Source organism: Vulpes lagopus, chromosome 6, assembly GCF_018345385.1.
Source record: "Vulpes lagopus strain Blue_001 chromosome 6, ASM1834538v1, whole genome shotgun sequence".
Classification (NCBI taxonomy): Eukaryota; Metazoa; Chordata; class Mammalia; order Carnivora; family Canidae; genus Vulpes; species Vulpes lagopus.
The window spans coordinates 72,931,981-73,004,069 of record NC_054829.1 but is presented as its reverse complement, the minus strand read 5'-3'; the positions used below and the strand labels follow the sequence as shown (position 1 = coordinate 73,004,069).

Below are 72,089 nucleotides of genomic sequence, written 5' to 3'. Positions count from 1 at the left end.
CTGTTCCATTGATCTATGTGTCTGTTTCTGTGCCAGTACCACACTGTCTTGATGACCCCGGCTTTGTAGTACAACCTGAAATCTGGCATTGTGATGCCCCCAGCTATGGTTTTCTTTTTTAAAATTCCCCTGGGTATTCGGGGGTCTTTTCTGATTCCACACAAATCTTACAATAAAATGTTATAACTCTCTAAATAAAGTCCATGGCATTTTGATAGGGATTGCATCAAATGTGTAAATTGCCCTGGGTAACATTGACATTTTCACAATATTAATTCTGCCAATCCATGATCATGGAGTATTTTACCATCTCTCTGTGTCTTCCTCAATTTCTTTCAGAAGTATTCTATAGTTTTTAGGGTATAGATCCTTTACCCTTTGGTTAGGTTTGGTTAGGTTTATTCCTAGGTATCTTATGCTTTTGGGAGCCATTGTAAATGGGATTGACTCCTTAATTTCTCATTCTTTAGTCTCATTGTTAGGGTATAGAAATGCCACTGACTTCTGAGCATTGATTTTGTATCCTACCACACTACCAAATTGCTGTATGAGTTCTAACATTCTTGGGGTGGAGTCTTTTGGTTTTTCTATGTAGAGTATCATGTCATTGGCAAAGAGGGAGAGTTTGACTTCTTTTTTGCCAATTTGAATGCCTTTAATGTCTTTTTGTTGTCTGATTGCTGAGGCTAGGGCTTCCAGTACTATGTTGAATAGCAGTGGTGAGAGTGGACATCCCTGTCTTGTTCCTGATCTTAGGGAAAAGGGTCCCAGTGCTTCCGCATAGAGAATGATATTTGCTGTGGGCTTCTCGTAGATGGCTTTAAAGATGTTGAGGAAAGTTCCCTCTATCCCTACACTCTAGTGTTTTGATCAGGAATGGATGCTGTATTTTGTGAAATGCTTTCTCTGCATCTAATGAGAGGATTCTATGGTTCTTGGTTTTTCTCTTGCTTTTATGATGAATCACACTGATTGTTTTTACGAGTGTTGAACCAGCATTGTGTCCTGGGAATAAATCCTACCTGGTCATGGTTAATAATTTTCTTAATGTATTGTTGTATCCTATTGGCTAGTATCCTGGTGAGAATCTTTGCATCCATGTTCATCAGGGATATTGGTTTATAATTCTCCTTTTTGGTGGGGTCATTGTCTGGTTTTGGAATTAAGGTGATGCTGGCCTCATAGAACGAGTTTGGAAGTACTCCATCTCTTTCTATCTTTCCAAACAGCTTTAGTAGAATAGGTATAGTTTCTTTTTATTTTATTTTATTTTATTTTATTTTATTTTATTTTATTTTATTTTATTTGGTATAGTTTCTTTAAATGTTTGATAGAATTCCCTGGGAAGCAGTCTGGCCCTGGACTTTTGTGTTTTGGGAGGTTTTTGATGACTGCTTCAATTTCCTCCCTGGTTATTGGCCTGTTCAGGTTTTCTATTTCTTCCTGCTCCAGTTTTGGTAGTTAGTGTCTTTCCAGAAATGTGTCCATTTCTTTTAGATTGCCTAATTAATTGACATAATATGCTTTTAAAATCGTTTTTATTTCCTTGGTGTTGGTAGTGATCCCTCCTTTCTCATTCATGATTTTATTAATTTGAGTCTTCTCTCTCTTCTTTTTCGTAAGTCTAGCTAATGGTTTATCTATCTTATTAATTCTTTCAAAGAACCAACTCCTGGTTTTGTTGATCTGTTCCACAGTTTTTCTGGTGTCTATATCACTGAGTTCTGCTCGAATCTTTATTAACTCTCTTCTTCTGCTGGGTGTAGGAACTATTTGCTATTTTTTCCTTAGCTCTTTTAGGTGTAAGGTTAGCTTTTGTATTTGAGTTCTTTCCAGTTTTTGAATGGATGCTTGTATTGCCATGTATTTCCCCCTCATGACTCCTTTTCCGTATCCCAAAGATTTTGAACGGTTGTATCTTCATTCTCATTAGTTTCCATGAATCTTTTTAATTCTTCCTTAATTTCCTGGTTGACCCTTTCATCTTTTAGCAAGATGGTCCTTAACCTCCACGTTTTTGAAGTCCTTCCAAATTTCTTGTTGTGATTTAGTTCTAATATCAGGCTTTATGGTCTGAGAATATACAGGGACGATTCAAATCTTTTGCTTTTGGTTCAGACCTTATTTGTGACCCAGTATGTGATCTATTCTGGAGAAAGTTCCATGTGCACTTGAGAAGAATGTGTATTCAGTTGAGTTTGGATGTAAATTTCTGTAGATACCTGTGAAATCCATCTGGTCCAGTGTATCATTTAAAACTCTTGTTTCTTTGGAGATGTTGTGCTTAGAAGACCTATCCAGGGTAGAAAGAGCTAGATTGAAGTCACCAAGTATAAGTGTATTATTATCTAAGTATGTCTTAATTTTTGTTATTAATTGATATATATGGCAGCTCCCACATTCGTGGCATATATATTGATGATTGTTAAGTCCTGTTGTTGGATAGATCCTTTAATTCTGATATAGTGTCCCTCTTCATCTCTCACTACAGTCTTCAGGGTAAATTTTAGTTTATCTGATATAAGGATGGCTAACCATGTTTTCTTTTGAGGACCATTTGAATGGTACATGGTTATCCAACCTTTTATTTTCAGGCTGTAGGTGTCCCTTTGTCTAAAATGAGTCTCTTGTAGACAGCTAATAGGTGGGTCCTGCTTTTTTATCCAGTCTGACACCCTGCGCCCCTTGGTGGGGTCATTAAGCCCATTCACGTTCAGAGTTACTATTGAAAGTTATGAGCTTAGTGTCACCATGGTATCTATTCAGTCCCTGTTTTTGTCGATTGTTTCATTGGGCTTCTTCTTAAAGGGGAATTTTAAGAGTCCTCCTTAAAATTTTTAGCAGAGCTGGTTTGGAGGTCACATATTCTTTCAGTTCCTGCCTGTCTTGGAAGCTCTTTATCTCTCCTTCCATTTTGAATGAGAGTCTTGCTGGATAAAGTATTCTTGGTTGCATGTTCTTCTCATTTAGGACCCTGAATATATCCTGCCAGCCTTTTCTGGCCTGCCAGGTCTCTGTGGAGAAGTCTGCTGTTACCCTAATACTCCTCCCCATAAAAGTCAGGGATTTCTTGTCTCTTGCTGCTTTAAGGATCTTCTCTTTATCTTTGGAATTTGCAAGCTTTACTATTAAATATTGAGGTGTTGAATGGTTTTATTGATTTTAGGGGGGGATCTCTCTTTTTCCTGGATCTGAATGCCTATTTCCCTTCCCAGATTAGGAAAGTATTAAGCTATGATTTGTTCAAATACATATTCTGGATCTCTGTCTCTCGGCACCTTCTGGAACCCCAATTAAACGTCGGTTTTTCCTCCTCAGGCTGTCATTTATTTCCCTTAATCTATCCTCATGGTCTTTTAATTGTTTGTCTCTTTTTTCCTCAGTTTCCCTCTTTGCTATCAACTTGTCTTCTATGTCACTCACTCGTTCTTCCACCTCGTTAACCCTCGTCATTAGGACTTCTAGTTTGGATTGCATCTCATTCAATTGATTTTAATTTCTGCCTGATTAGTTCTAAATTCTGCAGTCATGAAATCTCTTGAGTCGTTTATGCTTTTTTAGAGCCACCAGGAGCTTTATAATAGTTCTTCTGAATTAGCATTGTGACATTGAATTTTAATCCAAATTTTGTAACTCTGGGAGGGAGGAGTGTTTCTGATTCTTTCTTTTGAGGTGAGGTTTTCCCTGTAGTCATTGTGGCTCAGTGCAGAGTGGTCAAAATAAGTTGTATTGGGAAAGGGAGAAAAAGAGGGAAGAGAAAGAAGGAAAGAAAAGAAAAAAGAAAAAAGGAAGAAAAAGAGAAAAAAATAGAAGAAAAAGAGAAAAAAGAAAGAAAGAAAATAAAGGTTGGGGGAAGCAAACAGAAATCAAAAAAACAAAAAACAAGGGGGAGTATCCTCTGATTCTGTATACTGTAAATCCCTCGACTTCCCCTGGAACTTTCCAGTGCTGCTTGGTCAATAATTGTTTCCCCCTGTCCGTCTAGCTGGTCTTCTGGGGGAGAGGCCGGTTGTGCTGATTTTCAGGTGTAAGCACTTGGGGGAGCTGCTCTTCCCCCTGTGTGGTGCAGGGCTCAGTGAGTGATGTTTATCCTGTTTATCCTGTGAGGGCACTGTGAGGCTGATTGGGTGTTGTTTATCCAAATGAGGCCACAGGAAGAACAACAACAGTGGCTGTGGCCAGCTCTGGAGCCCTGGAGTCAGGTCCCGCAGTAACTACAGAGCTCTCAGTCTGCAGGGGCCTGGATGCTCCACAGGCGGGGCTGCTGATCTGCTCAGGTTGGGGCAGGAGCGTCATTGCTGTCCTGGGCCCTCCTGGCCTCTGCCTGTCCTGGGGGGAGGCCGGATCCTGGCCTGTGTCCCAGGCGCTCTGTGCTCCCGGGTCTGGGCTGTTGGATTCGTGCTCCCGGCTGGGCAGCCCCCTCTGTGCGGAGCCTCTGCCTGAGCCCCTCCGAGCTGCTCTTGGGTCCAGCCATGCACGCTGCAGCCCTTTAGGGAGCTCGGCGCACTCTCCCCAGGGTGCAGGTGTCTGTTAGTGTCCAGTGGATGGAACTAGAGGGTATTATGCTGAGTGAAGTAAGTTCATCGGAAAAGGACAAACATTATATAGTCTCATTCATTAGGGGAATGCAAAAAATAGTGAAAGGGAGTAAAAGGGAAATATAAAAAATGAGTGGGAAATATCAGAAAGGGAGTCAGAACATGAAAGTCTCCTAACTCTGGGAAACGAACTAGGGATGGTGGAAGGGAAAATGGGCGAGAGGTAATGGTGATTGGGTGACGGGCACTGAGTTGGGCACTTGACAGGATGAGCACTGGGTGTTATTCTATACGTTGGCAGCTTGCACACCAATAAAAAATAAATTTATATAAAAAAGCAATGGAATCTTACTCATCCATTATAAACAACAAATACCCACCATTTGCTTCGACGTGGATGGAACTGGAGGGTATCATGCTGAGTGAATAAGTCAATCATAGAAGGACAAACATTATATGTTCTCATTCATTTGGGGAATATATAAGATGGTGAAAGGGAATAGAAGGGAAGGGAGAAGAAATGGGTAGGAAATATCAGAAAGGGAGACAGTGCATAAAGACTCCTAACTCTGGGAAAGGCACTAGGGGTGGTGAATGGGGAGGTGGGCGGGGGGGTAGGGGTGAATGGGTGGTGGGCACTGAGGTGGGCATTTGACGGGATGAGCACTGGGTGTTATTCTGTATGTTGGCAAATTGAACACCAATAGAAAATAAAGCTATTATTAAAAAATATTATAGCATCCATTCTTGGTTTAAAATAAACCTCAGCACAGTAAGTGTAGACAGAACACAAACTCAACATCATAAAGATCATATATGAAAGATCCCCAATTAATACCATCCTCGATGGAGAAAAACTGAGAGCTATTCTCCTATTGTCAGGAACAAAACAGTAATGTCCACCTCACCCTTGTTGTTTAACATATTAATGTAAGTCCTCACCTCAGCAATCAAGCAACAAAATGCAATCAAAGGCATCAAAATCAGCAAGGAAAAACTCAAGATTTCACTGTTTAGAAAACACTTGATACTTTATGTAGAAAATCTGGGGGGCGAGGCAAAATGGCAGAAGAATAGGGTTCCCAAGTCACCTGTCCCCACCAACTTACCTAGATAACTTTCAAATTATCCTGAAAATCTATTAATTCAACCTGAGTTTTAAAGAGAGAAAAGCTGGAACCCTACAGAAAGAAAGGTTTTCGCTTCTTTTTTTAAAATAAATTTATTTTTTATAGCTGTTCAATTTGCCAACATACAGAATAACACCCAGTGCTCATCCTGTCAAGTGCCCAACTCAGTGCCCGTCACCCAGTCACCCCCACCCCCACCCACCTCCCCTTCCACCACCCCTAGGTCATTTCCCAGAGTTAGGAGTATTTCATATTCTGTCTCCCTTTCTGATATTTCCCACTCATTTTTCTACTTTCCCCTTTATTCCCTTTCACTATTTTTTATATTCCCCAAATGAATGAGACCGTAGCGTAGGTAGGAAGGTGGAAAAAGATTAAAAAAATCAAGTGGGGGACGTGCCATACGAGGAGCCGGGCTAAGTGGCGGCGGTGGTAAAAGCCTCCCAGGAGAGGAAAGCTCATCCCCGGAGAAGCAGGAACTTTAAAAATCTGCACTGGATTCTTCCCCAATGGAAAGGTGTTTAGCAGGGAATTCGAGCAGAAGTGCAGGAGGGGTAGTGGAGCCTCCAGTCTCCCAGCACCACTAGGAGAGGTAGTGCACCCTAGAGAGAGCAAGCCAGACTGTGGGCCGATCTCAGTAAAGGGCTGGAGCACACTACCAGTGGAGCTGTGAGGAGAAGTAGGTCAGTCAGGTGGGGGCTTGCAGAAGACGGGGATGCGCCCTACTGGCTTTGGGAGCCGAGGCCCTGGTAGCGGGATTCCAGCACCCAGGCACCGGATCCCAGTGTGCTGGGGAACAAAAGTGCACAATCCTGCACTCCACCCTGGGACAGGAAGAGGCAAGGAGGGCACAGGAGAGCTAGGACCTTCCTGCCAACTGGCACCCCCAAGCTGTGCAGATCAGCAACCTCCAGCCAAAAAGCATCTAGGCCAGTACACACTGGGAGACTGTGGCAGTTGACACCAAGGCTGGAGAGCTGGCCACTGCCAGTGTTGTTCCTACTTGTGTAATGTGCTTAGAATGCAGTGGGGCAGGCAGGGAACAGGGGCCTCACGGGATAAACAGCTTCCACTGAGATGGTCAGAGGGCAGGCAGCTACCACAAGTGCACACACCTCAGAATCAGCACAGCAGCCCCTCCCCCAGAACACCAGCTGGAAAGACAGGGAAAGAGCAAGCTCTTAGCTTAGCAGCGCTGGAAAGCTCCAGGGGAAGTCGAGGGGTTTACAGTATATAGAATGAAAGGATACCCATTCTTGTTTTTTTTTTCCTTCCTTTTTCCAGTACAACTCGTTTTAGCCACTATGCACTGAGCAAAATGACTAAAAAGTAGAATCAACACAAAAGAAGGAATCAGATAGAGTGCTCTGTACCAAAGAGTTATAGAATATGGATTACAATTCCATGTCAGAGAGCCAGTTCAAAGGCACAAGTGTAAAGCTAATGGTGGCTCTGGAAAAAAGCATAAAGGATTCAAGAGACTTCATGACTGCAGAATTTAGATCTAATTAGGCTTAAATTAAAACTCAATTAAATGAGATGCAATCCAAACTGGAGGTCCTAACGATGGGGTTAATGAGGTAGAAGAATGGGTGAGTAACATAGGGGACAGGTTGATGGCAAGGAAGGAAGCTGAGGAAAAAAGAGATGAACAAAAGACCATGAAGAAAAGTTAAGGGAAATAAATGGCAGCCTCAGAAGGAAAAATCTACGTGTAAAGGGGGTTCCAGAGGGTGCCGAAAGGAACAGAGGGATAGAAAGCATATCTGAACAAATCATAACTGCAAACTTCCCTAATTTGGGGAGGGAAACAGGCATTCAGATCCAGGAGATAGAGAGGTCCCCCAACTCAAAATGAATAAAAACAGTTCAACACCTTGACATTTAATAGTGAAACTTGCAAATTCCAAAGACACAGAGAAAATGCTTAAAGCAGCAAGAGACAAGAGATCCCTAAATTATATGGGGAGAAAGATTAAAAGCAGACATTTCCACAGAGACCTGGCAGGCCAGGAAGGGCTGGCAGGATATATTCAGGGTCCTAAAGAGAAGAACATGCAGCCAAGAATACTTTATCCAGCAAGGCTCTCATTCAGAATAGAAGGAGAGATAAAGAGCTTCCAAGACAGGCAGAAACTGAAAGAATATGTGACCACTAAACCAGCTCTGCAAGAAATATTAAGGGGGACTCTGTGAAAAAAAGGGAAAGCCCAAAGAAATAATCCACAAAAATCGGGACTGAATAGGTATTAGGATGACACAACATTCATATCTCTCAATAGTAACTGTGAACGTGAATGGGCTAAATGATCCCATCAAAAGATGAAGGGTTTTAGACTAGATAAAAAAAAAGCAAGACCCATCTATTTGCTATCTACAAGAGACTGATTTTAGACCTAAGGACACCTAGAGCCTGAAAATGAAAGGTTGCAGAACCATTTACCATTCAAATGGTCCTCAAAAGAAAGCAGGGTAGCAATCTTCTTATCAATTAAATTAAAGTTTATCCCAAAGACTGTAGTAAGAAATGAAGAGGGACACTATATATACTTAAAGGATCTATCCAACAAGAAGACCTAACAATCGTGAATATTTACATGCCTAATCTGGAATCTCCCAAGTATATCAATCAATTAATAACCAAAGTAAAGACATACATGATAATAATACACTAATACTGGGAGACTTCATCACAGCATTTTCAGCAAATGACAAATATTCTAAGCAAAAAGTCACCAAAGAAAAAAAAGGTTTAAATTATACACTGGACCAGATGGATTTCAACAGATATTTACAGAACTTTACATCCAAGTGCAGCTGAATACACTTTCTTCTCAAGTGCACAGGGAACGTTCTCCAGAATAGACCACATATTGGGTCGCAAAGCAGGCTTCAACTGATACCAAAACATTGGGGTTATCCATGCATATGTACAGATCATAATGCTTTGAAACTTGAACTCCATCACAAGGAGAAATTTGGAAGTAACACACACGTGTAGGTTAAAGAGCATCCTGATAAAAGATGAAAGACTCAACCAGGAAATTAGAGCAGAGTTAAAAGATTCAAGGAAACTAATGAGAATGAAGATACAACTGCTCAAAATATTTGGGGTATGGAAAAAGCAGTACTGAGAGGGAAATACATTGCAATACAAGCATCCCTCAAAAAACTGGAAAAAACCTCAAATACACAAGCTAACATTGCACCTAAAGGAACTGGAGAAAGACCAGCAAATATAACCTACACCCAGCAGAAGAAGAGAGTTAAGAAAGATTCGAGCAGAACTCCATGAAATAGAGACCAGAACTGTGGAAGAGGTCAACAAAACCAGGAGTTGGTTCTTTGTTTGTTTTTTTTTTAAATAATAAATTTATTTTTTATTGGTGTTCAATTTGCCAACACGCAGAATAACACCCAGCGCTCATCCTGTCAAGTGCCCCCCTCAGTGCCCATCACCCATTCACCCCCACCTCCCCGCTCTCCTCCCATTTCACCACCCCTAGTTCATTTCCCACAGTTAGGAATCTTTAAAAACTAGGAGTTGGTTCTTTAAAAGAATTCATAAGATAGGAAAACCATTAGCCCGCCTTATTAAAAAGAAGAGAGAAAAGACTCAAATTAATAAAATCAAGAATGAAAAAGGAAAGATCACCACCAATAACAAGGAAATACAAATGATTTTCAAAACATATTAAGTGCAGCTATACACCAATTAATTAGGAAATCTAGAAGAAATGGATGCATATTGGAAAACAACAAACTATCAAAACTGGAACAGGAAGAAATAGAAAATCTGAACAGGCCAATAACCAGGGAGGAAATGGAAGTAGTCATCAAAAACCTCCCAAGACACAAAAGTCCAGGGCCCGATGGCTTCCCCAAGGGAATTCTATGAAACATTTAGAGAAGACGTATTCTATAAAGGTTTTCAGAATGATAAAATGCGATGGAATACTTCCAACCTCATTCTATGAGGCCAGCATCACCTTAATTCCAAACCACAGAAAGACTACACCAAAAATGAGAATTATAGACCAATATCTCTGATGAACACAAATGTAGAAATTCTCAACAAGATACTAGCTAATAGGGAGGGGGCAAGATGGAGGAAGAGGAGGGTCCCCAAGTCACCTGTCCCCACCAAATTACCTAGATAAGCTTCAAATCATCCTGAAAATCTATGAATTTCGGGCTGAGATTTAAAGAGAGACCAGCTGGAACGCTACAGTGAGAAGAGTTCGCGCTTCTATCAAGGTAGGAAGACGGGGAAAAAGAAATAAAGACACAAAAGGCCTCCAAGGGGGAGGGGCCCGCGAGGAGCCGGGCTGAGGCCGGGGCGAGTGTCCCCAGGACAGGAGAGCCCCGTCCCGGAGGAGCAGGAGCTGCACCAACCTTCCCAGGGGGAAAGGGGCCCGCAGGGAGTTGGAGCAGGACCCAGGAGGGCGGGGATGCCCTCGGGCTCCCGGGGACACTAACAGGCACCTGCGCCCCGGGAGAGTGCGCCAAACCCGGTGGCCAAGCTCCCTAAAGGGCTGCAGCGCACACGGCTGGACCCAGGAGCAGCTCGGAGGCAGGCGGCTCTGGCAGAGGTTCCCCATGGAGGCGGCCGCACGGCCGGGAGCGCGATTCCAACAGCACACGCCCGGGAGCACAGGGTGCAAAGGACACAGCCCAAGATCCGGCGCTGCCCCCAGGGCAGGCAGAAGCCAAGAGGGCCCAGGACAGCGAGGACACTCCTGTCTCCCCGTTACCCGAGCTGAGCGGATCAGCAGCCCCGCCCCCTGAGCATCCCGGCCCCTGTAGACTGACAGCTCCATAGCTACTGCAGCTGCTGACTCAAGCTGCTCCTGCTGTTGTCCCTCCTGGGGCCTCACAGGATAAACAACCCCCACTGAGCCTCACAGTGGCCTCACCATATAAACAGGATAAACAACTTTCACTGAGCGAGCCCTGCACCAGGCAGGGGGCTGAGCAGATCCCCCAAGTGCTAACAACTGAAAATCAGCACAGCAGGCCCCTCCCCCAAAAGACCAGCTAGACCGACAGGGGAAAACAAATTATTGACCAAGCAGCACTAGAAAGTTCCAGGGGAAGTCGAGGGATTTACAGTATACAGAATCACAGGATACTCCCCCTTGTTTTTTGGTGTTTTAATTTTGGTTTGCTTCCTCCCCCCGCTTTTTTTCTTCTCTTTTTTTTCCTTCTTCTTTTTTCTTTTCTTCTTTCTCGTCTCTTTTTCTCCTTTTCCCAAAACAACTTGTTTTTGGCCACTCTGCACTGAGCAAGATTACTAAAAGGAAAAACTCACCTCAACAGAAAGAATGAGAAAGAGTCCCCTCTCACACAGAGTTACAAAATTTGGATTACAATTCAATGTCAAAAAGCCAATTCAGAAGCACAATTATAAAGCTACTGTTGGCTCTAGAAAAAAACAAAACGGACTCAAGAGACTTCATGACTGCAGAATTAATATCCAATCAGGCAGAAATTAAAAATCAATTAAAGGAGATGCCATCCAAACTAGAGGTCCTAACGATAAGGGTTAATGAGGTAGAACGAGAACGTGTGAGTGACATAAAAGACAAGTTGATGGCAAAGAGGGAAACTGAGGAAAAAAGAGACAAACAAAAGATCATGATGATAGATTAAGGGAAATAAGTGGCAGCCTGAGGGAAAAAAGTCTACGTTTATTTGGGGTTCCCGAGGGCGCCGAAAGGGACAGAGGTCCATAATATGTATTTGAACAAATCATAGCTGAAAACCTTCCTAATATGGGAAGGTAAATAGGCATTCAGCTCCAAGAAATAGAGAGACCTATCCCCTAATATCAATGAAAACCATTCAACACCTTGACATTTAATACTGAAGCTTGCAAATTCAACAGATAAAGAGAAGATCCTTAAAGCAGCAAGAGACAAGAAATCTCTAACTTTTATGGGGAGAAATATCATATTAATAGCAGACCTCTCCACAGAGTCCTGGCAGGACAGAAGGGGCTGTAGAGTATATTCAGGGTCCTAAACAGAAGAACATGCAGCCAAGAATAATTTATCCAGCAAGGCTCTCATTCAAAATGGAAGGAGAGATAAAGAGCTTCCCAAATAGGCAGAAAATGAATGAATATGTGACCACCAAACCAGCTCTGCAAGAAATTTAAAGGGGACTCTTAAAATACCTCTTTAAGACGAAGTCCATTAGAACAATCCACAAAAACAGGGACTGAAAAGGTATCATGATGACACTAAACTCATATCTTTCAATAGTAACTCTGAATGTGAATGGGCTTAATGACCCCATCAACAGGCGCAGGGTTTCAGACTGGATAAAAAAGCAGGACCCATCTATTTGCTGTCCACAAGAGACTCATTTTAGACAGAAGAACACCTACAGCCTGAAAATAAAAGGTTGGAGAACCATGTACCTTTCAAATGGTCCTCAGAAGAAAGCAGGGGTAGCCATCCTTATATCAGATAAACTAAAATTTATCCCAAAGACTGTAATGAGAGATGAAGAGGGACACGATATCATATTAAAAAGATATATCCAACAAGAGGACTTAACAATCCTCAATATATATGCCCCGAAAATGGGAGCTGCCAAATATATCAATCAATTAATAACCAAAGTTAAGACATACTTAGATAATAATACACTTATACTTGGTGACTTCAATCTAGCGCTTTCTACACTCGATAGGTCTTCTAAGCACAACATCGCCAAAGAAACAAGAGCTTTAAAGGATACACTAGACCAGATGGATATCACAGATATCTACAGAACTTTACATCCAAACACAATTTAATACGGAGTCGTCTAAAGTGCACATTGAACTTTCTCCAGAATAGACCACATACGGGGGTCACAAATGAGGTCTGAACTGATACCAAAAGATTGGGATTGTCCCCTGCGTATTCTCAGACCATAATGCCTTGAAATTAGAACTCAATCACAACAAGAAGTTTGGAAGGACTTCAAACACGTGGAGTTTAAGGACCATCCTGCTAAAAGATGAAAGGGTCAACCAGGAAATTAAGGAAGAATTAAAAAGATTCAAGGAAACTAATGAGAATGAAGATACAATCATTTAAAATCTTTGGGATATGGCAAAAGCAGTCATGATGAGGAAATACATCGCAATACAAGCAGCCATCCAAAAGCTGGAAAGAACTCAAGTACAAAAGTGAACCTTACACCTAAAGGAGCTAGTGAAAAAAACAGCAAGGGATCCTACACCCAGCAGAAGTAGAGAGTTAATAAAGTTTCGAGCAGAACTCAATGAAATCAAGACCAGAAGAACTGTGGAACAAATCAACAAAACCAGGAGTTGGTTCTTTGAAAGAATTAATGAGATAGATACACCATTAGGTAGCCTTATGAAAAAGAAGAGAAGACTCAAATTAATAAAATCATGAATGAGAAAGGAGAGATCACTACCAACACCAAGGAAAAGAAACGGTTTTAAAAACATATTATGAGCAGCCATACGCCAAAAAGTTAGGCAATCTAGAAGAAATAGACACATTTCAGGAAAGCCACAAACTACCAAAATTGGAACAGGAAGAAATAGAAAACTTTAACAGGCCAGTAACCAGGGAAAAATTGAAGTAGTCATCAAAAACCTCCCAAGACACAAAAGTCCAGGGCCAGATGGCTTCCCTGGGGAATTCTATCAAACGTTTAAGGAAGAAACCATACCTATTTTACTAAAGCTGTTTGGAAAGACAGACATCCTTTGGTGGAGAGAAAGACTCCACCAAAAAGGAGAATTATAGACCAATATCCCTGATGAACATGGATGCAAAAATTCTCTACAAGATACTAGCCAATAGGATACAGCAATATGTTAAGAAGATTACTCACCATGACCAAATGGGATTTATCCCCAAGATGCAAGGCTGGTTTAACACTCGTAAAACAATCAATGTGATTCATCATATCAGCAAGAGAAAAAACAAGAACCATATGACCCTCTCATTAGATGCAGAGAAAGCATTTGATAAAATACAGCATCCATTACTGATCAAAACTCTTCAGAGTGTAGGGATAGAGGGAACATTCCTCAACATTTTAAAAGCCATCTATGAAAAGCCCACAGCAAATACCATTCTCAGTGGGGAAGCACTGGGAGCCTTTCCGCTAAGATCAGGAACAAGACAGGGATGTCCACTCTCACCACTGCTATTCAACATAGTACTGGAAGTCCTCGCCTCAGCAATAAGTCAACAAAAAGACATTAAAGGCATTCAAATTACCAAAGAAGAAGTTAAACTCTCTCTCTTTGCTGATTACATGATACTCCACGTAGAAAACCCAAAAGCCTCCACCCCAAGATTGCTAGAACTCATATAGCAATTTGGCAGTGTGGCAGGATACAAAATCAATGCCCAGAAGTCAGTGTCATTTCTACTAACAGTGAGACTGAAGAAAGAGAAATTAAGGAGTCAATCCCATTCACAATTGTACCCAAAAGCATAAGATACCTAGGAATAAACCTAACCAAAGAGGTAAAGGATCTATACTCTAAAAACTATAGAACACTTCTGAAAGAAATTGAGGAAGCCACAAAGAGATGGAAAAATATTCCATGCTCATGGATTGGCAGAATTAATATTGTGAAAATGTCAATGTTACTCAGGACAATTGACACATTTAATGCAATCCCTATCAAAATACCATGGACTTTCTTCAGAGAGTTAGAACAAATTATTTTCAGATTTGTGTGGAATCAGAAAAGACCCAGAATAGCCAGGGGAATTTTAAAAAAGAAAACCATATCTGGGGGCATCACAATGCCAGATTTCAGGTTGTACTACAAAGCTGTGGTCATCAAGACAGTGTGGTCCTGGCCCAAAAACAGACGCATAGATCAATGGAACAGAATAGAGAACCCAGAAGTGGACCCTCAACTTTACGGTCAACTAATATTCGACTAAGGAGGAAAGAGTATCCACTCGAAGAAAGACAGTCTCTTCAATAAATGGTGCAGGGAAAATTGGACATCCACATGCAGAAGAATGAAACTAGACCACTCTCTTTCACCATACACAAAGATAAACTCCAATTGGATGAAAGATATAAATGTGAGACACGATTCCATGAAAATCCTCGAGGAGAACACAGGCAACACCCTTTTTGAATTTGGGCATAGTAACATCTTGCAAGATACATCCACGAAGGCAAGAGAAACAAAAGCAAAAATGAACCATTTGGACTTCATCAAGATTAGAAGTTTTGCACAGCAAAAGATACAGTCAAGGAAACTAAAAGAGAACCTACAGAATGGAAGAAGATATTTGAAGATGACCTATCAGATAATGGGCTAGTTTCCAAAATATATAAATAACGTAGTAAACTCAACAGAAAAGAAACAAACAATCCAATCATGAAATGGGCCAAAGACATGAACAGAAATCTCACAGAGGAAGACATAGACATGGCCAACACACACATGAGTAAATGCTCAGCACCACTTACCATCAGGGAAGTACAAATCCAAACCACAATGAGATACCACCTCACACCAGTGAGAATGGGGAAAATTAACAAGGCAGGAAACCACAAATGTTGGAGAGGATTGGAGAAAGGGGAACCCTCTTGCTCTGTTGGGGGAATGTGAACTGGTGCAGCCACTCTGGAAAACCGTGTGGAAGTTTATCAAAGAATTCAAAATAGATCTGCCCTACGTTCCAGCAATTGCACTGCTGGGGATTTACCCCATAGATACAGATGCAATGAAATGCCAGGACACCTGCATCCCGATATTTTTAGCAGCAATGTCCATAATAGCCAAACTGTGGAAGGAGCCTTGGTGTACATTGAAAGATGAATGGATAATGAAGATGTGGTTTATGTATACAATGGAATATTACTCAGCCATTAGAAACAACAAATCCCCACCATTGCTTCGACGTGGATGGAACTGGAGGGTATTATGCTGAGTGAAATGAGTCAATCAGAAAAGGACAAACATTATGTGGTCTCATTCGTTAGGGGAATGTAAAAAATAGTTAAAGGGAATAAAGGGGAAAGATAAAAAATGATTGGGAAATATCAGAACGGGAGTCAGAACATGAAAGACTCCTAACTCTGGGAAACAAACTAGGTGGTGGAAGGGGAAGTGGTTGAGGGGTAAGAGTGATTGGGTGACGGTCTGAGGTGGGCACTTGACAGGATGAGCACTGGGTGTTATTCTATATGTTGGCAGCTGGAAAACCAATAAAAAATAAATTTATATAAAAAACAATGGAGTATTACTCAGCCATTATAAACAACAAATACCCACCATTTGCTTCATTCTGGATGGAACTGGAGGGTATTATGCTGAGTGAATAAGTCAATCGTAGAAGGACAAACATTATACGGTCTCATTCATTTGGGGTATATCAAAAATAGTGAAAGGGAATACAGGGGAAAGGAGAAAAAATGATTGGGAAATATCAGGGAAGGAGACAGAATGTGAGAGACTCCTAATTCTGGGAAAGGAACTGGGGGTGGTGGAAAGGGAGGTGGGCGGGGGATGGGGGTGACTGGGTGACAGGCACTGAGGGGGGCACTTAATGGGATGAGCACTGGGTGTTATTCTTTATGTTGACAAATTAAGCACCAGTAAAAAATAAATTTATTTTAAAAAAGAACCTAAAGTTTGCTTCCATTTTCAGCAAAGATGAAGGAGAAGCATTTTTTGCATATCTTACAATGAAAAAAATGTGGAGATAACATTGAGGGACAACATGACAGTGAGAACCCTGGGTTTTCTATTACCTCTCATATATCCCAGACATGAATTTTAGAAGCTTTCAATTAGAACCACCAACAGACACAAAAATTTAAAAATGCCAAAAAAGGCCTGTTTCTACTAACCAAAGGACTTGAAAAAGGTGGCCTAACATTGGAGGACTTTGGGGGAATATCTGGTCTACTTCAGCCATACATCGATAGAAAATATGCACATCTCATCCTCTGCAGCTTCAGGGGAACCTGAGAGCTTACCTCTAACTCTACCTTCCCACTCTGCCTAAGTAAGTGGCATTGCGCAGATTTGCCCCACCTAGCAATGTTACCAGACTGAGAAGATAGTTGGTTATAGCAGGTGGCTCTCTAATTCCTCCAAGTAGGGTCAGCAGGGCTAAGAGGGGAGTGGATCTTCCATTTCCTGCTCCAAGAAAGCAGCTCACTCTGATTTCTCAACCAGGATATGTACCATCAGTGAGCTGAGAGGGGAGTTGATCATTTATTCTTATCCAGTGGAAATAGTCAATGCTTCAATTTCCCCTGCAGGGTATTCTGCAGGGTCCAGTGGTGAGCCAGCCTCCACTCCCACCTGGAAGTGTTATTTGGAGCTGTATTCTACTTTCTTCCACCCTTACTGTCAAGGGACACGATGGGGAACTAAAACTCCACACCCACCTGGGAGCAACAAGACTCGATGAGACAGTGCAAAATATGACTAATTAATACTCTGGTCCTCTGCAGTGTAAGTGGGTCAAAGGGGAGCTGACCTTCCACTCCCATCTGACATTAATAAGGCAGAATGATGCTGTTTAGTAGAAGTAGTGTGTATTCCATTGCCCCCTCACTGAAGAGCCCAGTGGAGAGCTGACCCTCCACTTCTACCTGCCATCATGATGTGGTATGGAGGGAGGTGGGCTTTTGGGCCCACACACACCTACTTCCCTTGTCCAGCAAAGACTAATAGAGAACAGGGAAGCCTAATGCTGTGGCAACAAAGTAGATTGAGTCAGATTTCTGCTTGCCCTTCCCTGCTGGTTGCAGGGTCTAGTAGGGGTGCTGAGTGTACACCTCCACTCAAAGGCAAAAACACAGTGTGAATCAGTGCCCTACTTTCACTGTGAAGGTGTCATCAAGGCCAAGAAAGAAGCTGAACTTCAACCCCACCCATCTGCAATGGGGCGGCAGGGGTAGAGTGTTCCAGTTTTGCCAGAACAGTGTTGGCTGGACTGAGCAAGAGAATGAAAATACATACTCACTTGGCCTGTGTTATACCTTGACAAAGAGACTAGCTGCTAAAAAAAACCCACTACAGTATGTATTCTTGATATTCTTGATATTTTACTATAATATTCTGAATCCTGTGTAATATTACCAGGAAATACCACAACTTGAAAGAAAACAGTAAATAAATCCCAACACTGGAATGAGTCAAATTTTGGGATTGTTTTATAGAGATTTTAAAGCAACCATCACAAAAATGCTTCAATGCAATTGTGGATTCTCTTTAAATAAATGAAAAAATACAAAATCTCACAAAGAAAGCTATAAAAAGGTACTGAAAGGAAATTATAGAACTTAAAGTAGAATAAAAGAAATTATTATAAATTATATAAATTTATTGAATGACCTCATTAATAAAGATGACTGAAGATAAAATCATTGAACTTGAAGACAGATCAGTAGAATTTACTCAATTGGAACAAGAGAGACTAAGTACATTTTAAAAAATGAACAAAGCCTCATACATCAACAGGACAATGAGAAAAGAGTTAATATTGGTAAAATTGGAGTCCCAGAAGGAAAGAAAGGAGTACAGCAAAGATTCCAAGAAATAATTACTGAAACTTCCCAAATTTGGGGGAGGGGGAACCACATAAACCTGCAGATTCAAAAAAAACTGTGAATATTGCAAATAGAATAAAACCAAAGAAATGCACACTAAAACACATCAAAATTTAATTAGGGGGTGCGGGTTATTTAAATGTGATATTTACTCAATCTATGTACTTCTTTTCTGTTTCCTTATCTTATGCTTTTTAAATTTAAATAAAAGAATTATTTAAAAAATAAATCACAAAATAGGGATGCCTGGGTGGCTCAGGGTTTGAGCATCTGCCTTCAGCTCAGGATGTGATCCCGCGGTTGGGGGGATTGAGTCCTGCATCAGGCTCCTTGCATAGAGCCTGCTTCTCCCTCTGCCTTTGTCTCTGCCTCTCTCTGTGTGTCTCTCATGAATAAATACATAAAATCTTTTTAAAAATCATGAAATAAATAGATTTTCACATAAAAAACTAAAAATATTTGTCTTGAGAACTAGGCAATAACAAGTTTAAAAAGACCAATGGATTAAAATGTCAATGTCCTGGTTATAACCTATTTTCTAAGGTGCTACTATCTTGGGAAACTGGCAAGATACACAAGATTTCGCTGAGGTATCTCTCTGTCTTAGAGTCTAAAATTGAAGAAATCACACAAAGTAAATAACAGAAACAAGGAAAAATGTAAATATGCAGGTAAACCTTATGTGAACATCTGCAAAATCCATACTAGTCATACAGTATGAGGTTTTAACAAAACATAGAGCATAAAAAATATAAAATTAAAAAGCCATACTAATTAAGAGATATGAAATGGAGATAAACCCCTACATTCTCTTCACTGACTGAAAGGTAGGTAAAGATAAGTAACTATAGACTTGGATAATTTTTTGTTCACCTAACAACTACATAGGCCTAAAAATTAACAAAATAAAAATTGGCAAACATATAAAGAAAGGTAGTTAAATCTAATATCATGGTGGTAATTTTACCCATAAAACAATATTGGAAAATAAAAAATATAAATAGATTTAAGGCACAAGATTAAAATCTGGGCTTAATGAAAATATAGAAAATACACACACCCAAAAAAATTGGAATTCATTTTCTATCCATAAAAAAAGGCAAACAGAACTTTTTCATAATCACAGGACAAAATGCAAATCGAAAGAAATTTCAAATATTGGAAATACATATTTGTTCTCTGTCCAGAATAAATTAAGCCAGAAATCAACATGAAAAATATAACCAGAAAATACCAATATGTTTGAAATTTTTTAAAAGAACTCTTAAATAACCTCGATATATTTCAGAACAAAGTTCTCTATATACACTCAGTATGCATATACAAAAATACTCACTGAAGCATGTACAAAATTTCCTTGAAATGGAAACAACTTAAATTTCTATCAGTAATAAAATGGATAAATCATCATAATGGTAAATTCATATGATGTAGCTCAATGCTGTTGCAAGTGCTTAGAAAAGTATCTAAGATATTACCTGGTTGGTATGAAAAATATAACTTTCTTTGGGGGCGTTGCCTGTGCCTAAGGCAATGCCTGTGACTCCCAGGATTGTGAGCAAAGTAAGCACAATTAGCAGGAAAAGAGTATGTTGTTATTGAGATGAAGGGAAGTCCTGTTGCTCAAAATAAAATATTGGCAGTACACAGAATATGGGTGATGTTGGAAAGAAGGCCTAGGAGTGGGATATGAGTGGGGTAGATAACAATGAAACCAACGGCCTAACAGGAGTGACTGTTTTGACAGAAACATCTTGCATGGAGAGGTTTCTGTTTATAAGATGCCAGCAATTCCAATGATCAGGACAAAGCAAGGGGTCTTAAGTGTGAGAAGTTGAGCATAACTAAGGCTGCTGATGGCAGTGTCAGAGAGCAGACCAGGTACTGTTCTGTATTTTAGCAAGTTTTCTTTTAAGGAAGCCTTCCCTGTATTCTCTAGGGCTTGCAGCCTGAGGCAGCTAGAAGGGATGAGGAGGAGGGGGTGGGGAGTTTTCAAGAGCCCAGCATTCTGTATTTTGAGAAGTGAAGTGCCTTGGCCACTATCAGTATTATCTATAACTCTGAAGGGAATAAGTGTCTTGTTGATGCCTTGTGTTATGGCTAAATTGGTAACATACCTAGAAGGATAGATGAGTAATATTCCCTTCTAAGTGTCCACCATGGTCACAGAATAGTAAACATCCTCTGCAGAGGGAGTCAGTGACCCATACAAATATTTTCCATTGGTTAATGGACAGTCCCTATGGAATGAGCCTCATCAACCATACAGACAGTGGCACATTTTCCCACATACAATACATGAGTTAGACACTACGTTATCCATGGCAGAGAAAAAGCAGAGTCCCTTTCATTCTTCTTGGGACTTTAGCACAGTGGCTTATTTGTGGCTTGATATTTCATGGGCCCACTAGGCCAAAGTTACATCAGAGCTGAGGTTGTGCCAATATGTGTCTCAGAAATCAAAGCCAATTTATCTGCCTGTTCACTAAAACAAGCCCCTGAAAACTGAATTTTTTAAAAAACATTTCATTTATTTATTTCACAGAGAGAGAGAGAGAGAGAGAGAGATAGAGAGAGAGAGAGAGCCCAAGCAGGGGGAGCTACAGAGGGAAAGGAGAAGCAGGCTCCCTGCTGAGCAGGGAGCTCAGTGCAGGGCTCAATCCCAATACCAAAGGCAGATGCTTAACCAAATGAGCCACCTAGGCATCCTTGAAAACTGAATTTTAGTATGTAGAGAATATATAAGGCCTTGATTTGTATTTTGGGTATCTGTGAGGCAAGAAATTCCCAAAGTTCTTTACCCCCGCAGGGAGAGGGGAAACACCTTACATAAGTAATTGCTGTTGCTGCCATTAGTCAGACCAGATGATGACTACACCATTGACAATGGCCTAGAGACTATAAAAATGTACATAAGGGACCAATTGTTGGACACGACACCCTCTAGTTCTCATATAACTCTGCTGACCCATGGCTCCAACCCTTGATTAGGGATGTCCCAGTTAGGGAACGGAACACAGCAGCTCTTCAGTAGGTTCTATCCTGCATAACGGTGGTGCTGAAATCTATAAAGAACACAGACTCCCTTCCCTAATCATTCAGTTAAATCCCAGTGGAGTCTCTAGGTATCCAGTGTATATGAAAGAGGGCTTACTTCTAGGCACTACTGCATGTAGCAAAGGAGGAAAACCTGGAAACCACTTCCTCCCATAGGTGGAATATGCCAGAGGACCCAGTTTGGATCCATAATTAGCATTTTCATTTTACTAATGAGGCCTCTATGGCCATGCCAAATTTGTAAAATGTTGTCTCAATGATGAAAGGCACTATGGGCACCTGGATTCAGAGTGTCACAAGCTCAAGACCTGTGAAAACACTCATCTCAAGAAGAACCCCACTATATACAGCCAACAGTTGCCATCCTAATGGTGTGTTGAGTCAGCCAAGGAAAATAGTTTCTTATAACAGAAGCCCATGAACAATTTATGGCCACTGTGGCTGATCTGGAAACTTCATAAGGAATGCAAAGAGTCTGTTGGAGCCTCTATGTTGAAGGAGATTCTGGGGGGGACACAAATGGAAGTGCCTATTTTATTGCAATCTAGACAGGCTTAAAGCCTTTTGTCATTGGATGGCCCATTCAAAGTGAGCCAATTTGTGAGTAATAGCATAATGAATTTAAATAAAATTTGTAAATGTAGAAGATGTAACCTCTGAAACTCCTAACTCTTGGAAACAAACAAGGAGTAGTGGAAGGGGAGGTGGACAGAGTGACGGGGTGACTGGGTGACGGGCACTGAGGGGGGCACTTGACAGGATGAAGTGTGGTAGGCATCAGCCTCACAAAAGAACCCAAAATAAGAAAGGCAAGGAATTCTTGTATGCCCAGGGAAAGAGGCACTATAATCAGAAGCAAAAGGGCTATGGCAGGCAAACACAACCAATTTTCGAAAAGAAGGCTAAAACCACAAAGAAGATTATGCTGAGGCTTGAATATGTTGAGCCTAACTTAAGGTCCAAGAAGATGGTGGCCTTCAAGACATGCAAGCATTTTGAGCTTGGAGCAATAAGAAGAGAAAAGGCCAAGTGGTCCAGGTCTAAGCTGGGATCCTCCTCTTATTTTTGAGAGGAAAATGTTCATGAAATAGAAAAAGTACCTGTATGAAAATAAATACAATATTATTCTATATAAATAAATAAATAATAAATAAATAAATAAATAAATAAATAAATAAATACATAAATATGATAAGTGCTGATGACAGTGAAGAGTTGGTTACTTACTGCAACAGATACAGATCATTCATGGGCTGACAAGTAATGTCCAGAAATTTCACTGAAGTAGCAGCGCCTTGAATTTTGCCTACACCTGAATGGAAAGTTTGATTTTCATTGCAGGAATATCCATATAATGCTATACCAGTGGTTTTGGAATAAGTTGGACATGGTTAAGATCTATAAAGGTTTAGGCATTGTCAAGGCTCCCCAAATACCCCATGGAAAGGTGAGTGACAATCATTCATTCAGAGGTAAAGAACTAATCACAGAGTAGAAAATATAAGCCAAATCTATAACAGCAAAGTATTTTCCAGTTGCTGATTCCTATTAATTTCAGTAGAATTGGGTATACATATCTTAATGGAGGCTATGATGGCATTAACATTATGATAATTCACTGTGAAGTGAATTTATTTATTTCAGGTTTGAGGACTGGCCAAACTGGGTTACTAAAGGGTGAGGTAATAGGAGCAATCAGAAGGCCAGGCATGCCAATCCTCAGGGATCTTACTCCATTGCTTTCAGCTTCATAAACTTCATGTCTGTGACAGGTTCTCTCATGGAACCCATACTACGGTCTCTCCGGACCTTCTCTCCTCAGCCATATGTTTACAACTTGTTCTCAAAGTTGTCAACAATTTTGTGTGAAGGTTTTAAACTGAAGTCCACAGGGCATGTTTAGCTTCTTCAGGAAATTGATCCCCATGTGCCTGTTCCCAAAAGAGTAGATAAAACCTGTGTCACTCTGCCTAACATAGAAACTACAGAGAAGCCTATACCCTGTCTTCTAAGGACTTAAAAATTATTTCCTCCTAGAACAAAAATATTAAGGAAATGTCCATGTATCACAGTCTGCTTTTCCAATTCTATCATTGCTGGGTGAGGGTTAGTTGCTTATTTGTTTCTTTTTTATTATGTATGTGAAGGATGGACCTCTCGGGAACTATGATTTAATTCTGATTTGGATCCATACTATGGAAGATAATGTGCTTCCTAGGTAAGCCCCACTGACTTGGGTGCTTTCATTAAGAGTACAATGTTTATATGTGGAATCTAAGAAACAAACCAGAGCAGGGAGAATGTGGGGAGAGGGAAGCAAAATAGGTGAAGGGGATTAAGAGGCACAAATTTTCAGTTGCAAAATAAGTCACAGGGATGTAATGTACACATAAGTGATAATCAATAATTCTGTAATAACTTTTATGGTGGTAGTAACTAGGCCTAGTGTAGTGACCATTCCATAATGCATAAAAATATAAAATCACTATGTTGCATATCTGAAACTAATGTAATCCTGTATGTCAATTATAATTCAATTGCTTAAAACAAACAAATGAATAAATAGCCACCTATGGCTAGTGACTCCAGCAACAAAAAGAAGAGAAGGTTAGAATATGGATGGGGAGCCAATAGATAGCACTTTAAATTTTATACTACTTAGGGACTCTCATGGCACATCTCACCTTTGATTTATTTACCTCTTAGGTACGACAACGGAAGCATCCTACTGCAGTCATTCAGATTGTCAAGGGTGCAAGCATTGTACGTTTTTAAAGTCACTGATGTTATTATTTTATAAATGTGGATCATGAAGTCAATCAATTGTGAAAATCGGGATGAAAATGCCCTACTTGCCAAAGACCACAGGTTAGTACAAACAGGAAAGGGAGGCTATCGGCAAATCCAAGTCAAAGCTTAATATCATCTAGTTCCTGCAACAGCTGTATGGAATAATGGAGAGATTGAGAAGAACAATTCTGAAAATATGATTTTTTCTAACCTATATGCATGTGAATTAGAAGGGCCTTTTATATTGTCTTTGCCTCTGAATCAGAAAAATAAAAAAATGCATGCAGGATACCACCAGCAAATTCTCCTTTCTTAGGGGTTACTAATTTATCTCCAAAGGACTCTTCTTGTCAGAAACATGAATGTCCCTCTTCCTGGTTTCTATACATCAAGAATAGAGAATGGGAAATTTTGAGGCATGATAAACTGTCATCCTTAATTTGCCATTGAGAACTCTTTAAGACTTTGAGCAAAATCCATTCCGAGCTATTGTCTGTGGATAGCTCAAGATCTCTACTCTCAGAGATATATCACAAATCTAGCCACAAGAATTCGAACATGGCAGAGAAACATATAAGAAAATGCTAATTAATACGATTTGTTGACAACAGAGCCTTGTTCGTGTAGTCAAAAATCCTCATGATATAATATGCGATAGTATTGACCCAAAAATATTAAAGGCCTATTACAAATTTATGCTTCCAAAGAAATATGGGCTGCAGAAAAAAATCACTTATGCATCAAAACCTTCAACCATATCTTTTTGAGCAATTTCCTATCTCCTATCAGTTGTTGAAACAAGGAAGTCAGAGACTTGGATAATAATGGAGATGATGATCTCTGGCAGACAGCCAGTGAAAGGCTAAGTAGTACAGGGAAGGGGGAGGGGCATAAAGAAAGGAAAGGAAAGCATGGAAAACCCAATCTGATATAAATATTTCTACCAAGAGCACAAAAGCATGAGAAATTAATAGAGTCAGAGCAAAATGACTTAAATGTGGAGATTTCATAAGCATTTTGAGAGTAAAGGATAGGTTCAAAATGGTTTTTCTTCTGAAAAAAAAAAGAGTAATTATTCTGTAATAGTCTGTTAAGTGTCTAGGAATATATCCAGGATATATTCCTTTGAGGATTAAAAAGATTTTAGGAATTAGGTCATTCACATAGAAGATATTGGGCTTCCATAGAGCCAAGTCCAATGCAATGTGATGCTGGTTTGGGTCAACTGAATAGGGAGTATTATATGACATGACTCATTAGGATCGGCTTTGTCTCTCCTACCCTGAGAAACTTGAATTTTCATCACTCACCTCTTTCCTTGAGGTCTCCTAAAGGTCAGCAATGAAAAACAGGACATTTACTGAGTTTATTCTGTTGGGCTTCACAAATCAACCTGAGATCCAGGTTGTCATATTCATCTTTCTTTTCATCACCTACATACTAAGTGTCCTAGGAAATTTGACTATCATCATTCTCACTCTAGTAGATCCTCACCTCCAGACCCCCATGTATTTCTTCCTCCGGAATTTCTCCTTCTTAGAAGTTTCCTTCACATCCATTTTTATTCCCAGATTTCTGACCAGCGTGACAACAGGAAATAAAGTCATCAGTTTTGCTGGATGCTTGGTTCAATATTTTTTTGCTATATTTCTTGGGGCAACAGAATTTTATCTCTTGGCTTCTATGTCCTATGACCGCTATGTTGCCATATGCAAACCCCTGCATTATCTGATCATTATGAGCAATCGGGTCTGCATACAACTCGTGTTCTGCTCCTGGCTGGGAGGATTCCTAGCTATCTTACCCCCAATCATCCTGATGAGCCAGGTGGATTTCTGTGCCTCCAATATTCTGAATCACTATTACTGTGATTATGGGCCCCTTCTGGAGCTTGCCTGCTCAGACACAAGCATCCTAGAAGTGATGGTCATCTTCTTGGCAGTTGTGACTCTGGTGGTTACTCTATTGCTGGTGACATTTTCTTATACGTACATTATCAGGACCATTTTGAGGATCCCTTCTGCCCAGCAAAGGAAAAAGGCTTTTTCTACTTGTTCTTCCCACATGATTGTCATATCCCTCTCTTATGGCAGCTGCATGTTTATGTACATTAATCCCTCTGCAAAAGAAGAAGGTTCTTTCAACAAAGGAATAGCTGTACTCATTACCTCAATTACTCCATTGTTAAACCCCTTCATTTATACTCTAAGAAATCAGCAAGTGAAGCAAGCATTCAAGGACGCTGTCAAAAAGATTGTGAAGCTTTAAAAGACAGAATACATTTTTTAAAAATTTATTTATTCATGGGAGACAGAGACAGAGAGAGAGAGGCAGAGACATAGGGAGAGGGAGAGGCAGGACTCCATCCCAGGACCCCGGGATTATGATCTGAGCCAAAGGTAAACACCCAACCACTGAGCCACCAAGTTTCCCCAAGACACAATACATTTTAATGAAAAATATATTTCACTTACTAAATGTTTATTGAGTGTCTATTATGTTTCAAATGCTGCACTGGCCCTGGAGGATAAATATATGAATAGCATATGTCTTAATTTCAAGGAATCTGCAGCCTAATATGACAGAGGGGTGTTAAGCTGTAAATTCATGTATTAATTTTACAAAAAATAAGAGAACACGGTGAGTACTGTTAGAGAAGGAAAAAAAAATTGGAATCCATACAAAGAATAGTTGAAGAGAACTATTTTCCAGAAATGACTTGAAATTCAAAAAGCAAAATATATTGCTTATTTAGAAGTGTGGAAAGATAAGAATTTAGAGTGAGAAAGAGAGGGAATCATGAAGGTATTATTTAATCATAAACTATGGAGTTAGTCGACATTGGTTAAGTCAAGAGAAGTTTTAAGAAAAGAAGTTATATTATTAGCATCATTTTGAAGGAAATCTAGCAATGGTATAGTTCTTCCTCATAGAGTTCTGAAGACTATGACTCCATCAAAGAGTTAGTAATTTTGATTCTCCTCCCCTTTGTCAATCATCTTTCAACGGTAGCTGTTTCAACTTTCATCCTTCCCTAAAGGAAAATAAAAAGAATACACATTTTTCCCACTTTTCTCTGAATAAAGTGAGAATTCTCAAGATTTCATCAACTTATATGTCCATTTTCCAGAAGTCATATGGTTAGAAGCGGCTTTGAGAGCCAAGGTTAAAAGCCTTTCACTTCTAGACAGGATCTACTGTTGCTTTTCTTAGCAAACATCTTATTAAGTTAATGGCTAAGATCTCCCACTCTCTTTCTTTGGTACTTTCTGGTTATTTTTTTAGAATGTTCTAAATTATGAGTTTTAGCAACCAAATGCAAATAGACTATTCTAACCAAGAACTCTATGCATGGATTCAAGGTAAAAATTTGAATATGAATTGATGGTGGAAGGGTCTCAACTTCAAAGGAACCAAAAATGTTTTTGGAAATCTGAGTACTCGCACATAGTTTAGTAATATTTTAATGCATTGCAGATTGCTTATTACCATTTGAGGTACAAATGGAACATTATCTGGTATGTTCACATGCTTTCTATGTGGTAATATTTTTGAGTGGAATGATGCTTCTTGGGCACTTAAGCAACAAATTTATCAGCAATGTCCACAATAGCCAAACTATGGAATGAGCCCAGGTATCCATCAACAGATAAATGAATACAGAATATGTAGTGTGTGTGTGTGTGTGTGTGTGTGTGTGTGTGTATATATATATATATATATATATATATATATATATATATATATATATGAAATGGAATACTACTAAGGCACCAGAAAATGAAATCTTGCCAATTGCAATGACATGGATGCAACTAAAGGATGTTACGCTAAGAGCAATAAATCAATCAGAGAAAAACAATTGTCATATGGTCGCACTCATATGTAGAATTTAAGAAACAAAATAGAGGATCACGGGGGAAGAGAGAAAAAGTTGTTTTAAATGAAATAAGGAGACAAATCATATGAGACTCTAATTTTGTAAAAGATGTTATTTATTTTATCTATTCATTCATTCATTCATTCTATTATCTAAACACAGAGACACAGACAGAGACACATGCAGAGGGAGAAGTAGGCTCTTTGCAGGGAGCCTGATGTGGGACTCAATACCAGGACCCCACGATTCTTTTTTTTTATTTATTTATTCATGATAGTCACAGAGAGAGAGACAGAGAGAGGCAGAGAGAGAAGCAGGCTCCATGCACCGGGAGCCCGACGTGGGATTCGATCCCGGGTCTCCAGGATCGCACCCTGGGCCAAAGGCCGGCGCCAAACCAATGCGCCACCCAGGGATCCCGGACCCCAGGATTCTTATCTGAGCCAAAGGCAGACACTAAACCACTGAGCAACCCAGGTGTCCCAATAAGAGACTTTTAATGGGGGGGGGGCGGGGCAAGATGGCAGAAGAGTAAGTTCCCCAAGACATCTGTCCCCACCAAATTACCTAGATAACCTTCATATCATCCTGAAAATCTATGAATTCGGGCTGAGATTTAAAGAGAGAAGAGCTGGAACGCTACAGCAAGAAGGGTTCGGGCTTCTATCAAGGTAGGAAGACGGGGAAAAAGAAATAAAGACACAAAAGGCCTCCAAGGGGGAGGGGCCCGCGAGGAGCCGGGCTGAGGCCGGGGCGAGTGTCCCCAGGACAGGAGAGCCCCGTCCCGGAGGAGCAGGAGCTGCACCAACCTTCCCCGCGGAAAGGGGCCCGCAGGGAGTTGGAGCAGGACCCAGGAGGGCGGGGATGCCCTCGGGCTCCCTGGGACACTAACAGACACTTGCGCCCCAGGGAGAGTGCACCACACCCTAAGGCTGAGCCCCCTAAAGGGCTGCAGCGCACCTGGCTGGACTCAGGAGCAGCTCGGAGGCGGCTCAGGCAGCAGCTCCATGAAGGAAGGGGTTGCGCGGCCCGGGGAGCAGCTCGGAAGCGGCTCCGGCAGAGGCTCCATGGAGGGGGCTGCGCAGCTGGGATCGCGATTCCAACAGCGCAGGCCCCAGAGCACAGGGCAGTGGGGATACAGCCTAAGATCCGGCCTCCCCCAGGGACACGCAGAGGCTGGGAGGGCCCAGGACAGCAACGACGCTCCAGCCTCCAGGCAGCCCAAGCTGAGCAGATCAGCGGCCCCAGCCCCAGAGCATCCAGGCTGCTGCAGACGGAGAGCTCTGTAGTTACTGCAGGAGCTGACTCCAGGCTCCAGAGCTGGCCGTCGCCACTGTTGTTGTTCATCCTGGGGCCTCACAGGATAAACAACCCCCACTGAGCCTCACAGTGGCCTCACCATATAAACAGGATAAACAACTTTCACTGAGCGAGCCCTGCACCAGGCAGGGGGCTGAGCAGATCCCCCAAGTGCTAACAACTGAAAATCAGCACAGCAGGCCCCTCCCCCAAAAGACCAGCTAGACCGACAGGGGAAAACAAATCATTGACCAAGCAGCACTGGAAAGTTCCAGGGGAAGTCGAGGGATTTACAGTATACAGAATCAGAGGATACTCCCCCTTGTTTTTTGTTTTTTGATTTGTTTGCTTCCCCCCGCCCTGTTTTCTTTCTCTTTTTTTCTTTTTCTTTTCTTCTTTCTCTTCTCTCTCTTTCTCTTTTTCCCAATACAACTTGTTTTTGGCAACTCTGCACTGAACAAAATGACTAGAAGGAAAACCCCACCTCAAAAGAAAGAATCAGAAACACTCCTCTCTCACACAAAATTACAAAATTTGGATTACAATTCAATGTCAGAAAGCCAATTCAGAAGCACAATTATAAAGTTATTGTTGGCTCTAGAAAAAAGCAAAAAGGACTCAAGAGACTTCATGACTGCAGAATTTAGATCTAATCAGGCAGAAATTAAAATCAATTGAATGAGATGCAATCCAAACTAGAAGTCCTAACCACGAGGGTTAATGTGGAGGTCTTCCACAAGCGTGGAAGAACGAGTGAGTGACATAGAAAACAAGTTGGTGGCAAAGAGGGAAACTGAGGAAAAAAGACAATTAAAAGATCATGAGGATAGATTAAGGGAAATAAGTGACAGCCTGAGGAAGAAAAACTACATTTAATTGGGGTTCCCAAGGGCACCGAAAGGGACGGAGGTCCAGAATATGTATTTGAATAAATCACAGCTAAAACTTTACTAATCTGGGAAGGGAAACAGGCATTCAGATCCAGGAAACAGAGGTCACCCCACCCCCCAAAATCATTAAAAACTGTTCAACACCTCGACATTTAATAGTGAAGCTTGCAAATTCCAAAGATAAAGAGAAGATCCTTAAAGCAGCGAGAGACAAGAAATCTCTTTCATGGGGAGAAATATTATATTAATAGCAGACCTCTCCACAGAGACCTGGCAGGCCAGAAATGGCTGGTAGGATATATTCAGGGTCCTACATGAGAAGAACATGCAACCAAGCATGCTTTATCAAACAAAGCTGTCATTCAGAATAGGAGAGATAAAGAGCTTCCAAGATAGGCAGGAACAGAAAGAATATGTGACAAACAAACCAGCTCTGCAAGAAAACTTAAGGAGGACTCTTAAAATTCCTCTTTAAAAAGAAGTCCAATGGAATAATCCACAAAAACAGGTACTGAATAGGTATCATGATGACACTAAACTCATATCTTTCAATAGTAACTTGAACGTGAATGGGGTTAAAGACCCCATCAAAGGGTGCAGGATTTCAGACTCGATAAAAAACGAGAACCCATCTATTTGCTCTCTACAAGAGACTCACTTTAGACAGAAGGACAACTACAGCCTGCAAATAAAAGGCTGGAGAACCATGTACCATTCAAATGGTCCTCAAAAGAAAGCAGGTGTAGCCATCCTTATATCAGATAAACTAAAATTTACCCCGAAGACTATAGTGAGAGATGAAGAGGGACACAATATCATACTGAAAGGATCTATGCAAGAAGAGGACTTAACAATCCTCAATATATATGGCCGAATATGGGAGCTGACAAATATATCAATCAATTAATAACCAAAGTTAAGACATACTTAGATAATAATACACTTATACTTGGTGACTTCAATGTAATACTTTCTACAATAGGTAGGTACTCTAAGCACAGCATCTCCAATGAAGCAAGAGCTTGAAATGATACACTGACCAGATGGATTTCACAGATATTGACAGAACTTTACATCCAACGCAACTGAATACACATTCTTCTCAAGTGCACATGGAACTTTCTCCAGAATAGACCACATACTGGGTCACAAATCAGGTCTGAACCAATACCAAAATATTGGGATCATCCCCCGCATATTCTCAGACCATAATGCTTGAAATTAGAACTAAATCACAAGAAGTTTCAAAGGATTTAAAACATGTAGAGGTAAGGACCATCCTGCTAAAAGATGAAAGGGTCAACCAGGAAATCAGATAAGAATTAAAAAGATTCATGAAAACTAATGAGAATGAAGATACAACCATGCAAATCTTTGGGATAAACCCAAAGCAGTCCTGAGGGGGAAATCCATCACAATGCAAGCATCCATCAAAAACTGGAAAGAACTCAAGTACAAAAGCGAAACCTACACCTAAAAGAGCTAGAGAAAAAACAGCAAATGGATCCTACACCCAGGAGAAGAAGAGAGTTAATAAAGATTGGAGCAGAACTCAACGAAATCGAGACCAGAAGAAATGTGGAAAAGATCAACAAAACCAGGAGCTGGTGCTTTGAAAGAATCAATAAGATAGATAAACCATTAGCCAGCCTTATTAAAAAGAAGAGAGAGAAGACTCAAATTACTAAAATCATGAATGAGAAAGGAGAGATCACTACCAACACCAAGGAAATACAAACAATTTGAAAAATATATTATGAACAACTATACGCCAATAGGTTAGGCAATCTAGAAGAAATGGATGCATTTCTGGAAAACCACAAACTACCAAAACTGGAACAGGAAGAAATAGAAAACCTGAACAGGCCAATAACCAGGGAGGAATTTGAAGCAGTCACCAAAAACCTCCCAAGACACAAAGTCCAGGGCCAATGGCTTCCCTGGGGAATTGTATCAAACTTTTAAAGAAGAAACCATACCTATTCTACTAAAGCTGTTCAGAGAGATAGAAAGAGATGGAGTACTTCGAAACTCGTTCTAAGAGGTCAGCATCACCTTTATTCCAAAACCAGACAATGACCCCACCAAAAAGGAGAATATAGACCAATATCCTTGATGAACATGGATGCAAAAATTCTCAACAAGATACTAGCCAATAGGATATAACAATACTTTAAGAAGATTATTCACCATGACCAAGGAGGATTTACTCTGGGATGCAAGACTGATTCAACAGTCGTAAAACAATCAATGTGATTCATTATATCAGCAAGAGAAAAAACAAGACCCACATGATCCTCTCAATAGATGCAGAGAAAACATTTGACAAACTACAGCATCCATTCCTGATCAAAACTATTCAGAGTCTAGGGATAGAGGAACATTCCTCAACATTTTAAAAGCCATCTACAAATTGCCCACAGCAAATATCATTCTCATTGGGAAAGCACTGGGAGCCTTTCCCCTAAGATCAGGAACAAGACAGGGATGTCCACTCTCACCACTGCTATTCATTTTTTTTTTCACCACTGCTATTCAACATAGTACTGGAAGTCCTATCTTCAGGAATAAGGCAAAAGAAAGAAATAAAAGGCATTCAAATTGGCAAAGAAGAATTCAAACTCTCCCTCTTTGCCGATGACATGATACTCTACCTAGAAAACCCAAAAGCCTCCACCCCAAGATTGCTAGAACTCATACAGCAATTTGGCAGTGTGGCAGGATACAAAATCAATGCCCAGAAGTCAGTGGCATGTCTAGACACTAATAATGAGACTGAAGAAAGAGAATTTAAGGAGTCAATCCCATTTACAATTGCACCCAAGAGCATAAGATACCTAGGAATAAACCTAACCAAAGACGTAAATGATCTATACCCTTAAAACTATAGAACACTTCTGAAATAAATTGAGGAAGACACAAAGAGATCGAAAAATATGCCGTGCTCATGGATTGGCAGAATTAATATTGTGAAAATGTCAATGTTACCCAGGGCAATTTACACGTTTAATGCAATCCCTATCAAAATACCACGGACTTTCTTCAGAGAGTTAGAACAAATTATGTTAAGATTTGTGTGGAATCAGAAAAGACCCCGAATAGCCAGGGGAATTTTAAAAAAGAAAACCATAGCTGGGGGCATCACAATGAAAGATTTCAGGTTGTACTACAAAGCTGTGGTCATCAAGACAGTGTGGTACTGGCACAAAAACAGACACATAGATCAATGGAACAGAATAGAGAACCCAGAAGTGGACCCTGAACTTTATAATCAACTAATATTCAGAAAAGGAGGAAATACTATCCACTGGAAGAAAGACAGTCTCTTCAATAAATGGTGTTGGGAAAATTGGACATCCACATGCAGAAGAATGAAACTGGACCACTCTCTTGCACCATGCACAAAGATAAACTCAATGGATGAAAGACCTAAATGTGAGACAAGATTCCATCAAAATCCTAGAGGAGAACACAGGCCACACCCTTTCTGAACTCGGCCACAGTAGCTTCTTGCAAGATACATCCACGAAGGCAAAAGTAACAAAAGCAAAAACGAACTATTGGGACTTCATCAAGATAAGAAGCTTTTAAAAAAAAAAAAAAGATAAGAAGCTTTTGCACAGCAAAGGATACAGTCAACAAAAGTAAAAGACAACCTACAGAATGGGAGGAGATATTTGCAAATGATGTATCAGATAAAGGGCTAGTGTCCAAGATCTATAAAGATCTTATTAACCTAAACAGCAAAGAAACAAACAATCCAGTCATGAAATGGGCAAAAGACATGAAGAGAAATCTCACAGAGGAACACATAGACATAGCCAACACGCACATGAGAAAATGCTCTGCATCACTTGCCATCAGGGAAATACAAATCAAAACCACAAGGAGATACCACCTCACACCAGTGAGAATGGGGAAAATTAACAAGGCAGAAAACCACAAATGTTGGAGCGGATATGGAGATAGGGAAGCCTCTTGCACTGTTGGTGGGAATGTGAACTGGTGCAGCCACTCTGGAAAACTGTGTGGAGGTTCCTCAAAGAGTTAAAAATAGATCTCGCCTATGACCCAGCTATTGGACTGCTGGGGATTCACCCCAAAGATACAGACACATGCCGTCAAACGCCGGGACACCTGCATCCCGATGTTTCTAGCAACAATGTCCATAGTAGCCAAACTGTGGAAGAAGCCTCAGTTTCCATCGAAAGATGAATGCATAAAGATGTGGTTTTTGTATAAAATGGAATATTACTCAGCCATTAGAAACAACAAATACCCACCATTTGCTTCGACATGGATAGAACTGGAGGGTATTATGCTGAGTCTAGTAAGTCAATCGGAGAAGGATAAACGTTATATGGTGTCATTCATGTGGGGAATATAAAGAATAGTGAAAGGGAATAAAGGGGAAAGGAGAAAAAATGAGTGGGAAATATCAGACAGGGAGACAGAACATGAAAGGCTCCTAAGTCTGGGAAACAAACTAGGGGTGGTGGAAGGGGAGGTGGGTTGAGGGTGTGGGTGACTGGGTGACAGGCACTGAGTAGGGTACCTGACTGGATGAGCACTGGGTGTTATTCTGTATGTTGGCAAATCGAACACCAATAAAAAATAAATTTATTGAAAATGAGACTTTTAATAATGGGAAAGAAACCTAGGGTTGTTGGTCAGGAGGGGAATGGGGGATGAAGTAAATGGTTGATAGACGTTAAGGAGGGCATGTGGTATAATGAGCACTGTATATTATATAAGACTGATTAATCACTGATCACTACCCCTGAAACCAACAATATATTATATGTTAATTAGTTGAATTTAAATAAAATTTCTTAAAATTCAGGGGGAAAAAGGAAGAAAAAAAAGTAACAAACCGTATGAGACTGGTTATGAGAGAAAATTTCCAGAACCATAGAAGATATTGACGAATGCATGGTATTTTGAATAAAAGGTCTTTAATGCAAAGCTATTGCTGTTATGAATATCTGGGTTTCTTTAGTGGCTAAGCTAGAGATTAGTGATTTTTAATTTATTACTAATTGTTGGAGAACGTCATCAAAAAGATATGACTCCTGGTTGATCTGTGAGCTGGACCTGATACTTAGAGGTTCCTCACTCCCTCCTCTATTCTTTGAATGTGGGTTCCACTTGTCTTTCCCACTCCCAGGGGTACTCCAAGGACATGGCCTTGAGATAGTGATGTTGTGTTGACAACACCTGCATGGTATATGTGACCGAGCCCATTTAGGGCCTCTTAATAAACTTTTAAAATGCAGTGGGTAAATGTGAGGAGACAATTTCTTTCTGCCACTCAAGACAAGCCTCGTGTAAATTCCCTTTGCTTATTAAAACTGCCACCTACCAACCTGGAGTGGCCTGCCTCTCTTTCTTAAGTTTCCCCCTGCCCTCTGAGTGTGGGGGCATTTCACATTTCACCCAAGAAGCTCCCAAGAGGGTTATGAACCAACACACATTCACTGAACTATCACCTGATACAGAAATGTTTTAAAGAGCCACATTTCTATTATTAAGTTCACCCAAATCCACATTTCTACCAAACTCTATGGTGAAGTGTAAATCAAAGTTTAAGAAAACTAAGCAGGGCTTCACCCAGTCCCATAATATAAGCATTTAGAAATTAATTTGGGAAGGAACATATCACCTTCTAAATGAAGTTGTCACAAAAAAAGGACAAGTCATGATGTTCTGAAACTGTTCATTATGCTGGCTTTATGCTAGCACATACTTGGAACGTAACCCAAGTCATAGATAAGCAAAAGAATCCATTTACTGATTCTGCAGCTGAGTCTTTGGAATATCCAAATTCTAAATGTATAAATTGGTGGGCTTTATCCCTCTTGTCACCATTATAGACAGGAATCAAGAGGGACACCTGTGTTACACAATTGGCTGAGCATCTAACTCTTGGTTTTGGCTTAGATCATGATCTCAGGATTGTAAGACTGAACCCTGACTCAAGCACTGCACTGCGCATGGAGCCTGACCAGGATTTTCTCTCTCATTCCCTCTTTGTCCTTCCCACCTTCTCTCATGTGCACATATACTCACTCCCTTTCTCTCTAAAGTAAAATAAAATTAAAATTAAAACTATTTTTAAAAAAGAATCAAAGAAATAGTTTTAGCTACTAGCATTCTCAGGATAACATTAAAGCAGTGCTAGAAGAAGATAATAAAAACAAGTGAGAGCTGACCTGCCACATTTCAGCACTTGTTCCTCTATCCCCTCTTCCTAAACCCTCAGAGATTATGGACTTTGTTTTTGTTTTTTTTTTTTTTCATTCAATTTTTTTTTAATATTTTAAATTTTCATTTATTTTATTTTATTTTTAAATTTTTTTATCTGCATTCCCAGGTTTATTGCAGCACTATTCACAATGGCCAAAATAAAATAACATTCTATGTATACATCAATGGGTGAATGAAGTAAGAATAATGTGGTATATATACATACACAATGGAATATTATTCATCTAAAAAAAGAAGGAAATTCTTCCATTTGCAATAACATGATGATCCTGGAAGAAATTATGCAAAGTAAAATAAACAAGACAGAGAAAGAAAAATAGTATATAATTTCATTTGTACATGAAATCTTTAAAAAGTTGAATTCATATTACCAGAGATTAGAATGGTAATTACCAGGCTCAACAGAGGGAAAAACAGGGAGATGTTGATGAAACAGTACAGACTTTCATTTAAAAGATGAAAAAGTTCTTGGAATCTAATGTATACCATGATCATTATAGTTAATAGTAATTGTATACTTCAAATTCATTAAGAGTGCACTTTAGGGGCAGCCCGGGTGGCTCAGTGGTTTAGTGCTGCCTTCAGCCCAGTGTGATCCTGGAGACCCAAGATTGAGTCCCATGTCAGGCTCCCTGCCTCTTCCTCTGCCCATGTATCTGTCTCTCTCTCTCTCTGTCTCTCTCTGTGTATGTGTGTCTCTCATGAATAAATATGAAAAATATTTTTTTAAAAGTGCATTTTAAGTGTTCTCAACACAAAAAAAGAAAAAAAAGCATGATAGCTATATAACGTTATGGATATGCAAATAAACATGATGTGGTAATCATTTCATAATATATACATTTAAAAACACCATTTTGTATTATATATATATATATATATATAAAATTAAAAGTTAGTTATACCTCTACAAAGATGGAAGAGGCATAGCCCATGCATATGAAAAAATAAGGCAATAGAAACTATTCCTGAGCAAGCCCAGACATCAGCCTTACAAGAAAAATTATTATTTGAATTATTTATTTTTAAAGTTTTTCTTTTTTATTTTTATATTTTATCCTAAATTATGTTTTTATTATTTTATTGGAGTCCAATTTGCCAACATATAGCATAACATCCAGTGCTCATCACATCAAGTGCCCCCCTCAGGGCCTGTCACCCAGTCATCCCCACCTCCCCTTCCACCACCCCGAGTTCGTTCCCAGAGTTAGGAGTCTTTCATGTTCTGATATTTCCCTTTCTGATATTTCCCACTCATTTTTTCTCCTTTCACCTTATTCCCTTTCACTATTTTTCTATATTCCCCAAATGAATGAGAACATATAATGTTTGTCCTTCTCCGATTGACTTACTTCACTCAGCATAATACCCTCCAGTTCCATCCATGTTGAAGCAAATGGTGGGTATTTGTCATTTCTAATGGCTGAGTAATATTCCATCATATACATAAACCACATCTTCTTTATCCATTCATCTTTCAATGGACACCAAGGCTCCTTCCACAGTTTGGCTATTGTGGACATTGCTGCTAGAAACATTGGGGTGCAGGTGTCCCGGCGTTTCCTTGCATCTGTATCTTTGGGGTAGATCCCCAGCAGTGCAATTGCTGGGTCTTAGGGCAGCTCTATATTTAACTCTTTGAGGAACCTCCACAGGATTTACCAGAGTGGCTGCACCAGTTCACATTCCCACCAACAGTGCAGGAGGGTTCCCCTTTCTCCATATCCTCTCCAACATTTGTGGTTTCCTGCCTTGTTAATTTTCCCCATTCTCACTGGTGTGAGGTTGTATCTCCTTGTGGTTTTCTTTTGTATTTCCCTGATGGCCCGTGATGCAGAGCATTTTCTCATGTGCATGTTGGCCATGTCCATGTCTTCCTCTGTGAGATTTCTGTTCATGTCTTTGGTCCATTTCATGATTGGATTGTTTGTTTCTTTGGTGTTGAGTTTAATAAGTTCTTTATAGATCGTGGATACTAGCCCTTTATCTGATACGTCATTTGCAAATATCTTCTGCCATTCTGTAGATTGTCTTTGAGTTTTGTTGACTGTATCCTTTGCTGTGCAAAAGCTTCTTATCTTGATGAAGTCCCAATAGTTCATTTTTGTTTTTGTTTCTTTTGCCTTCATGCATGTATCCTGCAAGAAGTTCCTGTGGCCGAGTTCAAAAAGGGTGTTGCCTGTGTTCTCCTCTAGGATTTTGAGGGGATCTTGTCTCACATTTAGATCTTTCATCCATTTTGAGTTTATCTTTGTGCATGGTGCAAGAGAGTGGTCCAGTTTCATTCTTCTGCATGTGGATGTCCAATTTTCCCAGCACCATTTATTGAAGAGACTGTCTTTCTTCCAGTGGATAGTCTTTCCTCCTTTATTGAATATTAGTTGACCAAAAAGTTCAGGGTCCATTGCTGGGTTCTCTATTCTGTTCCATTGATCTATGTGTCTGTTTTTGTGCCAGGACCACACCATCTTGTTAATCATAGGTTTGTAGTACAACCTGAAATCTTGCATTGTGATGCCCCCAGATATGGTTTTCTTTTTTAAAATTCCCCTGGCTATTTGGGGTCTTTTCTGATGCCACACAAATCTCAACATAATTTGTTCCAACTGTCTGAATAAAGTCCATGGTATTTTGATAGGGATTGCATTAAATGTGTCAATTGGCCTGGGTAACATTGTCATTTTTACAATATTAATTCTGCCAATCCATGAGCATGGACTATTTTTCCTTCTCTTTGTGTCTTCCTCAATTTCTTTCAGAAGTGTTCTATAGTTTTAAGGGTATAGATCCTTTACCTCTTTGGTTCGGTTTATTCCTAGGTATCTTATGCTTTTGGGTGCAATTGTAAATGGGATTGACTCCTTAATTTCTCTTTCTTCAGTCTCATTGTTAGTGTCTAGACATGCCACTGACTTCTGGGCATTGATTTTGTATCCTGCCACACTGCCAAATCGCTGTATGAGTTCTAGCAATTTTGGGGTGGAGTCTTTTGGTTTTTCTATGTAGAGTATCATGTCATCGGCGAAGAGGGAGAGTTTGACTTCTTTGCCATATGAGTGCCTTTTATTTATTTATTTTTGTCTGATTGCTGAGGCTACAACTTCTATTACTATGTTGAATAGCAGTGGTGAGAGTGTACAGCCCTGTCTTGTTCCTGATCTTAGGGGAAAGGCTCCCAGTGCTTCCCCATTGAGAATGGTATTTGCTGTGGCCCTTTGTAGATGGCTTTTAAGATGTTGAGGAATGTTCCTCTATCCCTACACTCTGAAGAGTTTTGATCAGGAATGGATCCTGTAGTTTGTCAAATGTTTTCTCTGCATCTTTTGAGAGGATATTGTGGGTCTTGTTTTTTCTCTTGCTGATACGATGAATCACACTGATTGTTTTACGAGTGTTGAATCAGTCTTGTATCCCGGGGATAAATCCTCCTTGGTCATGATGAATAATATTCTTAAAGTATTGTTGTATCCCACTGGCTAGTATCTTGTTGAGAGTTTTTGCATCCATGTTCATTAGGGATATTGGACTATATTCTCCTTTATGGTGGGGTCTTTGTCTAGTTTTGGAATTAAGGTGATGCTCGCCTCAGAGAACGAGTTTTGAACTATTCCATCTCTTTCTATCCTTCTAAACAGCTTTAGTAGAATAGGTATGGTTTCTTCTTTAAATGTTTGATAGCATTCCCCAGGGAAGCCATTTGGCCCTGGACTTTTGTGTCTTGGGGGTTTTTTGATGACTGCTTCAAATTCCTCTCCGGTTATTGGCCTGTTCAGGTTTTCTACTTCTTCCAGTTCCAGTTTTGGTAGTTTGTGGCTTTCCAGGAAGGTGTCCATTTCTTCTAGATAACCTCATTTATTGGTGTAGGGCTGTTCATAATGTTTTTAAAATCGTTTGTATTTCCTTGGTGTTGGTAGTGATCTCTCCTTTCTCATTCATGATTTTATTAATTTGAGTCTTCTCTCTCTTCTTTTTAATAGGTCTGGCTAATGGTTTATCTATCTTATTAATTCTTTCAAAAAACCAACTCCTGGTTTTGTTGATCTGTTCCACAGTTTTCTGGTCTCGATTTCATTGAGTTCTGCTCAAATCTTTATTAACTCTCTTCTGCTTGGTGCAGGATCTATTTGCTGTTTTTTTTTTCTCTAGCTCCTTTAGGTATAAGGTTAGCTTTTGTATTTGAGCTGTTTCAAGTTTTTGGATGGATGCTTGTATTGCAATGTATTTCTCCCTCAGGACTCCTTTTGCTCTATCCCGAAGATTTTGAATGGTTGTTTCTTCATTCTCCTTAGTTTCCATGAATCTTTTTAATTCTTCCTTAATTTCCTGGTTGACCCTTTCATCTTTTAGCAGGATGGTCCTCAAACTCCACGTGTTTGAAGTCCTTCCAAACTTCTTGTTGTGATTTAGTTCTAATTTCAAGGCATTATGGTCTGAGAATATGCAGGGGACGATCCCAATCTTTTGGTATCGGTTCAGACCTGATTTGTGACCCAGTATGTGCTCTATTCTGGAGAAAGTTCCATGTGCACTTGAGAAGAATGTGTATTTAGTTGCGTTTGGATGTAAACTTCTGTCGATACCTGTGAAATCCATCTGGTCCAGTGTATCATTTAAAACTCTTGTTTCTTTGGAGATGTTGTGCTTAGAAAACCTATTGAATGTAGAAAGCACTATTCCCAGATTTCTGACCAGCGTGACAACAGGAAATAAAGTCATCAGTTTTGCTTGATGCTTAATTCAATTTTTTTTTGCTATATTTCTTGGGGCAATAGAGTTTTACCTCTTTGCTTCTATGTCCTATGAGCACTATGTTGCCTTAACAACCTTTAAAAGACAGAATGCTTTTCCATGAAAAATATATTCCACTGACTAAATGTGTATTGAGTGTCTACTATATTTCAAATGATGAAGTGACCCTGGATGATAAATATATGAATGGGATATGTCCTTATTTCAAGGATTCTGCATTATAGAAGAGTGCATAAACTTTAAATTTATGTAATAAGTTTACAAATATAAAATGACATGGTAAGTGGTATTAGAGAGGACAAATGTTAATCCATAAAAAGAACAGTTGGAGATATCTCTGACGTCCACATTGTTACAAGGGACAAGATTTCATTCTTTTTGCTAGCTCTATAGTATTCAGTTGTATATAAATACCACCTCTCTTTCACCTATTCATAAGCCAACAGACATCCTGGTTCACTCCATAGTTTGGCTATTGTGGACATTTCTGCAGTAAACATTTTGGTGCAAGGACCACTTTGAATCTGTAGCTTTGTATCATTTGAGTAAATACTTAGTTGTGCCATTGCTGGGTCTTAGGGGTGCTCTACTTTTACCTTCTTGAGGAACCTCCATACTGTTTTCCAGAGTGGCTGCAAAAGCTTGCATTCCTACAAATCAGCAGTGTATGAGGGTTCTCCTTCCTTGCATCCTCGCCAGCATCTGTTGTTTCCTGGGTTCCTTTTTAGCCATCTGATGGTGGTTTTTCATTGTGTTTTTGAGTTGCATTTCCCTGATGACGAGGGATCTTGGACATTTTTTTCATATGTCTGTTAGCCATTTACCTGTTCTTTGCAGAAATGTCTGTACATGTCTTCTGGCCATGTCTCGACTGGATTCTTTTTGGTTGTTTTTGGCTGTTAAGGTTGATGAGTTCTTCATAGATTTTGGGTACTAGCCCTTATCTGATATGTTCTTTGCAAACATCTCCCATTCTCTAGATTGTCTTTTAATTTTGTTGACTGTTTCCTTTTATCCTGATGAATTCCCAGGAGTTCATTTATACTTTTTTCCCCCTTTCACTCATATGTGGAATTTAAGAAACAAAACTGATGTACACAAAGGAAGGGAAGGAAAAATAAAATAGGATAAAAACAAAGAGGGAAGCAAACCATAAGAGACTCTTAGCTATAGGAAACAAACTGAGGGTTGCTGGAGGGGAGGTAAGTGGGGGGATAGGGTGTTTGGGTGATGCGTGGTAAATAGGGCACTTGATGTAACCAGCACTGGTTGCTATTGAAGAATCATGTATTCTACCCCCTAATTAATAATAAATCTTAAGATTATTTGTTCCAGCTCTCTGAAGAAAGTCCATGGTATTTTGATAGGGATTGCATTAATTGAGTAAATTGCCCTGGGTAGCACTGATATTTTCACAATATTAATTCTTCCAATCCACGAGCATGGAATAATTTTCCATCTCTGTGTCTTTCACAATTTTTTTCAAAAGTGTTCTGTAGTTTTTAGCGTATATAACCTTTACCCCTTTGGTTAGGTTATTCCTAGGTATCTTATGCTTTGGGTTGCAATTGAAAATGGGATTGACTCCTTAATTTCTCTTTCTTCAGTCTCATTGTTAGTGTATAGAAATGCCACTGATTTCTGGGCATTGATTTTGTATCCTTCCACATTGCGGAATTGCTGTATGAGTTCCAGCAGTCTTGGGGTAGAGTCCTTTGTGTTTTCTAGGTACAGTATCATGTCAGCTGTGAAAAGGGAGAGTTTGACTTTTACTTGCCAGTTTGAATGCCTTTTATTTCTTTTTGTTGCCTGATTGCTGAGGCTAAAATCCTCACATTTCCAATAATGTTCTTAGTTTAGTTATATTGCAAAACTGAAGTAATCAAAACAGTATGGTACTGACACAAAATGAATAATTAAGTAATTTTAAAATGAAATAAAAACCATCTATCAACCTAATTCACGATATAATTTTTAAATTAATTAATCTATTGTAATCTTATTTTCATCTGTTTGTTTACTTTTGTTAGATATTAGAAAGGACACGTTCTGTGATATGACTCTGTTCTTTTAACTTTTCCCTCAAGTTTTTTTTATTCATGAGAGAGACAGACAGAGACAGAGAGGGAGGCAGAGACAAAGACAGAGGGAGAAGCAGGCTCCATACAGGGAGCCTGATGCGGTATTCAAGCCCAATGCTCCAGGATCAGGCCCTAGGATCAAGGCAGTGCTAAATGTTTATAGCAGCAATGTGCACAATAGCCAAAGTGTGGTAGGAGCCTTGGTGTCCATCGAAAGTTGAATGGATAAAGAAGATGTGATCTATATATACACTGGTATATTATTAAGCCGTTAGAAACGACAAATACCCACCATTTGCTTCAATGTTGATAGAACTGGAGGGTATTATGCTGAGTGAAGTAAGTCAATCAGACAAGGACAATCATTATATGGGTTCACTCATACGGGGAATGTAATAAATACTGAAAAGGATTATAGAGGAACTGAGAGAAAATGAGTGGGAAATATCAGAAAGGGTGACAATACGTGAGAGACTCCTAACTCTAGGAATTGAACAAGGGGTAGTGGAAGGGGAGGCAGGCTGGGGGATTGGGTGAATAGGTGACAGGCACTAGGGGGGCACCTGATGGGATGAGCACTGGTGTTATACTATATGTTGGCAACTTGAAGTCCATAAGTAGTATTCAAAAAATTACTCATCACAGGGGGTATCTGGGTTCTGCAGTCCATTATATGTCCAACTCTTGGTTGGTCATGATCAGGTCATGATCTCAGGTTCCTGGGTTAGAACCCCAAATCAGGCGCCACACTGAGTGTGGAATCTGCTTGAGATTTTCTCTCTCACTCTGCCCCTTCTGCTTGGTCTGTCTTTCTCTCTCTCAAATAAGTGAATAAAATATTTTTTTTTAAAAAAATCACTCATTACAGGGGTTCTATCTCTCAGGGATTAACATGGCTTAGTTTTTCTCAGATTTGTGCTCAGATTTGTGCTCAAATTATGTGGAGGCAGCCCATGGGATATGTGGCATTGGGGCACCCTTGGTGAAGAATTTGAAATCACAGCAGCTGAAGATGTTGGTTTTGTTCCCCTCAGTGATCCAAGTGATACATTCCCATGTCTGCTACATAGGATAGGATATTCCAGGAAGGTCATTATTTTCTTTAAATTATTCGAGGTATCATGTGACTCCCTTTTGGCTTTCTTTATTATTAACTGGAAATCCATTATCTATCTAAATGATGACCTTCTAACACAGATTTTCAAAATGTTTTGTTATTTGCTTACTATTCCTAAGATTTCAGTCTCTTAAGTTTACTGCATTTTCTCTTTTGCTTGTCCAGGTGCAGATTACCTTTTATATCTGCCAGCAATATTTCTGAGTTACACCTGACATGGACTCTTATTTCTTTCATCAGAATTTGACACATAATCAATACTAGTTGCAAAAGGGGCTGAGAGATTTTGCTCATTTTTTCCCAAAAATCATAGGACAACAATGAAAATGGGATACTGCTAGCTTTTGGTGTTAAAATCTTTTTACCATAATGTAACCTCCCTCTTCCTATTCAAAACCAATCTCGAGGATCATTGCTATCTTTTTTGTCAATACATTAAAGATTCACTTGTTCAAACTGATAATAACCGTTTCAATTTGCAATATCTTTAATTGGCTTCTAGGATCATCCACCACTATAAACTTAGTCATTTAACAGTCTCTAAGTTACTGGTTTTTCACTTCACAGTATTTGAGAATGGATCGTCCCCTGTGTATTTTCAGACCATAATGCTTTGAAATAAGAACTAAACCACAAGAAGAAGTTTGGAAGGATTTCAAACACCATACTGCTTAAAAATGAAAGGGGCAACCAGGAAATTAAGGAAGAACTAAAAAGATTCACGGAAACTAATGAGAATGAATGCAACCATTCAAATCTGTGGGATATAGCAAAAGCAGGTCTGAGGGGGAAATGCATCGCAATACAAGCATCCATCCAAAAGCTGGAAAGAACTCAAATACAAAAGCTAACCTGACACCTAAAGGAGCCAGAGAAAAAACAGCAAATAGATCCTACAACCAGCAGAAGAAGAGAGTTAATAAAGATTCGGGCAGAACTCAATGAAAGAGAGACCAGAAGAACTGTGGACCAGAAAAACAAAACCAGGAGTTGGTTCTTTGAAAGAATCAATAAGATAGATAAACCATTAGCCAGCCTTATTAAAAAGAAGAGAGAAGACTCCAATTAATAAAATCATGAATGAGAAAGGAGAGATCACTACCAACACCAAGGAAATACAAACGATTTTAAAGCATATTATGAGCAGCTATACGCCAATAAATTAGACAATCTAGAAGAAATGGACACATTTCTGGAAAACCACAAATTACGAAAACTGGAACAGGAAGAAATAGAAAACCTGAACAGGCCAATAACCAGGGAGGAATTTGAAGCAGTCATCAAAAACCTCCCAAGACACAAAAGTCCAGAGCCAGATGACTTCCCTGGGGAATGCTATCAAACGTTTAAAGAAGAAACCATACCAATTCTACTAAAGCTCTTTGGAAAGATAGAAAGAGATGGAGTACTTCCAAACTCTTTCTAAGAGGTCAGCAAAACCATAATTCCTAAACCATATAAATACCCCACCAAAAAGGAGAATTACAGACCAATATCCCTGATGACCATGGATGCAAAAATTCTCAGCAAATACTAGCCAATAGGATCCAAAAATACATTAGAAGATTATTGACCATGACCAAGTGGGATTTACCCCAGGATGAAAGGCCGGTTCAACACTTGTAAAACAATCAATGTTATTCATCATATCAGCAACAGAAAAAAGAAGAACCGTAGTATCCTCTCAATAGATGCAGAGAAAACATTTGACAAACTACAGCATCAATTCCTGATCAAAACTCTTGAGAGTGTAGGGATAGAGGGAACATTCCTCAACATCTTTAAAGCCATCTATGAAAAACCCACAGCAAATATCACCCTCAGTGGGGAAGCACAAAGACAACAAAAAGACATTAAAGGCATTCAAATTGGCAAAGAAGAAGTGAAACTCTCCCTCTTCGCCAATGACATGATACTCCACATAAAAACCCAAAAGCCTCCACCCCAAGATTGCTAGAACTCATACAGCAACTTGGTAGCGTGGCAGGATACAAAATCAATGCCTAGAAATCAATGGCATTTCTATACACTAACAATGAGACTGAAGAAAGAGAATTTAAGGAGTCAATCCCATTTACAATTGCACCCAAGAGCATAAGATACCTAGGAATAAACCTAACCAAAGACGTAAATGATCTATACCCTAAAAACTATAGAACACTTCTGAAAGAAATTGAGGAAGACACAAAGAGATGGAAAAATATTCCATGCTCATGGATTGGAAGAATTAATATTGTGAAAATGTCAATGTTACCCAGGGCAATTTACACGTTTAATGCAATCCCTATCAAAATACCACGGACTTTCTTCAGAGAGTTAGAACAAATTATGTTAAGATTTGTGTGGAATCAGAAAAGACCCCGAATAGCCAGGGGAATTTTAAAAAAGAAAACCATAGCTGGGGGCATCACAATGAAAGATTTCAGGTTGTACTACAAAGCTGTGGTCATCAAGACAGTGTGGTACTGGCACAAAAACAGACACATAGATCAATGGAACAGAATAGAGAACCCAGAAGTGGACCCTGAACTTTATAATCAACTAATATTCAGAAAAGGAGGAAATACTATCCACTGGAAGAAAGACAGTCTCTTCAATAAATGGTGTTGGGAAAATTGGACATCCACATGCAGAAGAATGAAACTAGACCATTCTATTACACCAGACACCAAGATAAAATCATAATGGATGAAAGATATAAATGTGAGACAAGTTTCCCTCAAAATCCTAGAGGGGAACACAGGCAACACCTTTTTTGAACTCTGCCACAGTAACTTCTTGCAAGATACATCCACAAAGGCAAAAGAAACAAAAGCAAAAATGAACTATTGGGACTTCATCAAGATAAAAAGCTTTTGCACAGCAAAGGATACAGTCAACAAAACTCAAAGACAACCTACAGAATGTGAGAAGATATTTGTAAATGATGTATCAGATAAAGGGCTAGTTTCCAAGATCTATAAAGAATTTATTACACTCAACACCAAAGAAACAAACAATCCAATCATGAAATGGGCAAAAGACATGAAGAGAAATCTCACAGAGGAACGCATAGGCATGGCCAACATGCACATGAGAAAATGCTCTGCATCACTTGCCATCAGGGAAACACAAATCAAAACCACAATGAGATACCACCTCACACCGGTGATAATGGGGAAGATTAACAAGGCAGGAAACCACAAATGTTGGAAAGGATGTGGAGAAAAGGGAACCCTCTTGCACTGTTGGTGGGAATCTGAAATGGTGCAGCCACTCTGGAAAACTGTGTGGATGTTCCTCAAAGAGTTAAAAATAGATCTGCCCTACGACCCAGTAATTGCACTGTTGGGGATTTACCCCAAATATACAGATGCAATGAAATGCGGGGACACCTGCACATGGATGGTTCTAGCAGCAATGTCCACAATAGCCAAACTGTGGAAGGAGCCTTGGTGTCCATTAGAAGATGAATGGATAAAGAAGATGTGGTCTATGTATACAATGGAATATTACTCAGGCATTAGAAACGACAAATATCCACCATTTGCTTTGACGTGGATGGAACTGGAGGGTATTATGCTGAGTGAAATAAGTCAATCGGAGAAGGACAAACATTATATGATCTCATTCATTTGGGGAATATAAAAAATAGTGTAAGGGAATAAAGGGGAAAGGCGGAGAAAATGAGTGGACAATATCAGAAAGGGGAAAAAAACTTGAGAGACTCTAAGTCTGGGAAACGAACAAGGGGTGGTATAAAGGCACATAGCGGGGCCTGGGCGTGACTGTGTGACAGGCACTGAGGGGGGCATTGATGGGATGAGCACTGGGTGTTATACTATATGATGGCAAATTGAACTCCAATAAAAAATAAATAAAATAAAATAATAAATTAAACAGGTTCAAATGTATAAATTCCCATATTACCACACATATGTGGATAGTATTCATATTTATTTTATCTAGAGTGCTAGATTATATTTTTCTTTCTTCTAACAATAAGATATGTCTGAATCTCATATTCATTATATATGTATTCACTATGATTTTGCAAAATAAGTATTTTGGAAATGTCTCAATCTTGGTATCTACTACATTGGGTGATACAGTTTTCCATACATATTCAGTAAATGCTTTTTAGTTGAATTATTTCCTATAAATTATTTGTTTTGTTTTGCTTATTGTATAGTTCTATTATTGGAAAGGAAGACTTTTCAATTCTGAGTTTGTACATTCTATAACTAGAGAATATTGTATTCTGGCTTTGCCTACAGTGGCTTCAATATTGAGGAATACAAATCTACAATCATGCTTGGAAGAGGATAGCATGGATAGTGGCAGCTAACAAAGCCACTTAGGAGGCTTTTCCTTCAGTTACTATGAAGACATTTCTATTGCTTCCCATAGTTGCTTTGCACTTTCTTCAGCCCCAAGGGGAGACTACTCTGACCCTCACTAAAGAAAAATCTTCAGGGAATCTGTGTACATGTCCCAAGGTAGAAGACAGGTTTCCAAGTTTCAATGCTGATGAAATATAATTCTCCTTTACAAGAGGGATCTTATACTATGTTATTTCTGCATACTGGCCACATGGGTTAAAAAGAGAGAAGAAAAAAAACACAATTGGAATTTGGTGTTTATCTGTAGTGTAGATGGTGTACCATAGTCAATGACATAGCAGTGAGGAGATTCCTTAATTTCCCTTGTGATTTAATTAAATGTAGTATAGTCTAATACATAGTCTTGCTGGAAAAGGAAATTTTAAAGCAAATGTAACTAATGCCTTCCATCTGAAAAATGACCAAACAAAGCATATGCTGTGAGTATATCTGGGAGGAATATAATCCATGTTATTTATTACTTTTCTAGAAAGTAATGAAGTTAATATATAAGAGAACTTAAATACTTTTGGATTATTCCTTTAATATAAATCATTATACCTCCTTAGACATTCATTTTGCATTTAGGAGAAACTATAGCCTATCAATTAAAGCCACTAAAATAAAAATTATATATATAGATAATATATATATTTATATATATATATAATATACCAAATATATATGGAAAATGGTACCGCCCAATGTAGTAGGTACCAATATTTTATATATATATATGTATATATATATATGTATCCTATTCATATTTAAATAGTATTTTTTATAGATTAAAATTAATTTCTCCATCATCCGGTTTTCTTCTATATACAACTAGAGAGTTATATACAACTAGAGTGTGTATGACCATATTTTTTTGCTGAAAGTAGAATTAGATAACTGTCATAGTTAAAAAAAAGAGAGATTTTCCTTTTGGGATAATGTTCACCTGATCCTGTCGTGAAAGCTCACTAGGTGCTATTTCCAAATAGTTATATATTTTTCTTGCTCTTAATGCCAGGAAAAAAAGGATCATTCAATGTCTTATTCATAATGGCAATAAGAGATACATTGGACATTTGATTATATGCAACCAATATAAATGTCAAATTTGTTTTTGTGGAATCAAAGAAACAAAAATCAATAAAAACGTATTTTTTAAATTAGTCCATTTTCTCCTCCAAAATTTTATTTTATTTTATTTTATTATTTATTTTTAAAGATTTTATTTACTTATTCATGAGAGACACAGAAAGACAAAAACATAGACAGAGGGAGAAGTAGTCTCCTTGCATGGAGCCCGATACAGTAATCGATCCCCCAACTGGGATCAAACCCTGAGCTAAAGGAAAATATTCAACCACTGAGTTACCCAGGCATCCCTCATCCAAAATTTTATTGAATTATAAATTCTACATTGACTGCTAGTCATAATATTCCTCAAAAACTTTTTGAATACTAGTATAGTCTCCAGAAAGTGCAATTTTATTTTGTTGGAGAAATGTTAGGACTTTAAAAGATTAATATACACAGATTGATTTAATGGGACAAGTAAAATAATTATTGGCCATGCTAATAGAACTTGACTTTTTTTATAAAGAGATTTTATTTATTTATTCATGAGAGACAGAGAGAGAAAGAGAGAGAGAGAGAGAGAGGCACAGACACAGGCAGAGGGAGAAGCAGGCTCCATTCCATGCGGGGAACCTGACGTGGGACTCAATTCCGGGTCTCCAGGATCACACCCTGGGCGGAAGTTGGCGCTAAACCACTGAGCCACCCAGGCTGCCCAGAACTTGACTTTTTAACCAGGTTTAACTAATGAACTTTTATGATATATATCTACTGGATCAAAAGTGTTCTACTAGGACCATTAATGCTGTGGCATAAAATCTATATGCATATTTCAATAAAATTTTATCATCCAAAATGTCCATAAATGCTTACCTTGGATTCTTCACATTGCATTTAGCTGATTTTTCATGGTGATATATAGGGGATATCAAGTGTATTTCTTTACAACTGGGACTTAAAGAAGTAGTTATATGCATACTTACATACAAAAGAACAATTTTTATTATGGGCACTAATAATTTCTCTAATCCAATTTCTACTTGTCATCTGTATATATATAATATATATGTATATGTATATATATGTATGTATATATAAATGGAATATATATATTCTATTGAAATACCTTGTTTCTCTACAAACAAGATTCCTATTTTTTTTCTTAATTTTGGCAAGAATACTTAAAATGACTATAGTTGTACTGTTTTCTACACTTAAAATTTGGTAATTGAGTATATCTTAAATGAAGTCTGTCTTCCCAATAGCCAAGCTATGGAAACATCTTATGTTCATTGAAGGTTAAATTTATTTCTGACTTTGAAAATATGCTTGACTTTTCTCAACCACTGTAGAAATATTGATGAACACAATGATTCAAAAAATAATGAGCCTTCCACATTGATGTTGAATTCTACCCTTTTTGTTTGTTTTGTTTTCTGGAGAACTCACATACTAATCTTTTTTTTTTAATAATAAATTTATTTTTTATTGGTGTTCAATTTGCCAACATACAGAATAACACCCAGTGCTCATCCCATCAAGTGCCCCCCTCAGTGCCTGCCACCCAGTCACCGGCCCCCCACCCTCCTCCCCTTCCACCACTCCTAGTTCGTTTCCCAGAGTTAGAAGTCTTCCATGTTCTGTCTCCCTTTCTGATATTTCCCACTTATTTTTTCTCCTTTCCCCTTTATTCCCTTTCACTATTATTTATATTCCCCAAATTAATGAGACCATATAATGTTTGTCCTTCTTCATTGACTTATTTCACTCAGCATAATACCCTCCAGTTCCATCCACGTTGAAGCAAATGGTGGGTATTTGTCGTTTCTAATGGCTGAGGAATATTCCATTGTATACATAGGCCACAGCTTCTTTATCCATTCATCTTTCGATGGACATCAAGGTTCATACTAATCTTTTACTCAAGCCTAAGTGATGACATATAATGAGGGTCACACAGTTAAAATTGTAAAGCAACTGGTATGGAGTAGGAGCTCCATTCTAAAGGTTCCCTTTCCCCATTCACTGGCCTCTGACTTTAACAGTTATGTTCACCATCCTTCCATGTGTAGGGTGTTAAATACTCAGTGATGGAACAATGCTATGTTCTTCCAATAGCCACATTTTATATATTAGCTTGGACTGTGATCTTTTAACACAACCTACCTGGGTACAAATTTTACTCTAACACTTGAAGTGATGTAGGTCGTAGAAAGTAATTTACTGTCTTAGTTTGTTTCTTTGTTTCATTTGTGAAGTGAATTTTTAGACTATTTATTTCAGAGATTTACTTTGCAAATCAAGTGAGCTAATTCATGGAAAATGTTTTTAAACACATCAAGTATGTTATTGCCAGCCGTTAACTTTTATTATTATTAGAAGTCTATTATCATGAAATAAATGATTACAAAAATATTCCATTCTTGCTCATTTTTCATATTCTGGGCTTTGTTGATTTATTCCAGATCAGAGATGATGAGCTATGGATATAACAAACCAAACAAGAGTGACAGAGTTCATTTTTCTTGGGTTTCCTGGTGTTCTACATCTGCGGATCACCTTGTTTGTGATATTTCTTACTGTTTATCTACTCTCCCTCACGGGAAACACTCTCATTATTTTCATTGTTCTCATGGATATCACACTCCAAACGCCCATGTACATTTTCTTAGGAAATTTGTCATTCCTGGAGATCTGGTACACCACAGCCACGGTGCCTAAATTGCTGGACACCTGCCTCTCACAGGTTGTTACCATCTCTGTTTCTGGTTGTATCACCCAGTACTACTTCTTTTTCTCCATGGGAGCTACAGAGTGCATCCTGCTGGCGGTGATGGCCTATGATCGGTACCTGGCCATCTGCAGCCCTTTAAGATACTCACTTCTCATGAGTATTCGTGTGTGCCTGCGGTTTTCAGCTGGATCTTGGATTGGGGGCTTCATTGCCCCTCTCTTACCTACCATACTCATTTCTCATCTAAATTTCTGTGGCCCCCAGAAGATCAGCCATTTCTTTTGTGACTCAGACCCCATTTTCAAACTCTCCTGCTCAGATACATTTTTGGTGGAGGCTTTGGGCTACACATGTAGCTCTGTTGTGATTCTAAGTTCTTTCCTTCTCACCATGTCTTCCTATGGACACATCGTGGTCACAATAATCAAGCTGTCTTCCAGGGAGGCTCAGAAGAAAACTTTCTCCACCTGTGCCTCCCACCTCACTGTGGTCTCTATCTATTATGGCACCATTATCTTTGCCTATGTTCGCCCTCCAGCCAAGTACAATTTCACCATTGGTAAAGTGATATCAGTGTTCTACTGTGTGGTTACCCCTTTGGTAAATCCTCTAGTATATACCCTGAGAAACAAAGATGTGAAGAAAGCTTTCAGAAAAGCTCTAGCAAGAAAGAGAATGCTCTTGACCTGATATATGAGTGATTTGAGAGACATTCTAAAATAATCAATTTAGAGTGGATTCCAAAAATCACACTTGCAAATAGTAAGTATTAAAGATTATATTATGGAATCTATCAAGGTAAAACAAGTATCAACTTTCTCGGATTTTTATAAAATATTCAAGATAAATAAATCAATTCAGTTCAGAAAGAGAAAATGAAAAATAGAAAAAAAAACGACCTGAGCCAGATTTTCCTTCACTGTGTACTTTCTTAAATTACTGAAGAAGCTTTATATATTTCAATTATTAAAATACAGTTTAGGGGATCCCTGGGTGGCTCAGCGGTTTAGCGCCTGCCTTTGGTCCAGGGCGTGATCTTGGAGTCCCGGAATCAAGTCCTGCGTCAGGCTCCCGGCATGGAGCCTGCTTCTCCCTCCTCCTGTATCTCTGCCTCTCTCTCTCTCTCTCTCTCTCTCTCTCTCTCTCATAAATAAATAAATAAATAAATAAATAAATAAATAAATAAATAAATCTTTAAAAAATACAGTTTAGTAACAAATGGTATAACAAGATTGCTAAAGGAAATTTTTTTTCAAAGCTTTTTGGCATGACTTTTTTCCACTTGATCACTTCCCAAAGTGTTTCTATCTCAAGTGTGATCAATGCACTAGAAGCATCAGAATAATCTGGGAGCTTGTTAGAAAGGCCTCCCTAAGCCAGACCTTTTGAATGAAAATATGCAACTCAACAAGATGCCCTGTTGACTGATGTGCAGATTATATTACCAGAGACACTATTTTAGGCAACTAAGGTCTTAAATAATAAATTTTTAAGGGCAAAGTATAACAAAATGAAGAGTTTCTTACACATGCCAATGCTTGAATTTTTTCTTGAACTTCGAGGTACCATTTTCTAGTATATATCAAAAGTATATGGTTTTCTGAATTCCTAATTAGTTTTTTTATTTTTGAAACAGAACATATGGGTGGAAAATAATGTCTAAATTACCTATATGCATAAATGAAAAACTTGTGCCATACACCGACATTTTTTCTAACCCTTTTCCACTGAAATTTCAAAAGCTGTGCACAAACTCTCACAATAACAGGGAGGCATTCTGTACCAACACACAGCCATTCTGTATGCCATCTTACTGCAGGAGGAAGAATCCCTTCTACCTTCCGGGGCTCTGTGGCTAAGACTAAGTTAAGTATTAAACTGACATGAGACCAATTAACAGAAGAAAAGCATACTCATTTTAATTTCCATGTGCACATAGGTGTCTTCAAAAGGAAAATGAACCTGAAGAAGCATTTTTGCCCCAAAATTTACATACCTTTTTAAACAAAGAATGATAAACTGTGGGCATGTTACAAAGAGGCTTGAGCAGTAAATTATGGGAAAGTGCCTAGAGAGAATATATGGGGGGAACTAAAATAATGTATTATTTTGGTAGGTTTGTTTCACAGGTGTATTTTGGCCTCAGCTCTCAGTCTGCACTGATGAGTCTCTTCCTGGGACAGGGTGTGAACCTTTCATAGAAAGTGCTATGACCTCCTTTGAGATAGAAAGACAGAAGTCAGAGAGCCCTTCCTGCATATTGTTTCTCAAGAGCCTTCAGCTCAAAATAGGCACTACACCAAAGTGGCATATTTTGTGTAACATGTTCTTAACCATCCAGAATTGAACAGAAAATTCTTTATCTTTTTAATATAGTCTTATTTTCAAACACATTTTTTAGCAGAATATATATCTAAATCCTCCCTTTCTTTATTATATTATTCATCCCAAAGCTCTGAGTTTTCTTTTCTTTCTTTTTTTTTTTTTAATGCTTGCTCAAACCAGGGGCCATGGGCGCTTTTGAGACATTCATCAAAGAGAGTATGTCACTTATTCCAACTGCAATTTAAAGACATACAAAAGAAGCTTACCTGTCTGTTCACTCATTTTCATCCCATCTTTATGTTTTTGTAAATTCTTTGCTCTTACTTTCAAAAACTGCGACAAAGTCAGTTTCTTTGGAAAGGTATAATCCTAGTTGGTAATAGTGGGTATCACATTTTCTTTAAGCAGATTATCATGGAATCTCAAATCCATCCTGCCAGTGATCTTCATCAAGCAGTGTAACAGCAGAACACAAAATGCAAAAGTGAGTTTAAGTATAAAAAAAAAATGAGAAAACACTGGGGTACCAGAGTGGCTCAGTGGGTTAAGCATCAGCCTTTGGCACAGGTCATAATCCCAGAGTCCTGGGATTGAACCTCACTTCAGGCTCCCAGCTCACCAAGGCATCTGCTTCACCCTCTCCCTCTGACACTCCTCCTCACTTGTGCTCTCTCTCTGTCTCAAATAAGTAAATAAATAAATAAATAAATACATAAATAAATAAATAAATAAATAAAATATAAATACATAAATAAATACATAAAATATTTTTAATGAGAAAATATCAAAATAAAAGTAAAATACACTTAATTCTGTTTTGATTACAAAAGTACAAGGGTGCTTTATCAAATCTCACAGAATGTAAGGGAACATTTATTTACATGTAGCTTTCTAAATTGAGACCATATATTCAAAACACATAGTTTTGGGGACTGAGATGTATATCAAGATAACTTTTATAAGTATTTAAACAACTTCCTGAAATAGGAAATTGTAAACATCTTATTTGTCCAGCTGTCACTTTCCTTGTGGTGTAAATGTGTTAGAGTAATGCTATTTTTTATTTTATTTTATTATTTTAATATTAATTTTGTATGTATGTGTTTCTTTGAAATACTTGTGTACTGAATTTCATGTGAAATCTATGCTTTGTTGATTATTTCTTGAGGAAAACAGGCTTGGATTGTGAAACTTTAATTGTAGAAAACTTTATTCCACCAATATCAAGAAGAAAAAAGAAAAGAAGAAAAGAAAAAAAGAAAAGAAAAACTATATTGTGTAGCAGCTTCTCACTAGTCAATTTCGAAAGTATGACACCTTTGAATTTTTCCTGTTGCCCCCACACGCCATCACTATTTATACCCTATCCATCAAAAATTATTATTTTGGCTGCAAAATTATTTCAAATATGTATCAACACATTTCCATGCTCTTAGACATTGCCAGAATCTGAATTACAACATTTCCATTTGTGAATACCCTCAAGGGTCTGTCCCTTTTCTCAGGAGGTAGTTCAATGAGGACTGCATTCCACAACCAGAGGTGACATTTTCCAGAATATGTTTCTTGCTTAACACAGATCAGTACCTTTGTCTTGCTTTAAGGCTATAAACTAAATAAATCCTCCTGACCAAGATGCCCTGCATGACTTGTCACTCATTGCCTGCTCCTTCCCTTGTCAAAGCTAAAGCCTCACCAGATTGTCTTTTCACCAGGTACTTGCCATGTCTGCTCCCCCAGTGCCATGGCACATGCTGCTCCCTCCATGCATCTCACCCCAAAACAGCAATCAGCCTGTGCTGCTCTTCCTTCAGGATATCTTTGTAGACATCACTTCCTAAAGGCAGAGTCCTTGAACTACTGAAAAACTCAAGTCTCTGTACATCACCTTTTGACAATCACCTTTCACATAGTCCATATGTTTATATGATCAGAGGATTTACTTTTTTATTTTATTTATTTATTTTTAAAATTTTCCCCTTTAAAAAAAAGATTTTATTTATTTATTCATGAGAGGCACGCACACACACAGAGATAAGCACAGACACAGGCAGAGGGAGAAGCAGGCTCCATGCAGGGAGCCCGACATGGGACTCGATCCCAGGTGTCCAGGATCACACCCTGGGCTGAAAGCAGCGCTAAACTGCTGAGCCACCGGGGCTGCTGATCATAGGATTTAAATTGTGTTATTTCACTTCTAAGAATAAATGATGCTATGTTTTTCAAAAATCAAAGCTATATAAGAAGATAAAAATTTAGAAATTATACTTCACTTTTCTCATCTACCCTATTTTCTTTTGCCTACATAGGTAAACAATTTAGAGTAGTTTCTTGTACATAGATTCAGTGCTTGTGTGTGTATATATATATATATATATATATATATATATATATATACATATATATGTATTCTGTATTTCCTTTATAAAAGGATGGGAACACAGGTGTATAAAATAAATAGAAATTCACAGTACTTACTAAAAAAATGTAGTATAATATACACATCATATGGTAGCTTGTTTTCACTTTATAATTAAAAATTATTGAAGAATCATTAATGCCAGGGTAAAGATGGCTTTTGCTACTTTATATTTATAGGATGCCTTATTTTTTAAAGATGTCCTATATTTTAAGAACTCCCCTAGTCCTGGATAGTATTCTCTGCCCTCATTCATTATGACATATTTCCCTAAGCTAAATTAGATAAATGTCAATTTAAAGTCAAGTGATCTGTATCAGAAACTCTAGGAATCCTGGAGTGATTCTTGGTTCCCAAGAATTTTATCCACTTTAAAAAATTAATTAATTAATTAATTAATTAATTTATTTATTTATTTATTTATTTGACAGAGAGAAAGAGAGAGCTTGAGTGAGGGGGCAGAGGGAGAGGGAGAGAGAATCTTAAGCAGATTCCCTGTTCAGTGCATAACCTGAGGTGGGGCTCACTCTCAGGATCCTGAGATCAGGACCTGAGCCAAAACCAAGAGGCAGATGCTCAACACACTGTCCACCCAGTCTTCCTTGTCCTTTTTTTTATTTTTTGGTAGAATCATAAGTGTGTCCAGCTTGCTCAGTTGCTTTTACCTTGTGTTTCAAGACTGAAATTTGCAAATGGACAAGTTCCAGCCCATAATCAGATCTTGTGGTAAGTTCTCTCATTTGAGGATAAGTGATAGTAGCAAAACATATGAATTACAGGTTAAAAAGACATATGCTTTAATATAGGAAAAATACCCTATAACCCCTGATAAGAAATACTAACAAAAGTAAAGAAGAATCACAAAATGCAGGTAAAGAAAATTTGTTCAACTAAATTAAAACAAATATTCAGTGAAGAATATGATGTACCTGAAAGAAGCATACTTTTTAAAATAAATATTATTTATCCAATAAAATTTCCAGAAAATTTTGAGGCACTAATGAGTCTTTCTGATACGAAGATCAAAACAATTAGGGTAAAATTAATCACTGTGCCATTTCTTTATTAAATACTGTTGTCTATAGTATTATCATTTATTTATTTATTTTCTTGAAGTATAGGTAACATATAATGTATATTAATTTCAGGTGTACAATGTAAGGATTCAATAATTCTACATATCATTCAATGCTCAGCACCATAAGTGTACTATTAATCCTCTATTTTACCTGTCTACTCACCCACTTGCCTCTGGTAACCCCCAGTTTGTTCTCTGCATGTAAGAGTCTCTTTCTTTGTTTCTTTTTTCCTTCTTTGTTCATTTGTTTTGTTTCTTAAATACCACATATGAGTAAAATCATATGGTTGTCTTTCTCTGCTTGACATATAACTTAGCATAATGTTCTCTAAATCCATCCATGCTGTTGCAAATATCAAAATCTCCTTTTTATGGTTGAGTGATAATCTGCTATATTTATACATATGTAACATATATCTATATTAAATTTCATATATATGTATATATGATACAACATTTATATAAATTTTCATTATATATACATATATAGTGTACCTATACTATATATACACACACACACATACATATATGGTGTACACATATCCCACACATATAGATATACACATACACTATATAAACATATATATGTACACACAAATTTATGGGCCATTATCCTCTGTTGATGTTTGCGTGTTTTTGCACCATATATAATATCTTTTTTATCCATTCATTTGTAGGTGAGCACTTATGTTGTTTCCAAATATTGGCTGTTGTAAATAATACTGCAATAAACATGAGGGCATATATCTTTTACAATTAGTGCAAAACTTACCATTTTTATTGGCAAATGCTAAGTAAGTAGTGGAATTAGTGGATCCAATTGTAATTCTTTTTTTTTATTTTTTTAACTTTTATTTATTTATGATAGTCAGAGAGAGGAGAGAGAGAGAGAGAGAGAGAGAGAGAGAGAGAGGCAGAGACATAGGCAGAGGGAGAAGCAGGCCCCATGCACTGGGAGCCCGACGTGGGATTCGATCCCGGGTCTCCAGGATCGTGCCCTGGGCCAAAGGCAGGCGCCAAACTGCTGTGACACCTAGGGATCCCGTAATTCTATGTTTAATATATTTTTTAAAATATCTTATCTATTCATGAGAGACACATAGAGAGAGAGGCAGAGACACAGGCAGAGTGAGAAGCAGGCTCCAGGTAGTGAGTCTGGGAGCAAGCCCTGAGCTGAGGGGAGATGCACCATCCAGGCATCCCTATGTTTAATATATTTATGAAACTCCATGTTGTTTTTGCAAATGGTTGCATCAATTGGAATTCCCATCAAGAGCTCACAAGGATTAATTTTTCTACATATTCCCATAAACACTTGCTATTTTTAGTGTTTTTGATTGCAGCCATTGTTATAGGTACAAGGTGTTATCTTGTGGGTTTGATTTGCATTTCCCTGATGATAAGTGATGTTGAACAACTTTTCATGTGTTTATTGCCATCTGTATCTCTTTTTTGGAAAAATGCCCTCAGGTTCTCTGCCCATTTTTTAAATTGAATTATATTTGTTTATTTTCATTCTTTCCTCTTCTTCCTCCTCCTCTTTTTCCTTCCCCTTCTCCTTCTTTCTTCTCCTTTTTCTCCTCCTCCTTCTTCTTCTTTCTTCTTCTTCTTCTTCTTCTTCTTCTTCTTCTTCTTCTTCTTCTTCTTCTTTTTCTTCTTCTCTCTGTCTCTTCCTCTTCTTCCTCTTCTTCTTGTTGAGTTTCACAAGTTCTTTATGTATTTTGAATATTGACTCCATATTGGACATATCCTTTAGAAGTATTTTTTTAAAGGTTGCCTTTTTGTTTTGTTGATGGTTTCCTTCACTGTGCAAAAGGCTTCTGGGTCACCTGAGTGGCTCAGTCAGTTAAGCATCTGACTTTGGCTCAAGTCATGATCTCAGGGTCTTGGGATCAAGCCTTGCATCAGGCTCTGTGCTCAGTAGGGAGTCTGTTTCTCTCTCTCCCTCTACCCATGTCTGTGCTCTCTATCTCTCTCAAGTATATAAATAAACTCTTTTAAGAGATAATTTTTATACTGGGGTTGTTCCAATAGATTAACTTTGCTTTTACTTCCCTTGCCTATAGACACATATGTAGAAAAAAATTTCTACAGACTATCTCAAAAAAACTACTGCCTACTTTTTCTTCTAGAAGTTTGATGGCTTCGGGTAGCATACTTATGTCTTTAATCCATTCTGAGTTTATTTCGGTGTATGATGTAAGAAAAGTGGTCCAGTTTCATTCTTCTGCATATAACTGTCCAATTTTTTCACTACTATTTGTTGAAAACACTGTCTTTTCCCCATTGTATACATGTGCATCCTTTGTCATAGATTAATTGATCATATGAGCCTGAGTTTTATTTCTGGGCTCTCTATCCTGTATTATGTGTCTGTTTTTGTGCCAGTACAATGATTTTTTGATTAATACACCTCTGTAGTGGATCTTGAAAACTGGAGTTGCAATAATCCAGTTTTGTTCTTCTTTCTCAAGATTGCTTTGGCTATTTAGGGTCTTTTGTAGTTCCATACAAATTTTCGGATTCTTTATTTTATTTCTGTGAATACCCTTATTGGTTTTAGATATATATTGCAATAAATCTGTATATTGCTTTGGGTTGTATGGACATTTTATCATTATCAATATTGATTCTTCCAATACATGAGGATTATTTTAGTGTCTGAACATGATAGATCTTTCCAATTTTTGTGTCACCTTCAATTTGTTTTGTACGTATTTTATACCTTTCAGAGTACAGATTTTTCACTTTGGAAAAGATTATTTCTAGAGATTTTATCCTTTTGGTGCAATTGCAAACGGGATTGCTTTCCTAATTTGTCTTTCTGCTATTTCATTATTAGTAAATAGAATTAAAACAGTTCTCTGGCAGGACCGCGCGTTCACGCACTCGCACTCGCGCACGCGCCGCTTGGCCGCCGGCGCTCGGAGCTCCGGGGCGGGCTCCCGGAGCTCGGCCTCCCGCCGCCCCGCGCGTGCCGACGCCGGGCGGTGGGCGGGCGGTGGGCGGCGGCCGCGGGGAGCGCGGCGGGAGGGCGGGGCGGGGCGGCTCGGCGGGCGGCGGCGGAGCGGGACTGGGCGCTGGCGCGGAGCCCGGCCCCCGGGGCCTCACTGCGGAGGACGGCGCGCGGGCCCCGGCCGAGTTCGCGGCGCTGCACGGCCCGGCGCTGCGCGCGTCCGGGGTCCCCGAGCGCTCCTGGGGCCGCCTCCTGCACAAGCTGGAGCGCGAGGTTTTCGATGCTGGGGAGATGTTCGGGATAATGCAAGTGGAGGAAGTGGAGGAGGAGAGTGAGGGTGAGGAGGCCCGGGAGGCCCGGAAGAAGCCCAACCCTGGCGGTGGTGGTGGCGGCGGCGAACTCTGCTGCAAGGTCACTGTGACCAGCGAGAACGGGCTACAGGCGGCTGACCCCAGCAGCATCTTCCTCATCGACCACGCCTGGACGTGCGTGGAGCATGCCCGCCAAAGGCTGCACCAGGTGCCCGGGCTGCTGCACCGCATGGCCAACCTGATGGGCATAGAGTTCCACGGCGAGCTGCCCAGCGCTGAGGCTGTGGGCCTGGTCCTGGAGGAGATGTGGCGGTTCAACCGCACCTACCAGCTGGCCCGCGGGACGGCCGAGGAGAAGGTGCCGGTGTGGTGCATCATGGACGAGTTCGGCTCGCGCATCCAGCACTCGGCACGCCCAGCTCTGCCACGGCGCCCTTCTTCTACATGCCCCAGCAAGTGGCCTACACGCTGCTGTGGCCGCTGCGGGACCTGGACACGGGCGAGGAGGTGACCCGGGACTTTGCCTACGGAGAGGCAGACCCTCGGATCCGGAAGTGCATGCTGCTGCCCTGGGTCCCCGCCGACATGCTGGACTTCAGCTCCTCCACGCCCGAGCCACCCGATGAGCACTACCAGGCCCCATTTTGGAGGAAAACAAGGAGAAGCTACCACTTGCCATCAGTCCAGTGGCGTATCCCCGTGACCACGTCTTCAAGGTCTACACAGACATCCAGCAGGTGCTCAGCCACCTCAGCCACCCACGCTTCACCTTCACCCAGAGCGAGGCCGACGCCGACATTCTCTACAACTTCTCCCACTTCAAGGATTACAGGAGGCTCAGCAGGAGAGGCCCAACGTGCTGCTGAACCAGCTCCCCTGCGAGAACTGCTGACGGTGAAGGACTGCCTGGCCTCCATCGCGCGCCGGGCAGGGGGCCCCGAGGGCCCGGCCTGGCTGCCCCGCACCTTCAGCCTAGCACCGAGTTACCCCAGTTTGTTAGCTACTCCCAACAGCGGGAGAGGCGGGGCCGGGATAACCACTGGATCTGCAAGCCCTGGAACCTGGCCCGCAGCCTGGACACCCACATCACCAGGAGCCTCCACAGCATCATCCGGCACCGCGAAAGCACCCCCAAGGTTGTGTCCAAATACATTGAAAGTCCCGTCTTGTTCCTTCGAGAAGACGTGGGGCCGGTCAAGTTCGATGTCCGCTCTGTCGTGCTTCTGCGGTCGGTGAAGCCCCTGACTCTGTTCGTGTATGACGTGTTCTGGCTGCGGTTCTCCAACCGGCCCTTCGCACTTGATGACCTGGACGACTATGAGAAACATTTCACCGTCATGAACTATGACCCAGAAGTGGTGCTGAAGCAGGTGCACTATGATGAGTTCATCCCTGAGTTTGAGAAGCAGTGCCCAGAATTCCCCTGGAAGAGCGTCCAGGGTGAGATCTTCCAGGCCTTCACGGAGCTGTTCCCAGTGGCCTGTGCCAAGCCACCTCCCCTGGGCCTCTGCGACTATCCCTCATCCCGCGCTGTGTAGCTGTCGACCTCATGCTCAAGTGGGACAACCGGCCAGATGGAAAGCGAGTGATGCAGCCCCAGATCCTGGAGGTAAACTTCAACCCGGACTGTGAACGGGCCTGCAGGAACCACCCAAGCTTCTTCAGTGACGTCTTCAGCACCCTGTACCTGGACGAGCCTGGCCCCTGCCACGTCACCCGCCTAGTCTAGGTGCTTGTGGCTCTGCTGGGGCCGCCCGGCAGTTCCAGCCTCAGCTCCCGCAGCTGCTTCTGCAGAGCCCCCTCCCCTCCTCCCTCAGGCGCAGCCTCGCCCTGGAGCTGTCATCCTGTCATCCCGGCTCCACCTCTGGGAGCTCAGGGTCCTCAGGGTCCTCCCCTCCCAAGGTCAGCAGCAGGGCCAGTCACCGTGTCCCCGGGGCTGAGCGCCAGGCCCTGCCCCTCACCGTCTTCTGTGCTCAGTGAAGGGCTTTTCCAGAGAGTCTGGTTCCTAGGCTGCTGCACATTCTGGGCTGTTGGTGGGAGACGGGCTCTGGGGAGCACAACAAGTTTCCCCAGCAACACCCCATACATGAACAGGGACCAGACAGGCTGCTTCTCCAGAGTGCTGCTCGTGACTCCCGTGGGGCAGAGGGTTGGGGTCCCACCCTGCACCCCCAGAACATCTGGGAGCCCCCTCCCAGACCCAGCCACCTTGTTCCCAATCTCAACCAAATCCTTTACCAGCAAGCTTCCCGTGGAGTTTCCAGGTCAGGAAGCCCGTGGCCTTTGGCTGCTATCACCTTAGCATTCAGCAAAGCAGGCCACCCTCCTGCCTCGGTGGCCCCAGCAGCCCCGGCCGCCCACCGGGCACGGGAGTACCCCCACAAACACCTGATGTCCCCTGAGGCCTTGGTGATGCGTGTGGGGGCCGAGCGCCAGGCAGCGCACAGCTGAGGAAGAGATGATTCCAGGGAAAACTTGACGTTACAGGCAGAGGCCACCTTCCACAAGAGTCTAGAGTCAAATGTTGGGTTCTTGTTAATTTTTCATTTATGGAAGGAAAATATAAAAATTATTTCTGTAACTTTGTTTCTGAAAAAAAAACAGTTCTCTGTATGTTAATTTTTTCCCTTTATTATCTTGTGATTATCTTGTGATTTTACTGAATTCATTCATCAGTGCTAGCAGTTTTTTGATGGAGTCTATAGGTTTTTCTTTAAATAGTACCATATGATGTGCAAGCAATGAAAGTTTTACCTTTTCTTTATTAATTTGGATGCCTTTTAGCCCTATCAACACAATGAATAATAAAAATCATATGATTATCTCAATAGATTATGAGTAAATAAATAAAATATTTTTTAAAAATTAAAAAATTTTTAAAATTTTTAAAAATTAAGAAAAAGAATTTTGCACCTATGTTGGCCTGTATTATTATTTTTTTCTTAGTCTGTTTTATTTTGAAGTGCCTTTATCTTATTTTGATGTCAGGCTAATGCTGGTCACATAGAATGCATTTGGAAAATTTCTTTCTTCCTATATTTTTTGGAATACTTTAAGCAACATATGAGAACTATTACTACTGACTCCGTCTGTAGTCCTCTGTCTTTTTCACATCTGCTTGCTCACCCCCCTGAGGTTATGTGTCCTGGGGCTCCTTGGACATTAATAAAAATTCTTTAGAAATGCCCACCAATCTAGGATGGGGAGGCCTGCTTTGGCCCTCCATAAATTTGGCACAGGAGGTGCTATGAGATCTAATTAAATATTACATGTTAATTAGGTACATATGAGAGCTTTGAAATGCATGTGAAGGCTTTCTTTTCACAATACCTTTTTGTATGCCCTCTCATTCTAAAAAATTTGTAGACTAAGATGTAGATTTTACAGAGTAACTACATATCTGGACAGTTGCCCTCCCAATTCTTTCTGTAATTAAAGGTCCTTAATAAAACTTTGTGTAAACTGTATGTTGTGGAGTGCTTTAAATCTCAAAGTCTCTTCTCAGGAGGAGAATACTTAATACTCACTGCTTTGTCTTCTAACAATTGGCAAAGAAGACAGGAGAAGACCAAAGCTGGGTAAATGAATGCTGCTGGGAGATTTTTGTCTCAGTGGGAATTCCCAGGCTTGGTATCCACCCTCATATTTGGAGACTTGTCCAGATTTTTTGAGTGCTTCAGACAGGTGTGTGAGTTTGGGGAAATCCCTAAAATGCCCAAAGGATTGCTAGATACCTTATCCAAAAGAGCGGTAAAGAGAAAATAGAGAAGGAAAAGTGAACCAGTTATTTCAGTGGTAGCTTAGCCATTGCTTTCTGTGTTATGAATGCCAAAGAAAGGGAATCACAAGTAAGGACAAAATCAGAACAGGCTGGGGAATTGTTGGCTTTAGAAAGAGATGTAAGAAATTCATATATCTCTAATGGAGACATTATGTGCAAAATAATTCAACCGCAGGAGAATGCTTGGAAAGTATGTCATGTGGGGTGGCAATGAGAACAGTTATAAAAGGGGAGTTTATAGCAATATGGGACTACATGAAAGAGTAAGAAAAAAATCGCAAACAAATAACCCAATGTTAGAGCTAAAGTAGCTATAAAAGGAACAAACAAAATCCCAAGTCAGTAGAAGAAAGGAAATAGTAGATTAGCACAGAAATAAATGCTAGAGAAACTAAAAGAAAAATATAGAAGAATCAATGAAACCAGAAGAATGAATCATTCACCAATGAAACCAGCTGGGTGTTTGAAAAGGTTAATTTTTTTTTAAATATTAAAAAAAGGATAAATTACTATCCAGACTCATTAAGAAAAGAAAGAAAGAGAGAGAGAGAGAGAGAGAGAGAGAGAGAGAGAAAGGATTCAAATAAACAAAGCCACCAATGAAAGAGAAAAGAGAGATAACAGCTAATACCACATAAGTATAAACAGCTGTAAGAGAATATTGTGAAAATGTACACATCAACAAATTAGAGAACTTATAAAAATTGGATAAGTTCCTACAAACATATGCCTACCAAAACTGAATCAGGAAGAAATAGAACATGTGAAAAAGCTACCAGCAAGGAGATGAATCAGTGATCTAAAAGCTCCCAACAAACAGAAGTACAGGACCAGATGGCTTTACAATGAATTCTACCAACTATCTAAAGAAGAGTTAATACTCATTCTAATCAAACTACTCCAAAAATCATACGAAAAAAACCTTCCAAATGTATCCTATGAGGCAAATATCAGCCTAGTACTAAAACTAGATAATGACACCACAGAAAATGAGAACTACAGGCCAACATTTCCAATGAACATGGATAAAAAAGTCCTTAATAAAATGGTACCAAACAAAAGTCAACAATACATTAAAATATTTACCAGAATTAACTGGGATTTCTTCACAGAATACAATGGTAGTTCAATATTCACAAGCAGAACTGATATAATAACATAATATGTCCCAGCAATAGGAGAATGCAAAAGCTTATGATCATCTCAATGAATGTAGAAAAATAATTTGACAAACTAGAACATCCATTCATGATAACAAACAAACAAACAAACAAACAAACAAAAAACTCAGCAAAGGAATATGTTAAAAACCTACAGCAAATATCATACTCCATAGGGAAGAACTGAGAGCTTTCCCCCTAATGTCAGGAACAAGACAGTGATGTCCCCTATCACCACTTTTATTGAGCATAGTACTGGAAGTACTAGCCACAGCAATCAGACAGCAGAAAGAAAATTAATCTGAACTGACAATGAAACAGTAAAACATTCACTATTGTTAGACAACATAATGCTCTATATAGAAAACCTGAAAGACTGAAAAAAAAACTCTGCTAGAACTGAAATGTGAATTCATTAAAGTTGCAAGATGCAAAATCAATGTACAGAAATCTGTTGCATTTCTTTCTCTTAAAAATAGATTTTAAAAATTTATTCATGACAGACACAGAGAGAGAGGCAGAGACACAGGCAGAGGGAGAAGCAGGCTGCATGCAGGGAACCTGATGTGAAACACAATGTCTGGACTCCAGGACCATGCTCTGGGCCTAAGGCAGGCGCTAAACCGCTGAGCCACCCAGGCGTCCCTATCAACACAATGAATAATAAAAATCATATGATTATCTCAATAGATGCAGAACAATTATTTGACAAAATTCAACATCCATTGAGGAAAGTCTGACTCTTGTGACAATGTGGATAAAACTTGAGGGTGTTGGGATCCCTGGGTGGCGCAGCGGTTTGGTGCCTGCCTTTGGCCCAGGGCGCGATCCTGGAGACCCGGGATCGAATCCCACATCGGGCTCCCGGTGCATGGAGCCTGCTTCTCCCTCTGCCTGTGTCTCTGCCTCTCTCTCTCTCTGTGACTATCATAGATAAATAAAAAAAAAAAAACTTGAGGGTGTTATGCTAAGTGAAGTGCAAAAAAGACAAATTATGTATGATATAACTTGGTATAATATATATGTGCAATCTAAAAAAGCTACACTTATAGATAAAGGGAATGGATTTGTACCAGAGGAGAGAGTGGGACATGGACAACATAGGTGAAGGTTTCCAAGAAGCATACACTTAGTTATAACATTAATATTTTTGTGATGAACATGCAAGGTGGTGATTATTGTTAGCAATACTGTATTGTATATTTAAAACTTACTAAGAGAATGGATCTTAAAATTCCTCAAAGAATATTTGTAACTAGGTGAGCTGATGAATGTTAAATAAACATTATAGGGGCAGCCCCGGTAGCTCAGCGATTTAACGCTGCCTTCAACCCAGGGCCTAATCCTGGAGACTTGGGATCGAGTCCCACGTCAGGCTCCCTGCATGGAGCCTGCTTCTCCCTCTGCCTGTGTCTCTGACTCTCTCTCTCACTTTCTCTCTCTCTCTCTCTGCATCTCTCATGAATAAACAAACAAAATCTTTAAAAAGAAATAAAAATAAACTGATGGTTTATATTTGAAATATAAAAAATGGAATGCTAAAACAACTTTGGATTCTTTAAATAACTATACTTTTTATTTTCTTTTTATTGGAGTTCGATTTGCCAACAGTGCTCATCCCATCAAGGGCCCCTCAGTGCCCATCACCCAGTAACCCCATCCCCCCACCCACCTCCCTTTCCACAACCCCTTGTTCCTTTCCCAGAGCTAGGAGTCTCTCATGTCCTGTCATCCTCTCTGATATTTCCCACTCATTTTCTCTCCTTTCCCCTTTTTCCCTCTCACTATTTTTTATATTCCCCAAATGAATGAGACTGTATAATGTCTGTCCTTCTCCAATTGACTTACTTCACTCAGCATAATACCCTCCAGTTCTATCCACGTTGAAGCAAATGGTGGGTATTTGTCAATTCTAATGGCTGATAATATTCCATTGTATACATAGACCACATCTTCTTGATCCATTCATCTTTTGATGGACACCGAGGCTCCTTCCACAGTTTGGCTATTGTGGACATTGCTGCTAGAAACATAGGGGTGCCAGTGCTCTGCCGTTTCACTGCATCTGTATCTTTGGGGTAAATCCCCAGCAGTGCAATTGCTGGGTCATAGGGTAGCCCTATTTTCAACTCTTTGAGGAACCTCCACACTGTTTTCCAGAGTGGTTGTACCAGTTCACATTCCCACCAACAGTGCAAGAGGGTTCCTCTTTCTCCACATCCTCTCCAACATTTGTTGTTTCCCGTCTTGTTAATTTTCACCATTCTCACTGGCGTGACGTGGTATCTCAATTTGTTTTTTTTTAATTGTTTTAAATTATTTATTTGCACACAAAATCAAACCTTATATAAGTAAATTGCAGTAGTGATAGCACACAATTTATTATTCCCTATAAAAGCCATATCTCAGCATCTTCTGGACATCTGTGAAATATAATCTATTCTGAAAGACTATGCTTTTATCATTTTTCCCCAGATTCTTGGTGCTAAGACATTTTGGAACACTAATTGGGCTTACTTTGGTAAATCATATATCAAAACTAATCTCTCTCTAATAAGCACATGGATAGTATTATGCAAAATTTTATTTCATTTAATTGATTTGTATTTCCCTGATGGCAAGTGATGCAGAGCATTTTCTCATGTTCTTGTTGGCCATGTGTATGCCTTCCTCTGTGAAATTTCTGTTCATGTCTTTTGCCCATTACATGATTGGATTTTTGTTTCTTAGGTGTTGAGTTTAATAAATTCTTTTTGGATCTTGGATACTAGCCCTTTATCTGATATGTCATTTGCAAATCTTTTCTCCTATTCCGTAAGTTGTGTTTTAGTTTTGTTGACTGTTTCTTTTTTTTTTTAATTTTTAATTTTTATTTATTTATGATAGTCACAGAGAGAGAGAGGCAGAGACACAGGCGGAGGGAGAAGCAGGCTCCATGCACCGGGAGCCTGATGTGGGATTCGATCCCGGGTCTCCAGGATCACGCCCTGGGCCAAAGGCAGGCGCCAAACCGCTTCGCCACCCAGGGATCCCCTTGTTGACTGTTTCTTTTGCTGTACAGAAGCTTTTTATCTTGATTAAGTCCCAATAGTTCATGTTTTGCTTTTGTTTCCCTTGCCTTCATAGATGTATCTTGCAAGAAGTTGCTGTGGCCAAGTTCAAAAACACAGTTGCCTGTGTTCTCCTCTAGGAGTTGGATGGATTCTTTACTCACATTTAGATCTTTCATCCATTTTGAGTTTATCTTTGTGCATATTGTAAGAGAATGGTCTAGTTTCTTTCTTCTGCACGTGGCTGTCCAATTTTCCTAGCAACATTTATTGAAGAGACTTTTTTCCCATGGTACTCTTTCCTGCTATGTCAAATTTCAGTTGACCATAGAGTTGAGGGCCCATTTCTGGATTCTCTATTCTGTTCCATTGATTATATGTGTCTGTTTTTGTGCCAGTACCATAACTGTCTTGATGATCACATCTTCGTAGTACAACCTGAAACCCAGTGTTGTGATGCCCTGGCTCTGGTTTTCTTTTACAATATTCTCCCTGGCTATTCAGGGTCTTTTCTGATTCCACACAAATCTTAAAAATATTCGTACCAACTCTCTGAAAAAAGGATGACTCACAAAATTGTAAAAAAATAATAATATGGTCCTTGTTTTTTCTCTTGGTGATATGATGAATCACATTGATTGTTTTACAAGTGTAGAACCAGCCTTTCATCCCGGGGATAAATCCTACTTGGTCATGGTGAATAATCTTCTTAATGTATTCCTGGATCCTATTGGCTAGTATCTTGTTGAGAATTTTTGCATCCAAGTTCATCAGGGATATTGGTCTATAATTCCCCTTTTTGGTGAGGTCTTTGTCTGGTTTTGGAATTAAGGTTATGCAGGCCTCACAGAACAAGTTTGGAAGTACTCCATCTCTTTCTATCTTTCCAAACAGCTTTAGCAGAATAGGTATGGTTTCTTCTTTAAACGTTTGATAGAATTCCCCTGGGAAGCCATCTGGCCCTGGACTTTTGTTTCTTGGGAGGTTTTTAATGACTGATTCAATTTCCTCCTTGGTTATTGGCCTGTTCAGGTTTTCTATTTCTTCCAGTTTCAGTTTTGGTAGTTTGTGGCTTTCCAAGGAATGCGTCCATTTCTTCTAGATTACCTAATTTATTTCATATAGCTGTTCACAATATGTTTTTAAAATCGTTTGTATTTCCTTGGTGTTGGTAGTGATCTCTCCTTTCTCATTCATGATTTTATTAATTTGAGTCTTCTCTCTTCTTTTTAATAAGGCTGGCTAATGGTTTATCTATCTTATTAATTCTGTGAAAGAACCAGCTCCTGGTTTTGTTAATCTGTTCCACAGTTCTTCTGGTCTTGATTTCATTGAGTTCTGCTCGAATCTTTATTAACTCTCTTCTTCTGCTGGGTGTAGGATATATTTGTTGTTTATTTCCAGCTCCTTTAGGTGCCAGGTTAGCTTTTGTATTTGTGTTCTTTCCAGTTTTTCGATTGATGTATTTATTGCAATGTATTTTCCCCTCAGGACTGTTTTTGCTGTGTCCCAAAGATTTTGAACGGTTCAATCTTCATTCTAATTAATTTCCACGAGTCTTTTAATTCTTCTCTAATTTCCTTATTGACCCTTTCATCTTTTAGCAGGATGGTCCTTTACCTCCACGTGGTAGAATTCCTTCAAAGCTTCTTCTTGTGATTTACTTCTAATTTCGACGCATTATGGTCTGAACATATGCTGTGGATGACCCCAGTCTTTTGGAATTGGTTAAGACCTGATTTGTGACCCAGTATGTGGTCTATTCTGGAGAAAGTTCCATGTGCACTTGAGAAGAATGTGTATTCAGTTGCATTTGGATGTAAAATTCTGTAATTATCTGTGAAATCCATGTGGTCCAGTGTATCTCTTAAAGCTCTTAATTCATTGGAGATATTGTGTTCAAAAATCTGTTGACTGTAGGAAACACTACATTCAAGTCACCAAGTATAAGTGTATTATTATCCAAATATGTCTTAACTTTGGTTTAATTGATTGATATTCTTGCAGCCCCCACATTCAGGGCATAGATATTGATGATTGTTAGATTCTCTTGTTTGATGGATGCTTTCAGTATGATACAGTGTCCCTCTTCTTCTCTCACTACAGTTTTTGGGATAAACTTTAATTTGTTGATATAAAGATGGCTACCCGTGCTTTCTATTGAGGACCATTTGAATGGTAATTGGTTTTCCAACCTTTTATTTTCAAGCTGTAGGTGTCCTTAGGTCTAAAATGAGTGTCTTGTAGACAGCAAATAGATGGGTCTTGCTTTTTTATCCAGTCTGAAACCCTGTGCCTTTTCATAGGGTAATTAAACCCATTCACGTTCAGAGTTACTGTTGAAAGATATGAGTCATGGTACCTATACAGTCCCTATTTTTGTGGATTGTTTCCTTGGACTTCCTCTTTCTTTTACAGAGCCTCCCTTAATATTTCTTACAGAGCTGGTTTGGTGATTGCATATTCTTT

General features: G+C 39.5%; 2 protein-coding genes and 1 pseudogene across 2 annotated transcripts; all 3 read left to right on the top strand.

Annotated features, from left to right (window-relative positions):
• Window positions 1-25,432: 25,432 nt before the first annotated feature.
• Window positions 25,433-26,359, top strand: LOC121493922 (olfactory receptor 6C4). The gene has a single exon (XM_041760273.1). The coding sequence runs from the start codon at window positions 25,433-25,435 to the stop codon at window positions 26,357-26,359; it is 927 nt and encodes a 308-aa protein (XP_041616207.1).
• Window positions 26,360-52,288: 25,929 nt separating this feature from the next.
• LOC121492599 (olfactory receptor 11L1-like) lies at window positions 52,289-53,230 on the top strand. The gene has a single exon (XM_041757832.1). It carries the CDS (start codon window positions 52,289-52,291, stop codon window positions 53,228-53,230), a length of 942 nt encoding a protein of 313 aa, XP_041613766.1.
• Window positions 53,231-61,408: 8,178 nt separating this feature from the next.
• Window positions 61,409-63,844, top strand: LOC121492598 (annotated as a pseudogene).
• Window positions 63,845-72,089: the final 8,245 nt, after the last annotated feature.

Bases quoted from the DNA above. Each gene is read 5' to 3' on its own strand.
- LOC121492599 (XM_041757832.1), top strand. From the start codon at position 52,289: ATGGATATAACAAACCAAACAAGAGTGACAGAGTTCATTTTTCTTGGG.
- LOC121493922 (XM_041760273.1), top strand. From the start codon at position 25,433: ATGAAAAACAGGACATTTACTGAGTTTATTCTGTTGGGCTTCACAAAT.